General features: G+C 42.6%; 5 protein-coding genes across 5 annotated transcripts; 3 read left to right on the forward strand and 2 right to left on the reverse strand.

Annotated features, from left to right (window-relative positions):
• The first annotated feature begins 2,126 nt into the window (after nucleotides 1-2,126).
• LOC117350645 (homeobox protein NANOG-like) lies at nucleotides 2,127-7,469 on the forward strand. Its single transcript, XM_033925072.1, has 4 exons — nucleotides 2,127-2,358; nucleotides 3,765-4,006; nucleotides 5,139-5,228; nucleotides 6,441-7,469. The coding sequence occupies exons 1-4, from the start codon at nucleotides 2,187-2,189 to the stop codon at nucleotides 6,780-6,782; spliced, it is 846 nt and encodes a 281-aa protein (XP_033780963.1). The 5' UTR covers nucleotides 2,127-2,186; the 3' UTR covers nucleotides 6,783-7,469.
• A 12,568-nt stretch (nucleotides 7,470-20,037) lies between these two features.
• Nucleotides 20,038-20,990, forward strand: LOC117350643 (olfactory receptor 10A4-like). Its single transcript, XM_033925070.1, has one exon. It carries the CDS (start codon nucleotides 20,055-20,057, stop codon nucleotides 20,988-20,990), a length of 936 nt encoding a protein of 311 aa, XP_033780961.1. The 5' UTR covers nucleotides 20,038-20,054.
• A 7,289-nt stretch (nucleotides 20,991-28,279) lies between these two features.
• On the reverse strand, nucleotides 28,280-29,239 carry LOC117349634 (olfactory receptor 6M1-like). The gene has a single exon (XM_033923225.1). It carries the CDS (start codon nucleotides 29,237-29,239, stop codon nucleotides 28,280-28,282), a length of 960 nt encoding a protein of 319 aa, XP_033779116.1.
• Nucleotides 29,240-40,949: 11,710 nt separating this feature from the next.
• LOC117349635 (olfactory receptor 6M1-like) lies at nucleotides 40,950-41,930 on the reverse strand. The gene has a single exon (XM_033923226.1). The coding sequence runs from the start codon at nucleotides 41,928-41,930 to the stop codon at nucleotides 40,950-40,952; it is 981 nt and encodes a 326-aa protein (XP_033779117.1).
• Nucleotides 41,931-61,857: 19,927 nt separating this feature from the next.
• LOC117349636 (olfactory receptor 6N1-like) lies at nucleotides 61,858-62,811 on the forward strand. The gene has a single exon (XM_033923228.1). It carries the CDS (start codon nucleotides 61,858-61,860, stop codon nucleotides 62,809-62,811), a length of 954 nt encoding a protein of 317 aa, XP_033779119.1.
• The last annotated feature ends 9,278 nt before the right edge of the window (nucleotides 62,812-72,089 follow it).

Here is a 72,089-nt window from a genome sequence, read left to right on the forward strand (position 1 = left end):
GGCCGATCAATCTCCCAACCGATCTGATCCAGCCATGCAAATGAGGAGAAATGGCATGAGGTGCTGATTGTTATCCGAGAGAGATAAAGATAATGGTTACTGTGGACGGGCAGACTAGATGGGCCATTTGGCCTTTATCTACCTTCATGTTTCTATTTACTAGTAAGAGAGCAGAAATGGTTGTAACTCTTCCTGTTTTTTATTTTCTATCCTACGGGAGACTGCAGCCAAGCTCGAGAGATAGGGAGGAGGAGTTAACAGAAGTGAGCCAAGAGCCACAGGTAGCACCTAACATGATTGGTTGCACAACGCTCTGTGGGCGGAGGAACTCCTTCCCCCTTTAGCGCTGATTGGGGGGACATTACAAAACAGAGAGTGGGTTGGGGTTCCCCAGGTCCCTGCCTAAACGCAGAGCGGGAGCGGGACATGTGAAGTTTAGTGTGGATGGTTGGAAGTCCCGTTGGGGGCTGGCAGTGGGTACTGCAGTGTCTCTTGCAGGTAGCCTGTTTCCGATATTGTGTAGGCACACGTTAGCTCTTCAACTAGACATGTGAAAACTATTTGAAACGTCACTATAACTTGACACTGCATAAAGAATCAAAGATATGTATTCTGGCTGCACAAATTGAAATGATTCCTGCACATGCGTCTCGATCGCTCTACAGAGATCCGTGGGATCGCTTGCAGGCATGCGTCTGATCAGATCATTTGAATGCAGGAACTGTTATGAATCGGTCACTCGGCAAGACTCGGCCACAAATCGCCCAGCAACGATCCGGGACACAGAGTTTAGTGAATCTAGGCCTATGTCTCTGAGCTAAGATTTCAATGGATCTCATCTTGACCAAGGCTGCCCACCCGGATGTAGCTGTCTCATGCCTCTGGGTGTACCCTCAAACTTAACAGAGGGGTGAAACTACTTCTGATGGGAAGGAACAGAAAGCCCTTCCAAGCTCTGAATCTGTATTTCTCTTTTCCTCTAAATAGGATTTACCTGTTCTTTTTGTTTCCCCAACTCAACTTATGAGATGTTTTGATCAGGAATTTTCTGCTGACCTGTGCTGCAGATTTAGGGGCTCATATTCAAAGCACTTAGACACACAAAATACCACACATTACTATGGTATTTTTTGTGTCTAAAAAAGTGCTTTAAAAATGGGCCCCTTATCCTTATTAACTATTGTATATGTTTGCCTTGACCAGATGATAAGCTCTATGGAACAGGGACTGACTCTTTTTTATGTATTAACTAGGTCTCCCAGCTTTATGTTTTGCTTCACTTGCTGGAGCAGTATCAGTTGGAGGTAATCCCTGCTGACAGGATAAAATATTCTAACGGGATGGTCCAAAAAAGTTACCAGCCCTCACACCTTTAAGCAGGGCATTGAAATTCAAATTTTAGTTTCTGGTGAACAAAAGGGTTGGAAATAGTGTTCAGGGGGTGCAAGGCCTCTCAGATGCTCTGGACGGCCCCAGGAATGACTTTTTTTTTTTTTTTTTACAAGTGATCTGAGGCACCTGGAGGTGTTAATTAAGGTATCAACAGACATTTCTGCCCAGAATGTCTTCAGCTTTGAACTGGCAGATACCAAACATCAGAGAATGAAAAACAGGCAGACTCCTGCACATTCCCTGTTGTCTCATGGCAGGATGTGTTACCAAAACTCGGTCCTCCTGCACAGTCTTTGGTACAGACAGACACACTCAGCCCTCCTGCACAGCCTTGCTGTCTCAAGGCAGAATGTGTTATAGACACACTCAGTCTTCTTGCACAGTCCTCACTCTCCCATATTCAGGTAGTAAGACCATTTTTGTATCTCACATCAGAAGGACTAGTTTCCCCTTTCCTATTACTAAAATGGAGTAGCTTCAGAGAGGTTTCTTTCCCCCCTTTCTATTTGCCCTTCCAAACCCCCTTCAGCAAGTTGTTTCTAAGGTTTGCAAAACAAAACATTTGATCTTGAATGGGATTGTGTCTTTCCCCAAGTCCCACCCGCCCACATGCTTTTTTTTGTTTTGTTTTGTGAGGCAGAGTTGTTAATGGGATGGGGCTGGTCCAGTCTCTATAAAGCTGGACCTGGACAGGGGGCTGAGTCCTAGTTAATCTTTCCTGGCTGCTCTGCTACTCCTGTTTGGGGGTTTTTTTTTTTTCTTTTTCTGTTTCACCTTCTTGCACTTTTAGCAATATGCTTGTTCCTACATCAGTACCTGAACCTCAGCTCTACCAGGATGCCACTGACCTGAACTTCCATGAGTATTTCTGGGGCTCAGCTGAACCTGTGTCAGTGCTCCCTAACCCCCAGCAGGCAGCAGCTGGACTTAGCCCAAACCCAGAGGCTCTAGGAAGGTGGAACCCAGGTAAGGTCATGTTGTCTCTTCCTTGTGAGATGACATCTGTGTACCCAGCCCTGCATCTGGATGCAAGAGGGGGGCAGAGGGCCCTGTTTTGGGCTCTGACGTACCTGTAGGGGTGGGCAGGGCTGAGTGTGGTTCTCTTTGTGCTCAACTGTTTGGGTAACAGGATTACTTGGCTTTAACACTGAGGGCTTTTTTTTTACTAAGGTGCGCTAGCGTTTTTAGCATGCGCTGCATTGGCCCCCCGCTACACGCCAAGAACTAATGCCAGCTCAATGCTGGCGTTGGCGTCTAGCACACGGGGCAATGCAGCACATGCTAAAAACACTAGTGCACCTTAGTAAAAGGAACACTTACTTTACTCTCTTTGGGGTCTGGGTTAAGGTTATTTATATGGCTCCAGAAAAGAGAGGACAGCTTGAGACATCCAGACTTTACTGCCATTGAAAGCACTTGCAAGTAAAAACCCAGATGTCTCAATGTGTTCTCCTTTTTCTGGAGTCATATGGCAATCCTAGTCTGATCTTATCTTTTCTTTTACTTATGGTGTTCTTTTCTGATTCTTTTATTAGCTTATATACTGCTTTGATATTTCTATGAAAGGTGGTATATTAAGACTTTTAAATAAAATGCCTAACAGGAAATAGTTTATGATTTATCTGGATGGAAGTTAATCTGGTAACTTAAATATAGCAAAAATTACTAAACAGTGACACCCTAAGACCAGTGGACTTGCCAAATCACTTTTAGAACCTGATCCCCCTGGGAAAGGAAGCCTGAGACTGGCTACTGTGGAGAATATATATATATATATTTTTTTTTTTCCCTTAATATGCTTTTATAATAATAATTGTCCTTATTCTTTCTCCTGTTTCTTGTCACAGCTATGCATCTATGCAAAAATTTATTTAGTACTTTGCTTTGAAAGTACTGTCGGTTTTTAGGAGAAATTAATCCTAAATCTTATTTTGCTTGGTCAGTTATTTCTGCTTGTGAATTGCAAGAAAGGGGCTGGGTTAGGAAAATGGGCAGAACTGAGATCGGATCTCAGGACCAAAGAGCTTACTATTCCAGTTAAGGGATGGCAAGTTATCCAGTTTCAGGCTGGAGACTTGTGGCCAGTCCTGGGTCTGAACTTATAGCCCAAAGCAATGTAGGATTTGAAATAGTAATTTCAATGGGTAGCATTAGGAACTACAAGTCCCATAATGCATCAGAATGGGGATGGTCAGCAAACCAACCTGAAACTGTAAATATAAGCCTTTCAATGTGTTCTTGTTATGCAACTTTTCTCAATGTCCTTAGCTTTGTGTGGCCTAAAACTATAAACTATTTTGCTTTCTTTTTTTTTTTTTTTACATAACTTCTGTTTTAACTCAGACTTTTATACAATGTTCCTTTCTGAGCAGGATGGCAGGACTCTGGCTCGCCCGTAGCTGAGATCCCTCCTGCCTCAACCAAAGTGAAAGTAGAGCTTTCCTCCCTGAACCCGGGGGAGGGAGAAAAGAAGGCAGGTAGAAGGCCCAAGGCCCGCACCGTGTTCACTCAGGAGCAGCTCTGGGCCCTACGGCAGCACTTCCATAGGCAGCATTACCTGACGCCCCTTCAGATCCAACAAGTGGCTGCGACCCTGGGGCTCACAGCCAAACAGGTACTATTGAGACAGACATGGGGGAAACTACTGCTCGCCTTGGGATCAGTGGCATGGAACCTTGTTACTCTCTCAGGGATTAAGGAATCTTGCTTGTTCTTTGGGATTCTGCCTGAATGTTGCCACTATTTGTGTTTCTGCCCAAGTTCTTGTGCCCTGGATTGGCCACTGTTGGAAATAAGAGACTGGGTTAGATTAGGGCAGGGGTGTCCAATGTCGGTCCTCAAGGGCCGCAGTCCAGTCGGGTTTTCAGGATTTCCCCAATGAATATGCATGAGATCTATTTGCATGCACTGCTTTCAATGCATATTCATTGGGGAAATCCTGAAAACCCGATTGGACTGCGGCCCTCGAGGACCGACATTGGACACCCCTGGATTAGGGTTACCATATTTTTGGCAGTAAAGCCCCAGATACGTGGCCCCGCCTAATTCTGCTCCCAGCCCCACCCCCCACAAAGCCTCCTCTCGTCTTCCCCGACGAACTCCAGCCATGTCTGGAAGGCCTGGAGTATGCGCGGATGTGTGTGACATCCGCATATGCTCAGAGGCCCTCCAGGTGCGGCCGGAGCTCGTTGGGGCTTTCCGAAACCTGGGCAAACTGCTGGGTTTTGGAAAATCCATCCAGGAGCCTAGACAGCTGGGTTTTCCCGGATGTCGGGTAACCCTAGGCTACATGGGACCATTGGTCTGACCCATTAAGGCTATTATGTTCTTATAGGACTATGGATTATGTTCTTATAGGACTCCACCCAAATCAGATCTTCTCCCTCTCTGCATCTCCCCCCCCAAACCCCACCCCCCACACACTTTACAGGCAGAAACCAATTTTAGCTGTTACTGGTGCTTAATGATGACTATTGGGCACTTGACTCAATAGGCCAAGACCCAATATAAGAGGGACAGAGCTGTGGGGGTGGTAGATAAGGGACTCTAAAGACTACCAATGTAGAGCACGACAGAGCTGAGAATTTGAACTCTTAATAGATCTGTGTTGGCGTCTTTCCCTCTTCCTCAACTGTAGTTTATTCAGTTTGATTCTCAATACGCTGCTTTTCTGTAACACCTCATAGTAGTTGTTGGTATTTTCTTGTCCCTGGTGGGCTCACAATCTCTCTTGTATCGCTTTCTAGGTAAAGACCTGGTTCCAGAATAGAAGAATGAAGTTAAAGCGGCTTCACAAGGATGATGTGTGGCTGGACCAGGCTTCCTGGATAACACAGGTAACCCTGGATGTCTTGGATCAGTGGTGAGCCTGTCTTGGCAGCTACCCAGGGTGAAGTACCTCCCTCCTCCAGTGGGTGTGGGCATGTGTACAACTGTTGGCGCTGCAGATCGCCTGTCCTGGAACAGGAAATTGTTGTCGGAAGGGGCAGGGACCATGATGGAACGGACAGTTGTATGCTTGCAGATCGCAGCCCAGTGGGAGTGTAGACTGACCCAGCAACCTGCCCTTGGTTAGGGTTACCAGACATCCGGAAAAACCCTGACATGTCAGCTTTTTGGAGGACCGTCCAGGTTCCCAGATGGACTTTACAAAATCTTGCCTTTGTCTGGGTTTTGGAAAGCCACCAATGAGCTCTGGCCACATCGGGAGGGCCTCTGAGCATATGCCAATGATGTCGTACACATCAGCGCATGCTTCAGGCCCTTCAGATACGGCTGGAGCTTCGTCTTGGGGTGGGGCTTGAAGCTGACCTGGGCGGGGCTTGGACAGAGTGGGGTGGGGCTACAGGTGGAACAGGGCGGGGTTGAAAAATATGGTAACCATACCCTTGCCAAACTAGGCCTTGGATGTTGTATGAGGCGTCCTACATTTATTCTTTACTGATCCTCAAGTGTTTGATGTGGAAATTGTCAACCTGCATGCTTTTGGGTGGCTTTTTGGAAACTGAGAGCTCTGGCTTTAGAATGTACATTTGAGTACTAAAATTAAGAGAGATAGTGGTGATGTCCCCAAGCCCAGAGTTTCTCAAATCTGTCCTGGTGTACTCCCTTACCAGTCAGGTTTTCAGGATATCCACAATGACTATGCAGAAATTTGCATACAATGGAGGCGGTGCATGCATATCAAGTTTATGCATATTCCGTGTGGGCAACCTGAAAACCTGACAGGCAAGGGGCTACTCCAGGACCGAGTTGAGAAACACTGCCCTTTGTAATAAAGGAAAGGTGCAGTTTACACAGACAGAAAAAAATACCTTACAAGCAAAGAGTGAAGCAAGAGCTGGTCTGTCTTGAAGTTAGGTCTGGAGGGTGACATCACTGCACACAGGTTGAGACGGTGGGAGCAGACCAGTGGACTCGAGAGTTCAAGTGTGTAATAACAAGCTGCAGGTTACATTAATGGTGATAGAGGTGTGAACAGTCAGATGACAGCATGGAGGTATAGCTTATTCATTCTTGTTGTTTATTTTTTTTTTGTCCTTCATCAGGTCCCAAACTATGGAGACCCTTTACCTTCCTCACAAGAACACCTTGCCACTTCGAGCTGTGCCCAGAGTGGGACAACATTCACTCAGTCTACTAACTACAACTGCCTTCAAGTGAACTATTCTGCGTTCCCCTCCAGCCCTGCTTCTGCCTCCCAGCACTCTCCATACTATCCCATGTACAATCCAGTACAAGTCTACAACCCCCAGGCAAGACAAGAGCAGACGTCAACCTTTTCCTCTTCTCCACCTCTGCACTTCTCTGGCCCTGATCATGTCACCTTGTGCACTCGCCAGCGTCAACTCCTGGAGCAAGGTGACTTGGGAGTTTCCCAGTTCCTATGAATTTATACCAGTCCTGAGACTTGAAATTACCATTATGAATGCTGTGTGTGTGTGTGTGTGTTGGGGAGGGGGTTCTTTGTATACTTAAGATATAGGTACAAGATGCTGAAATCATCCTGGTTCATATCGTAACTGTACCACAGGTGGTAAGTCTAGGCTTTGTGGTGCAGCTGGGCAGGTGAGGTCACTAGTCTCCACTCCCCTTTGCTTTAGGATATGGAGTTAGGCAGTGGAAGGTCACGGCCTTCGTGTAATGGAGCAAGTTAAGTGGCAGGGGGCAGACAAACCCTCTAGCTACTTCATGTATGTTACTGAGCTCGTCTGTGCACGTGCAAGTGTTCAGCTGTGAGCCTCTTCTGCTCTTCCATGTTAATAAATGTCTAGCTACATTGTCCAGATGAGTATGAGGTCAAGGTGGAGGGAGACTCCAAGGATTAAGACTCTCCCTGCCTTGTGCATGGAATTCATAATCCTGCAGCCTACCTGTTTGAGCTAAGTTTTTAAACTCTCCTGTATTCTGGTGCGGGAAGGTTTAAAAGGTAATTTTAGTATTTAATGTCCCTGTTTCAACCATTGCCACCATGTTTTTATGCATTTACTTTTATTGCAGGTCTTAGCTATACAAAATATTGATGATTTCTTTTTTGTAGATATATACATAAATACGCATAAAGATTTTCTAATTTACTCTGTTTTCTCGTGTCTATTAAACATTGCTTTTCCCAGGCTCCAAAAAGTAACTTAGGCTAGAACTGGGTCACTAATGCATGAGATGCTACAGGCCCAGAGCATTACCATGCTGTAATAACCTCCCACCCCTCCAGCAGTGAACAACTCTGAAAATACATTCTTATTTAGTACAGCCATTTTGAGTTTGGAAGGAATACTGGGGTTTAAGCAAATGGGCCCAGATTCTATAAACAGTGTCCCACTTGTAGGCAGCAGTAGGCGTCCTACTGCTGTCTAACCAACCAATCGGAATGCATGTTTTCTTGGGGGTTTTTTGTTTTGCTTTTTTTTTTAAAAAAAAAAAAAAGCTCCCCAGGAAAGCCGCCTATATTGGAGGCGCCTCCGGGAACATAAGGAGGAGCGTAAGCTCACCTAAGGCGTAGGCGTGGCTTACCTTGGAAGTAGCCTTAAGCAAACCTAGGGGCCATATGCATCTCCATAGGCCAGCTGGAGATCTGCACATTGTAAGTAGATGCGGCCGCTAAGCTTATCACAGCAAGGAACCTCCCTGCTGCGATAAGTTTTTAGTGGCTGAAGCTTCGGCCGCCAGTACCCCCTCCCCGCTGAACAAACAAAGCAGAAGGGTACCCAATAACCCCTCTTCCCCCCTCCCCCTCCCACTAACCTTTAATGATGGGCATTCCCAATGTCTGGCTGGCAGGCCCACCTCCGTTGAAATGAGGCAGACCTGCCCCTTCCTGGTGCATTGTGGGATGCACTGGAGAGGGGCCTAAGGCCCCCTATGGGCAGGGCCATAGGCGCCTGGGCCAATCAGGCCTTGGTCCTCTCCCCGGTGCATCCCACAATGCACCTGGAAGGGGCAGGCCCGCCTCATTTTGACAGAGGCGGACTTGCTGTCAGGACAATGGGGAAGACCTGTCCAGCCAGCCATCTTTAAAGGTTAGTGGGGGAGGGGGGGTTCCATGCATTGGGGGAGTGGTGGTATCCTTGGTGGAGGGTATTCCGGAAGGAGGGATTGGGCACCCTCCTGCCAGCAATATTCCATGGGGGTTGGTCCGGAAGAAAGGATTGGGCATCCCTCTTGCCGTGTTCGTTCGTGGGTGGGGAGATCCCTTGCTGCAATAAGCTTAGCGGCCGCGTCTACAATAACCCAGTTCTCTAACGGCATCTGTAACATGGACATCTGTTAGAGAATTGGGTTTACCTTAGGCCAGATTCTATATAGGACGCCCGTCAGCTTCTGAGACTGGGCGTCCTATACAGAATCTGGGCCTTAATGTCTAGTGGTATGGATCCTGTGATTAATAATATTTTCCTAAAAAAAAATCACAGTTTAATGTCATTAAAGTTATGTGCAGTGCTCAGACCCACAACCAACAATGCTCAACAGCTAGGGGTCCTTTTATTAAGGTGTGCTAACTGATTTAGCTAAGCTGCCCATAGGATATAATGGCGGTTAGCACACCTTAATAAAAAGACCCCATAGTGAACAAATGCAGTTGCCTAATAGGACCATCATAGCTCTTGCTTGTCCAACCACCACTTAGCATATCAACACATTAGATTACATTCTTAACAGAAAAACTGATAAACATATCTGAATGATCATTGCATGTAGAGGTTGGTCCTATAAGCTGGGCAGCTACTCGTAAAACCTCACATAAGTGAAAGTAAAATTGCTGAAGCCGTAATCATCAAGCCACCCCTCGACTCGCGTTTCGCTGTTTCTTGCTTCCTCAGGAGCGGAAACTAAAAAAAAACAACAACAAATAAGCTGAATAAATATGCTAAATCCCTAGCAATTGCTCACTAAATGATACGATACAATATATACATCAATCAGCATAACCATTTAAATACATCCTTACAGCTTCATCTTCATGGCAGACGAAGAGACCAGAGCCAAATGACCTGCAAATAGCTAACACTGTTGGAGGCTAAGACTATACATTTAAATCAGCCATGCCGGGATGCGTCTTGAAAACAGCGAGAAGAGTAATGGACGCTGCCAATGTGCGCCATAGTGACCCAATTTAAACATGTCACTACAGCGACCTATGTCACTATAGCGACCTATCGGGCTCAATGTACGCCAGTTAAAAATAAACCGCTGTTCTCTTTCAAGCAAATACCGGAATATTGCTCGGCATGCAGTAGGACCATGTATCTAAATTTTCCCACTGCAGGACCAGCTTCCTGCCAATGCGATACCAGCGGAGCTGCCATATTCAGGTCTGGAACTGAAATGTTTTGAATTGCAAGTGGGTTTTATTTTTGTGCAACACTGAGCATCTCTTGCTTGGCCTTTAACTTATTCTCAAGTTAATTTTTAGCCATTTAGTTTCAGCACATTCTGGCTACTGCAGCATAACAGTGGCTGCTGAAGTGTAGAATGTGTTCTCAAATTTATAGATTTGCAGGAACCAGCTGCCTGCTTTCAGCAGCTGTTGGGGCAGAACACAGATGGTGTTCTTGGTATAGTATTCAATCTTGTTTTCATGTAGCATATTTTGTGAGAACCTATAACTGTCATTGATTCACTGTTCTGATCAAGAGCAGGTTCCTTCATCTCTCCATACTGCCCCTTTCAGAGCTTGAATTGAAGCCTCTTTCACTTCACGTAAGGTTGTGAGGGAGATAGATATGACTTCTTTGCATTTGTGCTTTATATGTCTCTGGCATTCAAGAAGAAAGGGGTATTAAAAGGTGGATTTCCTTTTCTTTCCCTTAGGAGCTGCTACAGAACCTGCATGAGTTCAACTTTCCTAAATTTCTCATATAAGCTCTGTTTACTCTGCTAGCCTTTCACAGCACTTACACGCCCTTTCATATCTCTGCCACATAAGATCTCTAACTCAAAATCCTCCATCCCTCTGTCATCTGCTTACTCTGACATAATCTGGCACAACTCCCTTCCCAAACCAAGGAGTACCAGGCAGAGATTTCCCTCCGCTGGAACTGTTCCCCCTTCTTCACAGTCCTCAGCAAACTCCTCCCCTTTCACAACCCTAGTTCCACCCAATGAGACTGTCCTTCCTCAGAAAACTCCTCCCCCTTCTCCATAGCCTCAGTTGCTGTGCAAAAGGCAGATCAATATAGTTGCTGGCAAAATGACATTAAATACTGACAGGAAAATCAGACGGATCAAAGTGCCAGCTTCACTAAACTACACTCTCGCCCCAATTTACTGATGGGTTACACTCTCCCCTTCTTAAATCTCTTGTTTCTCTACAACAAGATTTATATATTTATTTTTCATTGCTTTCTTTACCTAAGATTTCATTACAAACTTGCATTAAAAGCCCTTTCCTTGCATTCTAATTCCAAATCTTTGTCTTTCTCATATGTACAAGAGGCAGGTGGACTGTGTATTATCTGCAAAAGCACTTGTATTTTTGAGTTTGTTTTACAGCCCTGCCCGCGGGTCTTTTCCAGATAAGCCCCGCCACTAATGCAAAAAGTACACGGGCGAAAACTTAAGCCACGCCACCTTATAAATTATTAAACTATTGAAGCCCTACGAGGAAATTATTCACATGATTTGAATAATGACTCTGGAGGGGGTTCAAGGGGGGGCTCCACCCCCCCCCTTGTATATCACTTTCCCCAAGTATTCACTTAGCATGGTGTTAGCTAAAACTGTGGCGGGGGTTAACTTTTTGGCGGGGCTTATCTGGAAAAGATCCCTGCCCGCTTTTGAGTTTTCAGGGTGGTAGTGATTCAAAAGTCTTAGGGCGTCTTCTATCAAACTGCGCTAGAATAGCCCGCACTGCTTCATGCTCGTTGAGTTCCTATAAGTGTCGGGAGCAGCGCGGGCCATTCAGCATGGCTCCCTGCACTACAAACTGCTAGTGCAGTTTGATAGAAGAGGCCTTTCGTTTTATTCTTTTTTTTCCTGTTTCCTTCTACGTAATCACCCTTCCCCTTATGTGTCTCTCTCTGCGTCAAATATCTTGTATAATCTCCGTCGTGTGTAGAGGTTACTGACGGTGGCATAGTAAGGGGGAGGGGGGACCGCCCCCAGGCGCTGTCTTGGTGTGAATGCCGGCACATGCCCTCGCCGTACCTCTTTATATCTTTGCCAGCATGAGCTGCTTCTCTGGCCTGTTTCTTATGGTACGTTGAGGCCAAAGAATTATAACTAAAGATAAGTTGTTTCTGAACTTTATTTCATTACAGTACACTGAAAAATGCCATCTGTTGTTAATGGGAAAGTACTGCAATGATTGGATGGTGAGGTTTTTTGAGGAATTTGTTCCCCTTTTTCCTCAGTGTCTCTGAGCACTACCTTCCATTATAAATATTAAGTATATTAGTTAAAAATATGTTCATTTTTTTAATGTTAGCGTGCTGTTTATTATTTTGATTTGATTATTTCACGCTTCCTCACCAGAAGGAGTATATATATTTTTCCTCCATTTGTGTTTTTGACTGTTCCTTGTACTGCCCTGCCTCTCCTCTGAAATCACTTCCTGGTCATGGGGCCAGGAAGTGACATCTGAGGGACAGCCAACGCCAACGTGAGTAGCAGGCTGCAGAAACAGGTTGCACTAGCGAATATTTATTTGAGCTACAGAGGAAGAAGGGAGGGCCTCGGCACCTCCTTCCCGCGCTAGACTTCTCTTGCTTGGCTATGGGTCAAAAGCTTCAGGCCTTACTTGATCCTCCTTAATAGGGAATATCAGCCGACGCACGAATTACTTTGGTCTGATTCTGTATGCAGATAATTAGTTTTCTTCCACAACATAAGGGATGGTACACCACCAGCACCTGCTAACAATCTTGTTTTTCACTATCAACCTCCATTTTTTAAAAAAATAATGAAAACTGGTGGTCTTCCATCAAATCATTCTGTTCACTCACTGGTGATGCTTGTAATCTTGCTACAGGGTGAGGTAAAAAACACCTGACAAATCACAACATATAAATCTGTCATTAAAAGATAACATTAATACTTCCATTGAGCTATTAAAGATGTAGCATATTTTATCTGAAAGAAAAGATGGTTTCTTCAGTATTTTCTTAGTGATATAAATCTGACCGGCGCTGAAGAGGTACAGACAACTTATTCAATTCTGATGGTACAACATATTGATCCATAGTGCAAACATTTCTGGGTAGGAACGACCAAACCAGATTGATTTGAGGAACACAAAGGGTTCCTTATACTAAGCTGCGTTAGGGCAGTAACGCGTGGAATAACACGCGCTACAATGCTGTGCGTGCTAGATGCTAATGCCAGCATTAAGCAGCCGTTAATTCTAGCCGCGTAGCGTGGGGTTAGCATGCGCTAAAAACGCTGCCGCACCTTAGTAAAAGGAGCACAAAGTCCTTGAAGGTATATAGGTAGGGTTACCAGATGTCCAGACATCTTCTGTATCGTGCAATGGCGCGCCCGCACCTGGAGTACTGTGTCCAGTACTGGTCGCCGTACCTCAAGAAGGACATGGCGGTCCAGAGAGTCCAGAGAAGAGCAACTAAGCTAATAAAGGGTATGGAGGACCTCTCATATACTGACAGACTGAAGAAGCTGGGGCTTTTCTCCCTGGAAAAGCGGAGACTTGGAGGAGACATGATAGAAACCTTCAAGATCATGAAGGGCATAGAAAGAGTAGACAGGGACAGATTTTTCAAATTATGGGGAACCACAAGTACAAGGTGGCACTCGGAGAAATTGAAAGGGGAAAGGTTTAGAACAAACGCCAGGAAGTTCTTTTTCACCCAGAGGGTGGTGGAAACATGGAACGCGCTACCAGAGGATGTGATAAGCAGAAGCACGCTACAGGGCTTCAAAGAAGGTTTGGATAGGTACCTGGAAGACAAAGGGATTGAGGGGTACAGATAGGAGTCGAGGTAGGTAATAGGGATAGGATTAGAAGATTAGAGGCAGTTACAAAATTAGTCAAGGACACTGTTCAGGCAATTAGGCCTGATGGGCCGCCGCGGGAGCGGACCGCTGGGCAGGATAGACCTCTGGTCTGCCTCAGCGGAGGCAACTTCTTATGTTCTTAGAGGACTACAGACAGCTGGATGGCTTTTCAAAACCCGGCACTTTGGATTTTAAAAAGCTTTGAGCTTGAGGCTGCATTTGGAGGGTATCTGTGCCCAAAGAGACGAGGTTTGTGTGGGGGTGGAGTTGGGGGATGAACAAGGTGATGCTGTGGGCTAGGAGTGGAACAGGGCTGGGGTAGAACAGGGTGGGGCCATGCATCCTCTTTTGCCCAGCAAAAATCTGGTAACTCTCTCTCTCTCTCTCTCTCTATACATATATATATATAAGGCACCAAACAGTTTTGTAAATAGGGGTGCTAGATTTCCTCTCCCAAAAAAATAATAATAAAAAGGATACCTGAACCCGCCCCATTCCCCCTCAGCCAAACCTCCTGTCTCCTTCCTCAAGGTCTGGAGGGCCTCTGTGCATGCACGGATGTCGACATGATGTCATATAGCATTAAAAACAAATCTTTATTGATTTTTTATTCAAAAATAGTGCATAAAAATATACATCTACATAGCATTGACATCTTGCATGCACTGAGGCCTCCAGACTTGGCCCTGAGCTGGGAACTTGCAAAACCTAGACAAACTGCCAGATTTTGGAAATCCCTTGGGGCACCCAGATAATCCTCTAGAAAGAGGACATGTCCAGATTTTCCTGGATCTCTGGTAACCCTACTTGTAAATACTTGGGTGACATTTCATTGAGGCTTTAAAAAACCCAGTAGGAATAGTTTGTACTAACCCAGAACTCCATAGATGTGTTTGCTGTGAGATGTTTAGTAACATGGTTAATGTGACCATATGTCCCGTTTTTAGATTACCTGCTTCGGGACACTCTCTCAGAAAACGGAACATTTCAGCGTCCCGAAGCTGTGCATGGGGACAACAGGACAGGTAATCGCAGAGCCCGGGATTTCTCCGACGCAGCTCAGATCAGCACAGCACAGCACAGCTCGGATCAGCACAGATCAGGTGCATGCAGCCACGACTGTACAAGCCTCCCCCAATATAAATTCTGACATTGAAGAGGATGTTCCGAGCCAGCCAATCGCTGACTGGCCCAGAACTTCTTCTCTGACGTCAGAATTGATGTTGGGAGAGTCTTGTGCAGTCGCGGCTGCATGCACCTATTGCTGCATCAGCTCGGAGAAATCGGCAGTGGCTAGGGAGGGAAGCAGGGAGGGAGGAAGAAAAAAAGAAAGATAAAGGGGGCAGGGAGAGAGAGAGAAAGAAAAACAGAAAAAAATGAAAGTAAGAAAGGATGCACAGTCAGAAGGAAGTGCAACCAGAGACTCATGAAATCACCAGACAACAAAGGTAGGAAAAATTATTTTCAATTTAGTGATCAAAATGTATCAGTTTTGAGAATTTATAGCTGTTGTCTATATTTTGTAGGGTCGGGGGAGGATTTGAGGGGGGGGAATCCTGTCCTGTCCCATTTTGAGAAAAAAAATGGTCATGTTAAACATGGTGGAGACGAGACTGTGTGAATTCAAGAATGCCTTGGGATAGGCACGTGGGATCTCTTAGAGAGATGAAGAGATAATGGTTAGTGCGGATGGGCAGACTGGATGGGCCATTTGGCCTTTATCTGCTATCATGTTTCTATGATTAGGATGCTAGGGCATAATATTGGCCCGTAGCCTCTGTTGTATGGAATTTTCATTGCCAGCATCTGGATTTGGCCCAAGCTCAATCTACAGCAGGGTTACCAGATGTCCAGATTTACCTGGACATGTTTTCCTTTTTAGAGGATATGTCCGGGCGTCCAGATGGCTTTTCTAAAACCTGGCACTTTGGGTTTTGAAAAGCTTCTAGTTCAGAACCACGTCAGGAGGGCATCTGCACATGCGTGGATGCCACCTGATGACATCATAAGCACGTGCGCATTGCTTGTGACATCATCGCATCAAACTTGCGATGCCCTCCTGATATGGCTCTGAGCATGAAAATAGGTTGAGAGGGATGTGGCTGGGGGGGGGCAAGACAGAAGTGGAACAGAACTTTACTTGTTCAGAACAAGGTGGGGCTGGGTAGAACTGGGCGGGCTTGGGGGCAGGGTCCGGATTTTACTGTCTCAAATCTCTCTACGGCAGTCAGTGTTTCAAAAAACACTTGTCTGCCTAGCTGGAATATTGATCCCAGTATTTTTATTGATCATTGAGTAGAACCTTTGAGCTGCCTTCCAGCCCCTGGGATTAACATCTTGTTTTGCTGAGAGCAATGAAGCCTGACTATTACATAATGTATAATTACTGAATAATTATGATGAATTCCCAGAGAGCAAAGTAAGAGGATCCTATTGGACTGCCTTGGTGAATCACACCTTTATGGTCTCCATGAAGACTTTAAGTCAGAATTTTTGATAAATTCACCCAAACCGTACCAAGACAACAAAGAAGCCAGGATTATGTTGTGTTTGAATGTACAGTGCTCCAGTACATAAGAATTGTCACTGCTGGGTCAGTCCATCGTGCCCAGCAATCCGCTCATGCGGCGGCCCTATGGTCAAAGACCAGCGCCCTAACTGAGACTAGCCTTACCTGCGTACGTTCTGGTTCAGCAGGAACTTGTCTAACTTTGTCTTGAATCCCTGGAGGGTGTTTTCCCCTATAAGAGCCTCCGGAAGAGCATTCCAGCTTTCTACCACTCTCTGGGTGAAGAAGAACTTCCTTACGTTTGTACGGAATCGATCCCCTTTCAACTTTAGAGAGTGCCCTCTCGTTCTCTCTACTTTGGAGAGGGTGAACAACCTGTCTGTCTACTTTGTCTTGAGTCCCTGGAGGGTGTTTTCCCCTATAACAGCCTCTGGAAGAGCGTTCCAGTTTTCTACCACTCTCTGATATTGTATATTTTGTCTTTCTTCAAGGCATAGGAGAGCTTAAACCTTCAGAGGAATCAGGCTTGATTCCCTTTGTCTTTCCTGCTTCTAAGTTGGGTTGCTTAGGATCATTCCTGCCTTTGAAATTTAGTCTGTAATTTATGTCTTATATCAAAACCTCCTACTGCATCTAGCAAGGAAATCATCTAACATTTTAGTGACAACCAAGTTTTGATTCAAGCTACCTCTGACTGTCCCAACTCATAGTGTTTAGGGTGAACAGAAAGGTTTTTTGTGGCTTCCGTTCAGCACTAACCCTTCCAACCTGTTAATTTTGGCATTGATCTTGAAGGGGTTCTGCAACAAGTGAGTATTTAAGGCAAAGGTCATGATCCTCCAGGTTCAAACTGAGTAATGAGAGCCCTCTGGAGTTTGGATAGAGCCACCAACATCAAAGCTCTTTTCCCTTTTATGTCAGTAGTGTCTAGAAGAAAGTAAATAATATCTTTCATCCATAAAGCATAACTGACAGTTACACATCATGTTGAGGGACGCAAGGTTTGTCTTGGGACAGATTTACTGTTTGGGTTTCTGTAGCCATAAGTTCTATTTGTGTTTATGTTGGGTGCCTAACTTAGGAGTCTTTGCTTAGACAACCCCATAGCTAGCCTAACTTTAAGTTCAGGTTCCTTAAGTTGAGGCATCTAATAACTTGCTTTTATGACGGCCTTTCTTTTGGTTTAATAATTCTCTAATCCTTTCCTTTAAAAAAAAATTCTGCACCTCCTCTGATGGCCTCCTTCCTTCATCTTTATTTTCTTTGATTCTCTTTTCTTCTCTTCCTCACTGTCATTTCTTCATGTTCTTCTTTTTACCTAGTTTTCTTTCAAGTGGATTTACAAAGGTGATCATCTCTCCCTCAATTTTCAGTCTCTCTTCCCTTTCTCTTGTTCTCTTCCATCTCTAGCTCTTGCTCTCATTCTCAATTCCTTCCCTGTTCTTGGATTTGATCTTTTCTCCTCCTTTTCTTTCCTCCATGATCCCTTTATGCTGTATCCTACCATTTTTTTCATATGTCTTGCTTTATTCAAAATATCTGTCTACCCCCCTACAGCAGGAATAGTGATGCCTACATTGGCCTTCACTTCACCCTTCTCCTGAACAATAAGACCCCTCCTCACCTTGCACAGAATTTACCATCTTGTACTCTTTTCTTCCAAACATGTACTCCCCTGTCACCAACAGCATTCACCCCATTTTCTCCTCATTTTTATTCAGTATTCATGCCTTTTCACCTTTGAATCTAGGGGTGTCAGCTTGCCCCCTCTTCTATGAAACTGCAGTAGAAATTTCTAGAGGGGGGAGCCGCGCTGCTCACAACGCTCATAGAGTTCCTATGAGCTAGCGCAGTTTCATAGAAGAGGCGATTAGTGTCAAGTCCTGCAACACAGAATTTTAGGATCTGGGGAAATGCCTGTTTCAGGTAAATATTGTGCAGCAGAGAACATCCCTGTGATTCAGGAAGCTATAAGTGGCTCCTGTATTTGCTTCTCCCTTCTATATGCAGTGCTCCAGTTCACAGAAGCAAGAGATCTAGAGTATTCAAGCAGAGTCTATGAATAGCGCAGGCATAGAAAACCCTGCTTTAAAAGAAATCTCAACCTTCAAATGCTTCAACCACAGGACTTACATTGGTACCAGATATCTTGGTGAATAAATCACTGATCTTCAGCAAGTCAATTGGATTACTCAAAATCTAACATTGCAGTATACCTGACAATTTTTGTATTTTCTTAGCTGTTTTCAGATTGAAATTTCAGAACAGACTGAGAAGGGAGGAAATTATTTGCTATTTCTATACAGCGATTTTACAGTTCTTCTCAAACCTGGCCCTCAAGGACCATAGTATTGTCTGGGAGTTGAAGGAAACAGAAAACATAGATAAATCTGCTTCTTCAGTCAATTATTTGCTATTGCTATTATGGGGCTGACAGAAGGAGCATACAGGACCAAATCAGAGGTGTAATGATATGCAAATCATAAATTTAATTTGTGGCCCAAGTATTACTGTTATTGAGAAAGACATGGAGGGAAGCCACTGCTCGCCCTGGATCGGTAACATGGAATGTTGCTATTCCTTGGATTTTGGCCAGGTACTAGTGATCTGGATTGGCCACCGTGAGAACAGGCTACAGAGCTTGATAACCTATTGGTCTGACCAGTAAGACTATTCTTATGTTCTTACTCTCACCCAGATTCCCAGGTGGAGCTGGGCACTAGATTTCCTGCATCGTTGCAAAATTAATCACATTTGTTATGACTTTTTTTTAAGAGTAACATTTCAAACCTCGAAATACACAAAATGATGGTCAGTAACAAGCAATATTTTTCTCTGGTAGAGATTTTCTATGCTTTTTTTTTTCTTGTTTTCTTGAATGCAGATACAGTCCTTGTCTCTTTCACCTCCATTGGGAGGCCAATTCATGCAATCACCACTCTTTCCATAAAGAAATATTTTTTTAGATAACTTCTAAATCTATCTCCTTTCACCTTCATCCTATGCCCCCTTATTCCAGAGTTTCCTTTCAATTGCACTTCTAATCTAATCTAATCCTTAGGTTTGTATACCGCATCATCTCCACGTTCGTAGAGCTCGACGCGGTTTACAGTAGAAGAAATAGGAAGGAACTACAACAGAGGGTTAGAGGTAGAAGTGTGAAGAAAATTTAGAGGACTTGGGATGCCAAGATATAAAAGTTTCCTTGATTCCTAAATTGGAGGGAGACTTACATTTTTTGAGAAAAGCCAGGTTTTCAGATGTTTGCGGAAAACTTGGAGAGAGCTCAAGTTCCGAAGAGGGGAGATAAGGTTGTTCCAGAGCTCAGTGATTTTGAAGTGGAGGGAGGTCCCTAGCTTTCCTGTGTGGGAAATGCCTTTTAGCGAGGGGAAGGATAGATTTAAGACATTTAAAATGTTCCTGTTTATATATAACAGATCTTGATGATTAGATAATCAAGATTTTGATCATTTACAAAAATATTAGGACTAGGGGACATGTGATGAAGCTACTAAGTAGTAAATTTAAAACAAGCTGGAGAAATATTTCTTCACACAATGTGTAATTAAACTCTGGAATTTGTTGCCAGAGAATGTGGTGAAATCAGTTAGCTTAGCGGGGTTTTAAAAAGGTTTGAATAATTTCCTAAAAGAGAAGTCCATAGGCCATTATTGAGATGGCTTGGGAAAATCCACTGCTTATTCCTAGGATAAGTAGCATAGAATCTGTTTGCTACTTGGGATCTAGCTAGGTGCTTGGGACCTGGGTTGGTCCCTGTTGGAAACAGGATATTGGGCTTATGTTCTTATTGTTTGGTCTTGAGCCTTAAGATTTATTGAATTAATATTACGTATTGTAAGTACTGTATTTGATAATATTCTTCCATGACCCATGGTGATTTGTTGAGTTATAATATTTATAAATAAATACATACATACATAAAATAAGTCACAGCTGAGCAGGAATGGAGATGCATATTAGTGAACGTGGTCTACCAGCTCTAGATCCCAAAATTTGTGTTTGAAGGACAGTGTTGATTGTGCCTTCAATTATCCAAAATACATCATTCCATTACCATTCCCCATCACATTCTTATCTAACCTAGCACAAAGACACATAACGATTATGATTAATTTAATAATTTTCGACTCACTTTCACTGCAGTCTTGGCTGTGCTCGTGGTGGGACACTTTGACGGAAACTGATGATTCATGAAAACAAGACCTCTGTGACCGAATTCCTGCTGGTGGGCTTCTCAGACCTGTCTCTGCCACTGCAGCATCTCCTCTTCACCCTGTTCCTAGTTATCTACATTATTACCTTGCTAGGGAATGTCATCATCCTTGTGACAGTGACACTGGACTCCCGTCTCCACACTCCCATGTACTTTTTCTTGTGGAACCTCTCCATTTTGGAAATGTGTTACATTTCTGTGACCATGCCCAAGGTTCTAGGAGACCTCCTATCTCATGAAAGAAGTATTTCTTTCATAGGCTGTGGTGGACAAATGTACTTTTTTATTTCATTTGCAACCTCTGAGTGCTTCCTTTTGGCGGTGATGGCCTATGATCGCCATGCAGCCATTTGCAATCCCCTACGCTATTCCCTCATCATGAACAGCAGAGTTTGTATCCAGATGGTAGCTGGGGCCTGGATTGCTGCATTTCTGCTTGCCATGGGTCAAACTGGATTCATATTTAGCCGACCCTATTGTGGGCCCAATGTAATCAACCACTTCTTCTGTGATGTTCCCCCGGTGATAAGCTTGGTTTGTGAAGACACCTCTATTAATGAAATTGCAATCTTTGTGTATGATGTGGCAGTCATTCTCATCCCTTTCCTACTCATCCTGGTTTCCTATGCACGCGTTCTCAAGGCCATCCTGAGGATCCGCTCAGTTGAGGGGAGACGCAAAGCTTTCTCCACCTGTGCCTCCCACCTTATTTCTGTCTCCTTGTTTTACAGCACTGGAACCATCACCTATCTGAGACCTAAGACCAGCTACTCTCTTAACAATGATCGATTGCTTGCCCTCTTCTATACTATTATGACTCCCATGTTAAACCCACTGATCTATAGTCTCAGGAATAAAGAAGTTAAAAGAGCGCTCAGAAAGATTTTATTTTCTCAGAGAGCATAATTGCATGTCCTACCTTAAAGAAGCACTCGGTTGAGGAGAGGTGGAAGGCCTTTTCCACGTGAAGCTCTCACCTCACCTCTGCTTCTTTATTCTATGGCCAGTTTTGTAACCTCAGCATAACTTTCAGAGTGAAAATCCCCCCCACCCCCTTTATACTAAGCCACAGTAGAGGTTTCTATCATGACCTGAAGTGCTAAATGCTCCAGTGTTGCTCTAATGCTCATAGGAATTCTATGAGCATTGGAGCAGGATTGGAACATTTAGCACTCCAAGTGGTGGTAGAAACTAGAGAATTGCACGGGGACAGAAATCCCACCAATCCCCGCCCGTCCCCGCCAGGATCCTCTCCATCCCCACCCCACCAGGATCTTCTCCGTCCGCACCCATCCCCGCAAGGAATTACCTCCATCCCCGCCCATCCCCATAAAAAGCAGCAATTACTTCTGACAGGATCATCAATTCCACAGTTTCTTGTTTTGTTTGCACTGCTGTTTTCCTTGTGGAATCTCTTTGGTGGAACCCTTTTTTTGTTTTCTGTTCAGGTAATTAACTTATAAAACCCCTCTTTTACAAAGACTGACGTGTCCATTATATTATATGGACGAAACCTGCTTCCAAAGCCTTCCATCCCCATGGGAGTCCCGTGGGCCAGAAGGGGGACCCCGTGGGAGTCCCGTGGGTTAGGGGGGAATCCCGCAGGACCCGCAGGATTCCCGCAATCCCCGTTCCCGTGCAGACCTCTAGTAGAAACCTCTACTGCAGCTTAGTAAAGGGGGGGAATGATTTGTATAATGCTAGAACCCTTTTCTTATTTGTTGCTCTGAGGAAATTACAACTGTTAATAAAGACTGAATGCTTTCATGTGCTAATGAGCTGTACAGTTTCATTACTGATACTGCTGGGAGCCTAACATGTAAACTAAAATTAAAGGGGTGAAGGTTACAGACTCACAATATAAAACCAGACTCTTTGCAGCAGTGATGTAGTAAGGGGGGATGGGCAGTCTGTCCCAGGCACCATCTTGGTGAGGGTACAGGCACCCATCCTCTCTGTCTTCCACGCCTTCCCTGCCCCCCACGCACACTGCTTCCCTTCCCCGTAATGTAATGTTCCTGGCACAAGCAGCAACCTCCGACCTGCTGCCGTGCCAGCGTCGGCTCTTCTTCTGAGGTCCCCTTTTGTACCCGCGCCTAGGAAGTGACATCGGAGGAAGAACCAACGCTGGCATGACAGCAAGTTGGGGTTGCTGCTTGGGAAAGGAACTTTACAGGGGAAGGGAAGCAGTGCGTGCGTGACAAGAGGGGGTGGGGAAGGAGTGTGTGGAGGTAGGGGGGCAGAGAAGAGGGCAGGGGTGTGAAGCCATCACCCTGGGCACGTCTCACCCTTGCTTTGCCACTGCTTTGCACTAATAGTTTCTTATTGGGTTGCAAAGAACCTTTTCTTTATACCGTCACTGAAGTTTATCTATACAATGAGGTCTACTATCTTCTCTGTCACTGTATTCCAAATTATTTACGTGAAGAATCAAATCTTAATAACTTTAAGACGAAGCTAAGGTCATTTCTCTTCCTTGATGCCTTTGAGGCCTAACCGTCCTTTTGAGGGCAATCGAGCGAAAATACTATTGAGTTTAACAGCAGCCCTCCCTCTTGTTTTTTCCTTAATTGTTCTCTTTTACTTTGCCTAATGTAGTTCTTGCCTTTTACCTTTTGTTCTTGTTTGTCTTTGTTTTTAATAGTTTTTATAGTTATAGTTTGGTGATGTATTGTCACCTCTAACTTGTAAATTTAGTTAAAGTTTGTTCTCTGTTTTTACAAATTTGTACACCGTCTAGAAGGCTGCTTGAAACTTGAAGGGTACAAACACTGCTATTTGAGTATGTCCTGTTTATATCCAGATTGGACTATGAAAATATGGTCTACTTAGGTTTGCCACAGGCCCTTGTTAAAAGACTGCAGGCATTACAGAATGCAGGGATTAGGTCTCTCAGGGATGCTTGACTTTATGATCGTGCAACACCATAGTTTATAAAATTTCATTAGTTGACCATTGCTTTTAGAAGCAAATTTAAATTGCTTCTTTTTTTAGCACACAAGGCTCTATGGGAACAGGAACCTCTATAACTAAGTAGATGGACATCATTGTACATGCCCTTTAGTTACCTTAGGACTTCAGAATGATGTCTCCTCGATGTACGATGACACACTGTTCAGTTACTAGGGAAAGAGTATTCTTCTGGTCGACTCCAAACCTATGGAACAGCCTGCCAAAAGAAATTCGGGCCACAGTCAGCTATAAAACGTTCAAATGCATGCTGAAAACCCATTTCATTGAATAGCGCTTGGATTGTCATCGTCAAAGCAGGGCGATTGGGTCGCGCTCCAGGGAAATTCTGTTTGTTTAATTTATTTAGTTATAGATAACAGCTGATTTTAATATTAGGGCTGTAGTATGATAGAGTGAATTGGATTGTAGAACACATGTGTTAGGTTTTTTCAATTTTTATTTTTTTTTATGGAGTTCCTTTCTTTTTTTTAAGTTTATAGTTTGTCAGTTTGTAAACTGCCCAGATCAAATAAGGGTGGTAGGTAAATGAAGTCTTTTAACATAGAAATATGCTGGCAGATAAAGGCAAAATGGCCCATCCCGTCTGCCCATCCACTCTCTCCTCTCCTTATAGGCTATGGCTCATTATACCTGCATTGTGAGGTCATAGAGCTTTATGGTTATTGGCTAAGGCTCTTAACATCCGCAGTAACTATTATCTCTTTGTCTCTCTAAGTAATCCCACATGAGTATCACAGGCTTTCTTGAAATCAGACACAGTCTCTGTCTCCTCCATCACCACTTCTACCAGGAGACTGTTTCACGCATCGACCACCCTTTCTGTAAAAAAGTATTTCCTTAGACTACTCCTGAGCCTATCACCTCTTAACTTCACCCTATGCCCTCTCATTCCAGAGCTTCCTTTCAAATGAAAGAAACTCGACTCATGCGTATTTACATCATGCAGATATTTAAACGTCTCTATCATATTTCCCATCTTGTGGAGGTTCTCCCTTTTCCTTTTTGATAATACTTTAACGTCGTGTCTTCTGTTTGGATTTGGTCCTCAGGTAGGTGATGGTGACTGGGCCAAAGAATAAAGAAGCAGAGGTGAAGTGAGATCTACATGTGGAAAAGTGCCTTCCAGCTCCCCTCAAATGAGTGCCTCTTTAAGATAGGATAAGAGGATCAGTTTGACAGGGACTGGCATCGCCAGAAAACTATCTGGTTGATATACAAAACGATTTGACTTGTGCAGCTATCAGTATACTCCAGCACAGTGGTTCTCAAACATGTTCTGAGGGACCACCAGCTAGTCAGGTTGGCAGGATATACCTATAGAACATGAATGAGACAGATTTGCATATAATGGAGGTGACAGATATGTAAATCTGTTTACCTCACTTGCCTAGAATCACAAGGAACTGCGGTGGGAACTGATCCCAGTTCTCTTGGTTCTCAGGCCACTGCACTAATGTTGCAGACTGTGGCTGCAGATCTTAGGATTTCCAGCTCCAGTAGGCGACTACAGAAATATTCTCCAGCTTTTGTGGTGTCAGCAGTGTTGTAGTAAGCGGGGGGGGGGGGGGAGGGAGGGGCAGGAGGAACAGTCCACCTTGGGCGCCCCCCCCATTCCTCCCCCGCTCACCACTGCCACGCATGTCCACCACTTCCCTTTCCCCGCACCTCTGTAACCTTCCTGGAATGAGCAGCAATCCCCAACCTGCTGTCACACCAGCATCAGCTGTTCCTCTGATGTCATTTCCTGGACCTGCGCTTAGGAAGTGATATCAGAGGAAGAGCCAATGCTGGTGCTGCTTGTGCCAGGAATGTTACAGAAGTATGGGAGAAGGGAAGCAGGGAAGGAGAGAAAAGGGCACGGGACGGGCACCACCAGCTCGGGCGCCTTTCACCCTCGCTATTCGACTGGGTGTCAGACAATCTTGAAGTCCTCGCCATAAATTACCCTTTAATTACAAGCAATAACTTTAAACATTGCATAGAGCAGAGCAGACCTCCTCCTGGCTTCTCTAGCAAGATTTGGGTTACCATATGGCTCCAGAAAAAGGACGGATTGAGACATCCGGGTTTTAGTTCCTTTGCTTTTAGTAATAATAATAATAATAATAATAACTTTATTTTTCTATACCGCCATAGTCAGGTGGAATTAAAACCCGGATGTCTCAATGCATCCTTCTTTTTGGGGAGCCAAATGGTAACCCTAACAAGATCTGCTGAATGCCTATGTTCAGTACTCATTTGCAGGAGCTATGCTAACTTCATACTCTTTACAATTCTTTCTCTCAAATATATAATTCAAAATTACTTGTATTAACCCAGTTTATACCTGCAGTTGAATCATAATAAGAAACAAGCTCCCTATTTTAACATGCATTTACACACAACTCAAAATATTGGAAACTCCAGTGCATTTTCCTTTAAAACAGTTACAACTTCCAGTTCAATTCCCTTTTTTACAATTTAATTAAAAGGAAATATGAAGCATTTTTTAAAAAAAAATCTTTATTGCAAACAGATAATAACTTTAAGCATTACATAGAGAGAGCAGACCTCTTCCCGGCTTCTTTAGCAGGACCAACAAACTGCCTGGACATGCTCAATTTGCTATGTAATGTAATCTTTCTTGCACCGTTTTTCCTCTTCCTTCTATGAGTCCTATATTGTCCACATTGTTTATGAGCAATTTCTTCCCCCATTTTCTATTGTCTAAACCGCATAGATTTTATTTGCGGTATATCAAATGAACTGAACAATGTTACAAGTCTTAACGAGATCACAATCAGTTTGTAGACCTCGATAATCTTAGGTCCCCTCATTAAATTAGGTTACACTTGTACTGTTTTGAAACGGCATGTGGTTTGGCAAAGAATTTATGGTCAGATATACTAAGGAGTTTTTATTTTCCCATTTGACAAATGTTTTCAAAAACGTAATGGGATCTAAGATTGTTGAGTGTAAAGGAGTTTGGACAAGCTTCTAGAGGAAAACTGCATAAACATTTACTAGCCAAGGGGCCTTGGGTAGGCTACTATGCATGGTTGGGAGTGATTTGCAAAAAATAGATTTGCTGTCTGAGATCTGTGGGCATGGCAGAGACAGGATTATGGGGATTTCTCCAGCTTTAAATGACACAGTATGACATACCTTGGCTTTGTATGACCTACAGTATGTTCATGATATAACCAGTTATATGGGTGAATTGGATGAATCTCTGCCAGTGTCTTTCAAGTAGCCCCACAATTTTCATGCACTCAGTGGTATGAAACACTTTGTACATGTATTAAGGTAAAAGGGTGACGGGTCAAAAGCGTGCGAGGACAAAGGCGCGCTGACAACCGAGCACGGACAACTGAGCACAGGGCTTAATCGCGCCGAAGAAAACCTTCGGCGCGATGAAGTCCTGCGCTCAGTTGTCTGCGCTCGGTTCTCGGCGCGCCTTTGTCCTCGTGCGCTTTAGACTATGAACCAGGTAGAAGGAGGACACTCTGGGGCTGATTCTATAAAAGATGACTAACTTAGTTGGCAAAATACCCTTAACAGGCTCCATGATTGCTAAAAAATAATTGGGCAACAGGCACCTATCCAATTCTATAAAAGACCTCTAATGTAGACACCATTTATAGCACCTGGCTTAATTGAATTTATAGCACCTGCCCTAATTGCAGCTGTCTAGCAACACCTAAGTTTAGGATCTGCGCCTTTTATTTTCTATTTAGCTTAATCGGTGTGGTAATTGACCACATTGTTTTTCAGCCAATCAATAAAACAAGATTAATTAAACAATTTAAGAGTTCTGCAAGTGATGCCTAAGTGGAAGCGCCCTTCCATGCCTAATGATGCCTATCTCAAACAGTAGGCATGGTTATTGGCGGAGAATAGGCATGGTTGACTTAGGCATCATTAAGCATCTTACATAGGCGCCGACAAATTAGGCAAATGAAAATCTGGCCTAATGGAGCAGTGCCAAGTCTAGGACACCTAATGCAGGCTAACTTTGCTAATCGGTGCCAGTTAGAGATTAATTAACGCCAATGAAAGCCAATAAGGGTTGGATTCTATAAATGACGCTTAATGATGCCTACATTATAGACATGGTTGTCAATCACCTGCTTGGCACCATTTATAGAATCACGCCTTGTGGAGCCTAAGCAGTTATATATGTGCAACTTTTCTATAAGCTAAGTGTATGCAAATTCTATGTGAGGGCGAGTTAGGGACAAGCCTAGGAACTGGCGCAAGGTTATGGAATACTAGGAATTGTGTGTCTAGCAACAGTTAGATACAAGTACTTACAGCAGCTTTTGAAAGAGCCGTGAAACTGCAGCCTTACACTAGTGTTCAATAATGGCAGTTTCATGCAGAACTGATTGTTCTAATACTATTTATCAGGCCTATTGTGGCAATTCTTGGATGTGAAGGAGAAGTAAAGCTTTCCTACAGAGAATGGCTAACATCACAGCCCTGGTGGTTTGGTGACACAGTAATTGGAGGCTAATTAGAATTTTTAATTAGGTTCTACATCATGGTTATGAAATAATCAACTCTGGTGCTGATTTCCTAAAAATAGCAGTACTGGTTAGTGACAATAGAGTCTAGGTTGACATGTTGGCGTGCCTAGTGGAAAATCATGTAACCCTGCTCCTGAAAAATGCACATTGGTTACCTATCACCCACTAGATTACATTTAAATTACTTTTTCTTAACTTTAAGATGAAAACAGTACATTTGCCTGCTTTCATTCATAGATTGTCAGTTCTGCCCACAACTTCTAGAGTACTCTGATCATCACAGCAAAATCTTCTTGCAATTCCCTCTGTTCACCAGTTAGTCTATGATACAACTCGCAAAACAATTTTCTCAGTCGTAGTTCCCACACTATGGAACTCCCTCCCTTCAAATATGAGACAACAAACTAATATTGCCAAATTCAAAGCATACCTTATAACCATTATTTTTAAAGATGCCTTTGGGGTATAGGCCTGGATCCTCATTTCAGTTTAATTGCGCTCCCTTTGGTTTCTCCCTCCCCCTTGATTTTGTTATTTTATGATATGATGTAACCATGCTGTCTTCCTTTTGTATCCTAGGCAGTTTCCTTCATTGTTTGTATTGAAAACAGTCTCCTACATTATTTTAATTGTTTATGTCAAGCCTCCCTGTTTTAAATTACTTTTAGTTATGCTTTATGTAAAGCGCTATATCAAACCAAAATAAACTTGAATCTATGAATCCCAATCTTTTTCCAGACCTTGTGAAAGTCTACTCTTTCTCACAGCATCTACGAAGGCCTCTTTCACCTGCTTGTTCCTTAAAGTATAAATAAATGGGTTCAACAGGGGCGTCACCACTGAGGTGAGTAATGCCATGGTTTTGTTTAAGTTAAAGGAGTCAGTCTTGGCCGGTTTGGCATACAGAAAAAGTGCCGTCCCATATGCAATGGTGACAACAGTGATATGGGAGGTACAGGTAGAGAAAGCCTTCTGCCTGCCTTCGGCAGAAGATATTGCAAGAATACTAGATATGATATATACATAAGATACCACTATCAGTAGAAAAGAGCTGATTAATACAACAGATGCAGTAACAAATACCATCAGATCAAGAAGTGTAGTATCTGTGCAGGAGAGATGAATTAGGGAAGCAGCATCACAGAAAAAATGATTGATGGTGTTGGACCTGCAGAAGGACAGCCTAAGTATCATAAAATATGGTGAGAATACAGAAACAAAACCCCCTACCCAAGCAACCAGAGCTAGTCCGAGACAGACACGACTACTCATGATGACTGCATAGCGCAGCGGGTTGCAAATGGCCACATAACGATCAAAGGACATGACTGGCAGAAGAATATACTCTGTGGTCCCTAAAAAAAAGTAGAAAAAGCACTGCAACCTGCATCCAGTGATGGAGATGCTGTTGTCCAGAAGAAAGCTGGAGAGTAGCTTGGGTACGATAGTGGAGGTGAACCAGATCCCAAGGAATGAAAGGTTGCAGAGGAAGAAGTACATGGGAGAATGGAGGCGGTGATCTATCCAGACCAAGACGATGATGATGAGGTTGGATGCGACTGTGGAGACATACATCAGCACCAGGAGAAGGGAGATCATGATTCCAGATCCCCTTGTGATATGGAAACCTGTGAAGATAAATTCTGTGACGAAAATCTGGGTCCAATTCTCCATCTGTCTAGTAGGAGTTACTGCTGAAGGAAGACACTAATTAATGCTGATTTTGCCATGCAGAACTGGAGCATTACCACAATATTCTATATATGGTCCTTAAAACTGGCTAAACGCTAGCACATGCATGTTATCCTATGGATGCATTAGCGGTTAGCACATGCGTTGATTTAGTGCATGCTAAATCTGTACTAAAATGCTTAGCGGGCCTTTGTAAAAGATGGCCTTAGTTATTTCTGCTTGCATAAATGTTTAACATACATATATCCAGATAGACTAGAATTCTATAAAACAAAGTAGGAACCTATACATTTAAATCCTCCAAGGTACCCCGATATAGAATTTCCCTGCTGGACAATTTTATACGTTGGGTGCCAAGAACACATGTAAATGACATAGATGCACACGTGTAGATAAATGCCAATATTCCAGATATCTGATATTCTGTAATGCGATGGCATATACTTTGAAGGTAGGCATACACAAGAGTGGAGTCTGGTTGATCCTGGTCAGGGCATTGAGTTATATGTATAAATTATGAACTGCTGTAATAGATGACTGGTTTTATGGTGGCAATCTGGGTATGAGAATTTTCATTAGCTCTATGAGGGGCCACTGAAAAGTTTTCTGCCTAACCAACAAAGCTGAGAATGTCTCCATCATTGCCTATACATTTTTGGCCTGATTCTCTAAATGTGTATCCAAATTGCAGGTGGCGGTAGCAGCCAATCAGGATAAATGTTTAAAAAAAATTGTGTGAGGACGGACATTGTATGCACCTGTAACGCATTTACAGAGACAAGTAAGCATGCTTAAGCACACTCAAGGCAGAGTGTAGGCATGGTTTCGCCTAGAAGTGGCCTTGGATTTGTTTAAGCATTCCTACACATCTCTGTAGGTATGAAACAGATGCATTAGATGTAGGCCTGTAAAATGGCCTACATTCATTAGGTGTCTGCTCAACAATTCTGTAAAGGACGCTGATGAGTGATTGACATGCGATCGGCGGCTGCTTCTTAGGTGGCCACCGATATCGGTGTCCTTTACAGAATCAGGCCCTTAGTCCAGCCTAATGTAGGCGCCGTTTATAGTACTTGTCCCTAATTGGCTAAGTCTAATAACAGTATACAACTGACTTTATTCTCTAAATTGTGCATGCAAATTAGCACACTAAGCCTAAATTTGAGCACACAAGTTTATAAAATACAGAAGATAGGGCAGGTTTATGCCTGCAAATGCCAGTATTTACACCTGTAAATTGCAAATAGGGCTTAAAAATTAAGGGTTCAAACATTATAGCTAGGTCCATACTTTTCTGAACACTAATGACTTTTGGGGGTCTCCCTTCCTTCCCCTGTCTGTGTCATGCATTAATTATAGTATATGAGAAACCTATTCTCTTGACTCTATTATTATTTCACTATTGCATGTAGGAACCCTTGTTGCCTCCAACATATCCCGTCCTTTCTAACTTTGATCACGTTGGTCAACTCTCTCTGAGATGTAGATTGTAAACACAGTGAGAAAATGTGGATTCATTTATACTCAATGCACAAAGAGTACAAATTCAAGTCAATATAGCAGTAACACGATTAAGTAAATGTCTTATTTGCCTATGATAAATATGACATTGAGGGATATGTTAATCTAATCAATAATCAAAAGTATAATAGGACAATTAGAATTTCTGTATAATATTAACATTTTTTTTAATAGATCTTCAGATAGTTGTCAGAGTATATAACTTTGTGATCTTCCTGCTTACATCCTCATTAATCCATTTTATATACAGTATGTATAAATGCATATGTATTCTTCCATCTTCTTATTAATATATTTAACAAATAAACTTATCTTTTTATGATTCATTGATCAGTAATCACCTCTTCTGACATGAATTCACATTTCCCTCTCTTCTTCAGGGTTGAGGTATCACATTGCAACAGTACAGCACTGCTTTCCAAGATACATATTCATCAACATGCCATGAGGCCTTGTTGCAAAGAGTTGAACAGCTTCGCAGGCTTTATCCTTTCTTTTAAATATCGTGACTATCTCAAGAAGACATTGAGGTTCTGATTCAATCCAAAATAGCATGAAGCCTAATCAAACAGTACAAGATCAAACTCAAGGAAAAAAGAAAAGCTTACTATTCCAAACTAGTGGGCTTGGAGTCTCTAGACTCTAAAAAACTATTCAATCTAGTAAAAAACCTCACTGACACCAAACCTTACCTAGCAGCTCAAGGAAAACATCCACCAACAGCCACCCAACTCACAGACTACTTCAAAAACAAGATTACAACGATCAGGACTACCTTCAACAACACACGCACCCACCTCGACGAGATAATAACAAACCCCCCAATAGGAGAAGCTACTGCAGCAGACAGGATCTGGATAGACTTCCCAGCAGTCCACTGGACTGACATGAATCGACGCTACAAAAAAATATAGCCAGGCCTCATATGACCTGAAAAACTGACCCACCTATCTGATAACAAATGCCACCCCCAAATTTAGAGCTAGCCTCATGCAATGGATCCAAATTACACTCACAGAAGGTCAATTTCCACAGCACTCAGGAGAAATCATAATCACCTCAATAGTGAAAGATCACAAAGGTCTAATAGATAACCCCGCCAACTATAGACCCATCGCTTCAATACCAATTTACGTCAAACTAATAGAAGGACTAGTTGCACAATACCTCACTAACTACCTGGAAAACCACAATATTCTTCAACCCTCTCAATCAGGGTTCAGATCCAATCACAGCACGGAGACTCTACTAGTAACCCTACTAGATACGGCCCGACAGCACCTCAGCAAAGGCAGAAGAATGCTGATAATTCAACTTGATCTCTCTGCAGCATTAGATATGGTTGACCACACCATTCTACTACAGATACTTGAAACCATAGGGATCTCAGGAAGGATATACAACTGGTTCCAATGATTCCTTAAATCTAGAACATTTAGAGTAAAGTCACATGATCTTAAATGAGAACCTGGTCCAATCCCTGTGGAGTTCCTCAAGGCTCATCTACCCTCTTCAACCTCTTTATATCCTCCCTTGGTTCTACCCTAGATAACATAAATGTAACTTCATTTAGCTATGCAGATGACATCACCATACTCCTACCCTTCGATCCTCCTGACCCCACTTCAACTAAAAAAATTGGAAAAAACTCTACAAGCAGTGGAAAAATGGATGGTAGACCACAAATTGAAGCTCAACACAGACAAAACAAAATTTCTACTACTCAAAAAGGACAAAACCCCTTCCATCACAGAACTAGAACTTAACACCACCAAATACCCTATACAGTCTGCCCTAAAACTCCTAGGAGTAACGATAGATAGATGCTGCACAATGCAGGTCCAAATCAACAAGTCCACCCAGAAAGCATTTCTAACCATGTGCAACTTACGAAAAATTAGAAAATTCTTCGACACAGAGCAATATAGACTCATAGTCCAATCCCTAGTCCTAGGTCTATTGGACTACTGCAACATCCTCTATCTACCATGCCCTACAACCATGATAAAACAACTACAGACAGTCCAAAACACCGCACTCAGATTTATCTACTCGCTTAAAAAAATTGACCACATCACCACAGCCTACCTAGACTCACACTGGTTACCAATACAAGCACAAATTCAATTCAAATTATACTGTCTATTATTCAAAGCAATAAACGGCACAGCCCCCATATACCTAAACAACCGCCTGAATCTAAACCTCACTACTAGACAAAGAAGAACCCAGACCCCTTTACCTACCTCCCACTCAAAGGCACCCAGCGCAAGAAGATGTTCGACAGCCTACTTGCAATGCAAGCAGCAAAGCTTGACCATACCATCTCTAACTTGCTGATATCTATGAGCGACCTCAAATCCTTTCAAAAAGAAATCAAAACCTTGCTATTCAAAAAATCCATCCAGACGTCTTAACTCTAACCCTGGTTTTTCCCTCCATGCTCCCCCCCCCCCACAACCTCTCCTCATCTCCAGTTATTCCTTCTCTTCAAAGCCCAAGCACGTCTACTGCTTCCCTAATTGTATACTTACTAGAATTGCACTATCTCCTATTTGTACAGCACCCCAAACTGTAAATCTACTGGAATAGCCCAGTCATCTTTTCTACATCCTAAACCCTAATTGTAATTCTCCAATCTTCTTGTAATCTCCAATCTTCTTGTAATACTCCTGGAAATGTCCAGCTGTTTCTTTTGTAATCCGCCCAGAACTGCAAGGTACAGGCGGAATAGAAGTCATTAATGTAATGTAATGTAATGATTCTAAAAACAGTGCCTGAAGTTAGCACCCTACTGCTGCCTAACTTAATTGGTTTTAATTGGTAACTTAATTGGTTTTAATTGGTACATTAATTGGCTACGCTGATTAAAAACTAAAAACATAAGAATAGCCTTACTGGGTCCATCAAGCCCAGTAGCCCGTTCTCACGGTGGCCAATCAAGATCACTAGTACCTGGCCAAAACCCAAGGTATAGCAATATTCCATTCTACCGATACAGGGCAAGCAGTGGCTTCCCCCGTGTCTTTCTCAATAACAGACTATGGACTTTTCCTCCAGGAACTTGTCCAAACCTTTTTTTAAATCAGATACATTAACTGCTCTTACCACATCCTCTGGCAACGTATTCTAGAGCTTAACTATTCTCTGAGTGAAAAAATATTTCCTCCTGTTGGGTTTAAAAGTATTTCCCTGTAACTTCATCGAGTGTCCCCTAGTCTTTGCAATTTTTGATGGAGTGAAAAATCGATTCACTTGTACCCGTTCTATTCCACTCAGGATTTTGTAGACTTCAGTCATATTTCCCCTCAGTCATCTGTCTCTTTTCCAAGCTGAAGAGCCCTAACTATTTTAGTCTTTTCTCATACGAGAGGAGTTTCATCCCCTTTACCAGCTGGGCGAAATAGAAAGCCGCCAAACTCTGCATATAAGGTGAGATGGAAGGAGGGAGCTGGCTGAACGCTACGATCGGGCGGGTGGGGGCTGCTGGACCGCGCGATCCTTGATTGCCTCACTGCGGAGACAAGACCATTCACCGCTCTACGAGGCAGTGAATGGCCTTGTCCCCGTCCCCGCAGCGACTACTATTTTTTTCCCCTGTTTCGGCGGCTTTCCCGCAGCTACTCGCAGCTAGCCACAGGTAACAACCACCGTGTCATTCTCTAGTAGAAATCTCTATCGTGGCTATGTAAAAGCCTGTATAAGTCTTTAAGAAATGAATGATTCTATGCAGGCAAACAACATAGAAGTTCATGCATATTTTTGGAGATTTTAATAAATATTACTTAAAAAAAAACCTTTAGAGATCTTTTGAGTGGAACTTACCCTCTCTTTTTCTAAGGTGCGCTAATCGCTAACGCATGCATGTTAGTCTTCGGATGCATTAGCATTTAGCGTACGCTAATTCGATTAGCACACCTTAGTAAAAGAGGGGGTTAAACTAGCAACAGAGAAATTAACACTAAATATTTCTAAAAGATAAAGGTCAACTCAGTCAGAAAATTCAGCATATACAGTAGAGCAAATCACTTAAACATATAATCCCAAAACAAATCCTCTAATTTTAACATATATTAACATTTGAATCCAAACCCACATCCTTTCACAGGAAAAAAAAAAGCCAATTACTTCCACAGCCTTTCTATAGAGGGAATCATTGATTTACCCATTTCTTAAAAATAAAATATAAAGCATATAGATCATTAGCATATCAAGTGATTCCGGTAAGTGAATTTAATCATCAGTCCAATATCTGACTAGTGGTACTCCACTGGACTAATGTATTGTAACTGAACACCTTGAAGTTTGTTATATTTTTCTGTTCTTGTATTTCAAAAATTACAATAAAAACTTTGAACAACAAAAAAATAAAAATAAAATAAAATATACTAGATTTGAGATTAGCAATACTGTATGAATTAGCATGGAAATCTATTTCAGTTCATGCTTTTCTAAGATCTGTTCTACGTGTTCACATCAGAATTACCAGAGGTCAATTTACCATGGAGAAGGAAGGATAGTCTCTCCGTTATGATTTCTGTATCTATGTTTGAATGCTTGACATGTATAAGGCACCAGAGTTCAAATCCAGAATAGCATAAGCAGCTGTTCCTTAACTCTATATGACAGAATTGATCTTAGGGGCCTTGTGTTTCAAAGCAACTAGGCTAGAGCTTAAAACAGCCCAAAATCTCAGAGGAAAGCCTCCACATCCCTCCAATTACTGCCTTAGAAATCAGAAGGTCTAACTAAGAGAAATCCTCCGGGGTGTGACTTGTGTAAATCCTGCAAGGACTTTGCATTAACTTCAGCAATGGAAATCTGTGGGGTTTTTTTCTTTTTTTACATAGATATTATTTTACAATCAATAATTTAGCAACGGCAAGGGCTAGAGAAGAAAAGCCAAGTGTGGATGATTCAGACTTTTTTTTTTCTTGCAGGAGTTTCCATTCCATATCAAAAATAGATCTTTAAATCCCAATCCCAAATGGAAATAATGATAATAATAATAATAAAGCATATAGATCCAAATGTTATTATTTGGCTGTAATGTTATCACTATTGATGTTCAGCCTGGTAGTCACCAATGAGAAGAAATTTGCAGATGTCATTGGAGATGGCCTCCTGTAGTCCAGTAACCACCAGAGAATGAGAGCACAAGCAGAGCTGCTCACATATAAAGCAAGGATTCTGGACTTCAGGAGGTTCCTCACAGTGCTTAAGGTTCTGGAGATGCTTTGAGTTGTGGAAGTGGTTATATCTGAATGGATCTCTTCATTACCATTTCCAAATAACATTTCCAAATAACTTGAATGCTGGAGTCAATGAGCCATTGGCCTTTTTCTGATCCAGAATTGTACTGTCTTCTGTTCTTTTAATAAATATGAAGTGGAAGAACTGTTATTAAGAATTTAAGAAATTCCATACATGCCCCTTCCCTTCTTCAAAAGTAGACTGAAAACTCACCTTTTTGAGACAGCCTTCAACTCATAACCCTACTCTCCTCTGCCCTCTGCATTCCACACTAGCCAGCAATTTAACCATCCCCTCTAACTGTAATCTCTATCCTGGCATACTGTTTGTCTGTCTTGATTGTTTAGATTGTAAGCTCACTTGTGCAGGGACTGTCTCATTTGTGACTCAGTAAAGCGCTGTGTAGGTCTGGTAGAGCTCTAGAAATAATTAATAGTAGTAGTAGTAGTGAGACCAAAGGACCATCAAGTTAAGCATCCTTTTTTTTTGTACATAAAAAATGTCTTTTAGTTCCCATCCCATCCACCCATTAATGCCAGTTTCTCTACTCCCTAGCCCCATGGCAAAACCTCTCCATACCATGCCAGGCCCCTCCATATCTAAGTAAGCACCCCCAGGCCTACCTGAATATCTGGTGGTCCAGTGGGGAATCATTGAATGCAAGAACATGGCTCCCTTACTCCTGCCTGTAAGATGGCTGCCATGACCTTTTATGGCAACTCACAGTACTATATGAAATACCACAAGATTCTGCAAAAGGTTGCCCTTAGGTATCCTTGTTGCCATATAGTCTCCTTCTGTTCTTCCTTAATCCAGAGGTTTTGTGAAGGGGGTTCCAAGTGTTTTAGGGTGAAATTACTTTGGTGGACCCTCTCCTGGCTGGGGTACTTTCAAGGACCCTTCTTTCCTTCACCGCTCGGAGCCCCTTTTAAAAAAAGTCCACAAGAAGAGGGGATTTCAAACTTCTGAGTTTGTAGCATTAGTTTTGGGCAAAGCAAAATTAAAAAAAGAAAAAAAAAAAATCAGAAGACTACAATGATTCCAGAGAAAGTCCCAAAAGCACAAGATGGCAGGAGGCAGAGCAGATCGGCAGCCAACTGCAGACGGGCAGAAGTCCTCGGCATCTCCAGCGAGATCCAAGTTTAAAAAAAGCAGCCAAGTGGTGAGCCACTGCCCTTGCAGCCCTCCCCCACCTCTGATCCCCGCTCCTAAACCGCATCCAATAATCGTGGTTTTGTGAAGTCCGCGGGTGCTCCTGGAACACAACCTCCGTGAACTTCGGGGGTATACTGTAATATAATTGAAATAAAGAGATGAAACTAGCCCCCTCTTTTACTAAGATGCACTAACTGATTAGCCTGCGCAAAACGCTAACATGTCTATTATATTCTACGGATGCATTAGCATGCGCTAAATCGATTAGCGTGTACTAAATCAGTTTGCGTGCGCTAAATGGTTAGCACACCTTAGAAAAGGAGGGGGTAAGAGTCTCATTTACTAAGCTGCATAAAAATAATCTGTCCTACAGCCTATTATTGATGAGTGTTAAGGACCAATTTTGATTCAAGTTACATTGCAACAAATGTATTTTGTTTTCTAAAGTGCATCAATGTTGTTATCATGTTATCTGACCGCTAGATGGCATTATTACTCACTGCATTAAAATGCAAGATGTGTGCAGAAGTTCTACAAGCTGGCATCATCATATCCATAAAAAAAATATAACGATCATAGAAGCTACAAGATGGCCAGTTTGCTCTACATGTGCTAGAATCCACCAAGAGCTCAAGATGTGGTGAGAGTGGTTAATGTAACTGGTTTAAAAAAGAAAGTTTCAACAAGTTCCTGGAGGAAAAGTACATAGTCTGCTGTTGAGACAGACACGGGTACTGCCTAGCAATGGAAATTGTCTAAGTGGTTTTTATATTCAAGTAGTCCAGCATTTTTCACTATTTGGCCCAGTGGGCTCACAACCTATCTAATGTACCTGGGGTTACAGAGGATTAAATGACTTGCCCGGGATCACAGGGAACAGTGCTGGATTTGAACCCACAAGCCCTGGGTGCACAGATGGATCAGGAACTGGCTGGCGGACAGGAAACAGAGGGTAGGAGTTAAAGGACACTACTCTGACTGGAAAGGGGTCACAAGTGGTGACCCACAGGGGTCAGTGTCGGGACCGCTGCTGTTCAATATATTCATAAATGACCTGGAAACAGGGACGAAGTGCGAAGTTATAAAATTTGCGGATGACACAAAACTCTCCAGTAGGGTCAGAACCGTTGAGGAATGCAAAGAACTACAAAGAGACCTGAACAAACTGAGTGAGTGGGCAAAAAGATGGCAGATGAGCTTCAGCGTAGAGAAATGTAAAGTCTTGCATATAGGGAAAGGGAACCCGATGTATAGCTATACGATGGGAGGGAGGGTACTGGGGGAAAGCAACCTAGGAAGAGACTTGGGGGTATTGGTGGATAAAACAATGAAGCCGGCGGCGCAATGTGCAGCGGCCTCAAAGAAAGCAAACAAAATGTTGGGCATTATCAAAAAGGGTATCACCACCAGAACGAAGAAGGTTATTCTACCACTGTATCGGGCGATGGTGCGCCCGCATCTGGAGCACTGCATCCAATACTGGTCACCTTACCTTAAGAAGGATATGGCGATACTCAAGAGGGTCCAGAGAAGAGCGACAAGGATGATAAAGGGCATGGAAAACCTTTCGTATGCTGAAAGGCTGGAGAAGTTGGGGCTCTTCACCCTGGAAAATTGGAGACTTAGAGGCGACATGATAGAGATTTATAAAATCATGAAAGGCATAGAGAAGGTGGAGAGGGACAGATTCTTCAGACTAGCGGGGACAACAAAAACATTGAAAGGAGACAGATTCAAAACGAATGTTAGGAAGTTCTTCTTTACTCAGAGGGTGGTGGACACTTGGAATGCGCTCCCAGAGGAGGTGATAGGACAGAGTACAATATTGGGTTTCAAAAGGGGATTGGATGACTTTCTGAAGGATAAGGGGATTGAAGGGTAACTATACAGGATAGTAAATGAATAGGGAATTAACGATTTGGGTGAACGATCACATGCAGGTCATGGACCTGAGGGGCTGCTGCGGGAGCGGGCTGCTGGGCACGTTGGACCCCTGGTCTGACCGGCAGAGGCAGTACTTATGTTCTTATCAACAGAGCTAGGTTGAACTACGGTGCATTTCGGAAAGAAATTAAAACAGCACTATTCAATAGATTTATCTCCTAATCAGCTACCATACGATTAACACCATGCTGATAACTTGAGAAATATGTGTATTGAACTAATTGTATTGTATTGTATTTTATTTTACTAATTGTATTCTGTAATTCACTGACTGTACTGTGGCATCCTCGCTATTTGTATTCTGTAATTTGCTGATTGTCCAGCTCTCTTCACTGTAAACCACGTAGAAGTCGTAAGATTGTGGCGGTATAGAAAAATTAAAGTTATTATTATTTATTATTATGATACAGTACTAGGCTTGATGGACCTTTGGTCTGTCCCAGTATGACAATTCTTATGTTCTTATGTACCGTTACTAAGGTGCCCTTGCACTATGTCTAGCACCAAATCTCATGGTCTACTCAAAGAGAAGGTCTACAGTAATGCCACTGATCAATGGAACTTGAAGTAGTGACTTCCATAAAGCAGTCATTTATTTCATGTAGAAATTTTACTTTTCAATAATGGACTGATGCCATATTCACGGGTCAGTTTCAGAAGAGGGAGGGAATAACTGAAATCTTGCTTAGATTTTACAATGCGAGATATAACTGTAACCAAATATAAACCCATCATTTGTTTGTTGCCAAATTTGTTAGCTTCTCTCATTTCTGTTAGCATTTCATTGTCGGTCTGTTCTCCTCCTTCATATAGGGGATTTCTATCCATAAAGAGTCCACAGTGCGTTTTGTTTCCTTTTACATGCTTCATCCTATTATTCTTTTAGAAAATTGGTGAAGACTTATCTTTTTGATAAATTTGTCATTTTTGTGACCTTAGAATTACATGGTTCTAACTGTACTGAAAGTCATTCTCCCAGTTAGAACCTTATAATCCCATGCCTAGGCTAATTTCTGTACATAGAACCATGTAATTTCTTATGAAATGAAGGAACAGTTAAGTTGCAATAAATCCTCGTGAGTGTTGTAACATCTACATGTCAGATAGAACCCGGAAGTCATCGGAGTAAAAAAATACTGACAATTGTCACTTAGAACCCTGTAATTCTAAGGTCATGATTTTGATACTTTTTTTTCCCATCGTTTGTATTTCTTCAGTATCTTTACTATTCACTGATTGTTCAGTTCTCTTTTTTGTGAACTGCCTAGAACTGTGTGGTGTGGCGGTATACAAAAATAAAGTTATTATTATTATTACAGGAGGCCTCTGACTTAGCTTGGTAGAAATCCGTAAAAATGTTATCACTGCACTGAATTTTACCATGTCTCTAGCCAGAATACAGTGTTGTAAATTCTCTGGTGCAGCAGGTCCTTATTCCTCAAACAAACCTTGCAAATACTTTACTATAAAGAAAACCTCTAGGCCACAAAACAGGTCTTTCCTGCTCCTTTGGTGGGTTTTTTTTTAATTTCAGGTCCACAACAGCATTTTATTCTATATCACTCATTCTTTGATATGATAAACAAGTGAAACAGGGCCTACCAAAAGTTTTCCTGTAGAAAGCGGCCAATATCATAGCACTGGTGGAATGCTGACACAATAATTGAAGGCTATTTAGAATTTTTAATTAGTTCCTATGCCTCGATTATTAAATAATCAGCTGTAGTGCTAATTTCCTAAAACTAAAATTACTGCTTGGTAACAATAGGTCACAGGTTGATGTGTTGGCATGCCTAGTGGAAAATCACCATTGCTCAGCTCACTGAAGCCTCAAGTGGTGGAGATGAATCATATCTTTTCCCAGCCCTTGTGAAAGTCTACACTTTCTCACAGCATCTACCAAGGCCTCTTTCACCTGCTTGTTCCTTAAAGTATAAATAAATGGGTTCAACAGGGGCGTCACCACTGTGATAAGTAAAGCCATGACTTTGTTTAAGTTAAACGAGTCAGAGTTGGCTGGTTTGGCATACAGGAAAATTGCCGTCCCATATGCAATGGTGACCACAGTGATATGGGAGCCACACGTAGAGAAGGCCTTCCGCCTGCCATCTGCAGAAGATATTGCAAGAATAGTAGATATGATATATATATAAGATATCGTTGTCAGCAGTAAAGAGCTGATTAACACAGCAGATGCAGAAACAAACACCACCAGATCAAGTAGTGCAGTATCTGTGCAGGAGAGATGAATTAGGGAAGCAGCATCACAGAAAAAGTGATTTATGGTGTTGAACCTGCAGAAGGTCAGTCTAAGTATCATGATAAATGGTGAGAACATAGAGAGGAAACCCCCTATCCAAGAAGTTAGCGCTAGTCCGAGGCAGACACGATTGTTCATGATGACTGCATAGCGCAGTGGGTTGCAAATGGCCACATAACGATCAAAGGACATGACTGGCAAAAGAATATACTCTGTGGTCCCCAGAAAAAAGTAGAAAAAGCACTGCAAGATGCATCCAGTGACTGAAATGCCATTGTCCATAAGAAAGCTGGAGAGTAGCTTGGGTACAATAGTGGAGGTGAACCAGATCCCATGGAATGAAAGGTTGCAGAGGAAGAAGTACATGGGAGAATGGAGGCGGTGATCTGTCCAGACCAAGATGATGATGATGAGGTTGGATGTGACTGTGGAGACATACATCAGCACTAGGAGTAGGGAGATCATGATTCCAAATTCCCATGTGATGTGGAAACCTGTGAAGATAAATTCCGTGACGAGAATCTGGGTCCAATTCTCCATCTGTCTTGTAGGAGTTACTGCTGAAGGAAGACACTAATTAATGCTAATTTTGCCATGCAGAAATGGAGCATTACCACAGTGTTATCCCCGGGATTCTATATATGGTCCCTAAAACTGACTGGCATAGATATTTGTGCTTATCAGGAAATGTTATCTATTTCAGTAGGAAAGAAAAGTGTTTTCAAAAAAAAAATTGTTTTATTTTTCAATAATTCTCTAAACTGTGAAACAGGAACTGAGGAAATCTGAGTGGTTATGGAGAAAATATAAGAATAATGAGTTTCAAGTTTATTTAGGTCTTGATATACCGCTTTTATAAACAAAGTGGTTTCCATTTTATACAAAATATTTAAAAGGTTTATAAAAACATAGGGGGGGCATAATACAACAGGAATTAAGGGGATCTTTAATGTAAAGCATGATGTCTGAGGTTTTTGAATAAAGAAAGCTAAGGGGGTAATAATAAAAAAAAAAGTCTAAAAAGTGTCCTAAATGGCTACTTGGACGATCAAAAAGCCTGATCGTCCATGTACCCATAACCAAAGCTGGTTTTTAGACGTATCTAAAACCAACTTAGGCCTTTCCCTTGCCTCTAAAAGCACAGAGAGAAAAGAGGTGTGTTTAGAGGAGGGGAAAAGGCGGGCAGTGGGCAGGAGGTGGGCCGACCTACACCTAACCGTACAACAGGTATAACCAATACAGTTTAGTCGGCACTTAGACCTTTTTCACTTAGATGAAATAAAACCAGGTCTAAGTGCTGAAAAACGGGCTGCTGAGCTGATGGCCGTTGGCGCCATCAGTTCAGCGGCCCGGCAACCTAACCAATTCTGATTGGCCCAGGCGCCTTAGGCCCCACCAGTAGGCAGGGATTTGGTACCGCTGGGCCAATCAGAATAGGCCCAGGAGCCTTAGGCCCCTCCTGTGTGCGGGGCCTTAGGCACATGGGCCCACCCCTTCAAACTAGGATGCCACACCTTCCTTGATGTCTTCATCACTTGAAAACCACTGTCCATGGAAAGATTTTTTCAAAACTCAGAACAAGAAATAATCTGAGGGAGCCAGGTCAGGACTATAGGGTGGGTGGTTCAGCTGCTAAAAAATACATTCTTGGATGGCAGCCTGTGATTGTCATGACATATGCACCAGCACATTGTCATGAAAAAGCAGTACACCTGCTGTGAATTTTCCTCATCTTTTCTCCTTGATTGACTCCCACAAAGTGATCATTGTGTTGGTGTAACTCTCCCCAGTTATGGTTGTTTTGTATGGCATGAACTCCTGAAGCAAAAGTCCTTCATCATCCCAGAAGACTGTTGCCATGATTTTGCCTGCATATTTTTCTATCTTAAATGTTTTTTTGGATGGAGGATGACTTGTGCTTCCTCTGCATTGACTCCATTTTGGACTCAGGATCTCTGTGATAAACCCAAGTCTCATCTCCAGTCAAGCAATGGAAAAAAAAATCACTTGGTCTTCGTGAAGCATCTCTAAGTTCTCCTGAAAGTACTGGATCCTCATGGCCTTTGACATTGTGTCAGCATTCTCGGAATAATTGGCATGCCCAACATTTCATGAATTATTTTCCAAACTGTATTTGCCAAGATGCCCATTTCTTCGGCTATTCAGGAAACCTTAATTCATCTGACTAACAAAATTAAATCCTCAACTTTTTCGCTTTCACCGACCGTCCAGTGTGAAGGTCATCTTCAATGAATTCTCTACCTCACTTAAACTGCCTGATACACAATTTTACTTTGCAGGATGATAGGGTAGACTCATCATAAACTGCAGTCATGCTAATGTGTGCATGTTATGCTAAGGATGCATTAGTGGTTAACGCATGCATTGATTTAGCGCATGCTAAACGCGCACTAAAACTAAAAGAGGGCCTAAGTATCTGGAGAACAAGTACATTTTCAGATGTCTCCTAAATAACTGGTAAGAGCAAGATGTCGCAATTAGAGAGACTTAATCCATATCCCAAGCTACTGCCTGGTATCTTTTAGATTTGCACTCTTTATCCAAAGGAAAGATAAATAATGTATGTGAGCGTCTGGAATTTTTATTATTAGTAAATGTGAATGAATCTAAAAGATAGGTGCCAAGCCAGTCAAGATCTTATAGCAGATACAATCGAACTTAAATAATAATAATAATAATAATAATAATAACAGCTTATATACCGCAATACCGTGAAGTTCTATGCGGTTTACAAAGATTAAGCAAAGGTACAAATTGATTGACTTTAAGAGGGGCGGAAGAAAGAGGGTTAATAGGACAGGAAATCCATTTTTGAGGAGAGAGTGATCAATAGAGGAGAGAGAGAAGAGAGGATCAGTTGTCTAGATACTTTAGGAACAGGCGTGTTTTCAGACGTTTCCTAAATTCCTCATAGCGGGTCCGCCCATCCCCCTTAATCTAAGGCCTGATTGGCCCAGCATTTTGTTGGCCTACATTGTAAGCATCTCTTCCTCTACTAGGGAGACGCATAGGGCCTTAGGCGAGCTTAGGCGTCTTGCGGGCCTCCCTAGGCTCCCGGAGGCGCCTTCAATATAGGCGGCCTGCCTGGGGAGCATTTTTTTAAAAAACGTGCATCCCGATTGGCTGATTAGACAGCTGTAGGACGCCTACAGCTGCCTAAAATCGGGACGCACTTTGGAGAATCAGGGCCTTAGTGCACCTTTGTAAAAGAGGGCCTATGTCTGTGTTTTTTTAAAGAATCAACAAAAAATTAAGGGCTCCTGTAACAAAGCTGCGCTAGAGGTCCGGCAAAGTAAATGTTTCAATGTTCACAGGAATTCTGTGAGCATCAGAGCATTGACCTCGCCGCCCTTCGATAGAAACCTCTACCGTGGCTTTGTAAAAGCCAGTGAAAGACCTTAAGAAAGAAATTATTCTATGAACTAAACTAAACTTTTTTTTTTTAATTTGAATTTAATACATTTACAATATCAAAAGATATCAAGGAAAAAAAGGTTTCCATAGAAAATTTTTCAATACTACAAAACAATACAAAATCAATCCTTTACAAGCCCACGAAAATGGGGAAACATATTGCTATTTACTAACTTAGTTTTAAAGGAAAACAAAGAAATGGGTTGTATTCCAATGAACCCAAATCATTCCCTACTAAATTAGGACATGGACATTCGTAACCTAATTTCTCTTTGAAGAATGAAAGAAAATAAATCTCACTTCTGTTCACGGGCTAATAAAAATTGTTGCAGTTGAATGGGATCCCAAAAGGCAAATTCAGTATCTTGAATCTTAACCAGACATTTACAAGGAAACTTTAAATAAAAAGATGCCTCAAGTGCCAATACTCTAGTTCTTAATTTCAGAAATTCTTTTCTTCTAAACTGGGTAGCTCTTGAGACATCAGGAAATATACTAACCAAATCCCCACAGAACTTGGTCAGTCTATTTTTAAAATAAAGTTTCATTAACAACATTTTATCTGTCTCACTCATACTTGTTAGAATCATTGTGGACCTAGTCTGGATAACATCTTGAGAATCTTCTAGAAACTCTGTCAAATTAACTTCATCTGTTACCAGATGATCCACATCCTGTACAGTTTCCTTTTTCTTCTGAGGAATATGATAACAATTATTTATTGAAAAGCTATCCGCATTGGGTAATCCCAGTATTTCTTTGAAATATTTTCTTAACAATATTTCTGGTAACAAATGGGTCACAGGGAAATTAACCAAGCGGAGATTCTTTCCCCGATGCATATTTTCTAACATTTCCATTTTTAAATGCAATGACATAGAATCTTTAATTGCAGATAGTGAAACAGCTTGCAATGTGTTACTTTGAGTTTCAATCAAACCTAATCTATTTTCCAAACAATTTAAATTGGCATCCACATTCTCAAACTTTTGAACCACAGACTGTGAGTAATCAGATGTTTGTTTCATTGATTCTCTGAGAAACCCCTCAACTCTAGAAATACCTAACCATAAATCTTTTAAAGTGATATCTTGTTTTTCCACTGCTTATGGTTGTTCATCCACTACATTAGTAAACCACTTGGTTTAGATATATCAGTAAAAATCAATTTACTTATTGAGGTGGATGATATCACAGGGCCAGTGGAAATAGTGGGAGTTATATTCCCACTTACACCAGATATTGGATGAAGGGGGGTGTCCTTTCTAGAGGACTCATCGATGCTCCAGATACGGGAGAGTTCAAATCAGGTAAATTTTGTGCTGGAGTCTCTAAGGAAAAAGTCAAGTGTCTATCCATACGGCCTAAAACAACAGGTGTCGAACTTTTAGGTTTGACTTTCCTTTTCCCCATAATCGGTAATCAGTTAACTTATACAACCTGTTTGCCTGGTCCACAGCTCCACGTTGCTCCAAGGGGCTCCCAAGGGGCGTGACCTGCCCCTTCGGCCACGCCCTGCGGCCGCGCAGCTGCGGCCGCCTCCGCGGCAGCAGGCAGAAATTTATAGGAAAGAGCAGAGGCACAAAAGACGGACCCAGTGACGTCAGGGGTCCGTCTTCAAGAAAGCCTGTCCAATTAAATACAAAACGCTGCTGCTACAGCGGGCTGGTCAGGGTAGCTGAACGATCCTCCGGCGTCCTCAGGCAGGCAAGTAGCTCCCCTAAACTAAACCTTAAGTTTATATACCTCATCATCTCCACGGATGTTGTGGAGCTCAGCACGGATTACAAGAACTTAAAATATAGGAAGAGAAGGAAAAAAAAGGTTTACATGAACTTATATATAGAAGAGAAGAGTAAGGGGGGATAGAATTACATTTTAGTGAAAAGCCAGGTTTTCAGTTGCTTGCGGAATAATTGGAGGGAGCCCAGGTTCCGCAGCGGGGTAGTAAGGTCATTCCAAAGACCTGTGATTCTGAAGAGAAGGGATTTTCCCAGTTTGCCTGCACAGCGAATACCGTGTAGAGAGGGGAAGGATAGTTTATACCTTTGGGCGGGTCTGGTAGAGTCAGGACTCGAGGAGTTATAAAATAGTGGGATTAAGTTAGGAAGGATGCCGTGAATGATCTTAAAAGCCAGGCAGGAGCATTTGAAATGGATTCTGGAAATCACTGGGAGCCAGTGAAGTTTGGCTAGGAGTGGGGAGACATGGTCAGACTTGCGTTTTGCAAAGATCAACTTGGCTGCAGTATTCTGGATTAGCTGGAGTCTTTGAAGGGAAACAACATGGAAGCTCATGCATGTTTTTGCAGATTTTAATAAAATAACTATTAAATAAAAACTTATAGAGATATTTGTAGTGGAGCTTAAACCAGCAACAGAGAAAATAACACCACATATCTCTAAAAGAGAAAGGTTGACTCAATCAGAACATTCAACAAATATATAATCCCAAAACAAATCCTCTAATTTTAACATAAATTAACATTTGAATCCAAACTTCTCCCACTCCTTCCACAGAGAAAAAAAAGCCAATTACTTCCACAGTCCTTTCTATAGAGGGATTCTTTGATTTGCCCATTTAAAAAAAATTAAATAAGTTTGGTTTGAGATTAACAATACTGTATGAACTAGTATGGAAATTATGCTTTTCTAAGATCAGTTCTACCTGTTCACATCAGAATTACCAGTGGTCAATTTAGCATGGATAAGGAACGCTATTCTCTCCGTTTCTGTTTTCTGAATCTATGCTTTGAATGCTTGACATGTATAAGGCATCAGAGTTCAATTCCAGAGTAGCATAAGCATCCGTTCCTTAACTTTGTATGACAGAATTGATCTTAGGTGCCTATGTTTAAAAGCAGCTACTCTAGAGCTTAAAACAGTCCCAAAATCTCAGAGGAAAGCTTCCACATCCCTAGTATGACTGCCTTGGAAATCAGAAGGTCTAACCAAGAGAAATCCTCAGGAGTGTGACTTGTGTAAATCCTGCTAGGACTTTGCATTAACTTTGGCACTGGCAACCTTCTGTGAGGTTTTTTTTTTACACAAATATTATATTATCATCAAGAAATTAGCAAGGGTGAGGGCTAGGGAAGAAAAGCCAAATGAATCATGTGGATGATTTGGACTATTTTTTTCTTGCAAGAGTTTCCATTCCATATCAAAAATAGATCTTTAAATCCCAATTCCAAATGGAAATAATGATAATAATAATAAAGCATACTGTATAGATCCAAAATGTTATGGGGCTTATAATCGAAAGATAAAAAGGTCCAAAAACCGTCCTAAGTCGGCACTTGGACGAACATTTCCCAAATACGTCCAAGTGCCGATACTAAAAATGAGTTTTGGACGTATTTCTAAATGACCTAGGCCTTCATAGTGCCGCTGAATGACCAAAACTAAACGGGGCGTTTCGGGAGGAGTGTCGAATGTGGGAGTTGGGCCAGCTTAGACTTAGTCGTACAGCATGTATAACCGAAAGTTATACAGGTTGGGATCGACAGAACTTGGACGTTGTGACTTAGACCATGTAAAACATGGTCTAAATCACAAAAACCCACCTAAAGTCACCAGATAAGCACTGCAAACACATAAAATAGACCCCCACACACTACCCCAGTGATCACTGACCCCCCCCATAAAAATATTAATCACACCTTTAAAATTCAGCCTCCAGACCATCATCACCTGGCCGCCTAACATAGGAAAGCCTAGTCATCCAGCAGAGACGCAGCTTAAGTCATCTTGGGGGTCAGTTAGGGACCCATAGAGAGGAGGACCCATGCCCATAAGCCCCTGTAATCACTGCATTGATACTTAAACATGTGCACGCCCCTATATACCCCCAAAACCCTTTTTTACTGGCATATAAGTGGCTCCTGCAGCCATAAGGGCTATTAGGGTGGTAGATAAGTGGGTCTAGGGGATTCTGTAAGTAGTTTGGGGGGCTCACCATGACCTATAAGGGAGCAGTAGTGAGGAAAAGACATGGCACCCTTTTTGTGAAGTTCACAGCAGTGCCCACTATTTAGGTGCCATGTCTGGGTGTTCAGTCCATCACTTTGCAGACCCCTCCCACATCCAACAGGCGTTTTGGACTTGGACGAAAAGTTGTACGGAAATGTGGTATAAAGATGGACACTTTAGCGACTTGGACAATCAGATTGGCAGGACGTATAATTAGACGATTTTCAAAAGAAAAATAATTTTGGACATATTTTTCAAAAATGTGTCTTAGGCTGTTTTTTACTTTGAACGACTTACGAGTTGGATGCAAACGGACTTAGAAACATAGAAAATGACGGCAGAAAAGGGCCATGGCCCATCTAGTCTGCCCACACTAATGGCCCACCCCCTAACTACCTCCATGAAGAGATCCCACATGCCAATCCCATCTTTTCTTAAAATCTGGCACACTGCTGGCCTCAATTACCTGTTGTGGAAGATTATTCCAGCGGTCAACCACTCTTTCAGTTAAGAAATATTTTCTGGTTTCGCCATGAAATTTCCCATCCCTGATTTTCAACGGATGCCCTCTTGTTGCCATGGGTCCTTTAAGGAAAAAGAGATCCTCTTCCACCTCGATACGGCCCGTGACATATTTGAATGTCTCGATCATGTCTCCCGTCTCTCTGCGTTCCTCGAGTGAGTAAAGCTGCAACTTACCCAGTCGTTCCTCATACGGGAGATAAGAACATAAGAACATAAGAAATGCCTCTGCTGGGTCAGACCCGAGGTCCATCATGCCCAGCAGTCCGCTCACGCGGCGGCCCAACAGGTCCCGGACCTGTGTAGTAATCCTCTATCTATACCCCTCTATCCCCATTTCCAGTAGGAATTTATCCAATCCTTTCTTGAACCCCAGTACCGTACTCTGCCCTATTACGTCCTCTGGAAGCGCATTCCAGGTGTCCACCACACGTTGGATAAAGAAGAACTTCCTAGCATTTGTTTTGAATCTGTCTCCTATCAGCTTTTCCGAATGCCCTCTTGTTCTTTTGTTATTAGAAAGTTTGAAAAATCTGTCCCTCTTTACTCTCTCTATGCCCTTCATGATCTTATAAGTCTCTATCATATCTCCTCTAAGTCTCCTCTTCTCCAGGGAAAAGAGACCCAGCTTCTCCAATCTCTCAGAATATGACAGGTTTTCCATACCTTTTATCAGACGTGTCGCTCTCCTCTGAACCCTCTCGACTAACGCCATATCATCTTTGAGTCCTGAGATCATCCTGGTGGCCATTCGCTGAACCGACTCAACTCTCCGCACATCTTTTTGATAATGTGGCCTCCAGAATTGTACACAGTATTCCAGATGGGGTCTCACCATGGATCTGTACAACGGCATTATGACCTCGGGCTTACGGCTAACGAAACTTCTACAGATACAGCCCATGATTTGTCTAGCCCTGGATGAAGCTTTCTCCACTTGATTGGCAGTCTTCATGTCTTCGCTAATGATCACCCCCAAGTCACATTCTGCTACAGTCCTTGCTAGGATATCACCATTTAGGGTGTAAGTCCTGCATGGATTTTTGCCGCCAAGGTGCATGACCTTAAATTTTTTGGCATTGAAACTTAGTTGCCAAGTCTTTCACCAATGCTCCAGCAGGAGTAGTCCTGTGTCATACTGTCGGGCACTGTGCTTTCATCTGTTGTGCGGTTGCCTACTATGTTGCATAGTTTGGCGTCATCGGCGAATAATGTAATTTTATCTCGAAGCCCCTCAGCCAAGTCTCTTACGAAGATGTTAAATAGGATTGGGCCTAAGACCGAGCACTGCGGCACTTCGCTGATCATCTCCATTGTATTAGAGAGAGTACCGTTTACCACTACCCTCTGAAGTCTACCTCTAAGCCAGTCCCTAACCCATGCGGTTAATGTTTCACCCAGTCCCATCGAACCCATCTTGCTCAATAACCTGCGGTGTGGGACGCTATCAAATGCTTTGCTGAAGTCCAAGTACACGACGTCCAGGGACTCCCCTATATCCAACTTTCTTGTTACTCAGTCAAAGAAGATGATCAGATTTGATTGGCAGGACCTTCCCTTCATAAAACCATGTTGATGGGGATCTCGTAGATTTTCCTCGTTCAGAATCGTATCCAATTGGCGTTTGATTAGTGTTTCCATAAGTTTACTCACTATCGATGTGAGACTCACCGGTCTATAATTCTCAGCCTCCGTCCTGCATCCCTTTTTGTGGAGTGGAATGACATTAGCCATTTTCCAATCCAACGGGACTCTTCCTGTACTTAGGGAAAGATTGAAGAGAGCAGATAACGGTTCAGCCAGGATGTCACTCAACTCCCTGAGCACCCTGGGGTGTAGTTTGTCCGGTCCCATAGCTTTGTTCACCTTGAGTCTTGATAGCTCCTTGTAGACACTGCTGGGCGTAAACTCGAAATTTCGAAATGGGTCTTCCGAGTTTTCCCTCGTCGGCAGCTGAGGGCCGGATCCCAGTGCCTCGCAAGTGAAGACCGAGCAGAAGTATTCATTTAAAAGTTTGGCTTTGTCGGAGTCCGATTCTACATAGTTCCCATCGGGTTTCCTAAGACGTACTATCTCATCTGTGTTTCTTTTTCTGTCACTAATATACCGGAAGAAGGATTTATCACCCCTCTTGATGTTCTTCGCAAGGTTCTCCTCCATTCGGAGTTTGGCCTCCCTGACTGCCGTGATAGTTTGTAGAGGATGAATGCTCTTTTCTTCTTTTTTATGAGGTCTGAGATCTCCTCAGAGAACCACTGCGGTCTATTGTTTCTACGCCGTTTACTTACTGATTTGATGTAGCGGTTGGTTGCTTCGTGTAAGGTTAAGAACATAAGAAGTTGCCTCCGCTGGGGCAGACCAGAGGTCCATCCTGCCCAGTGGTCCGCTCTCACGGCGGCCCATCAGGCCTAATTGCCTGAACAGTGATCCTGACTAATTTTGTAACTGCCTCTAATCCTATCCCTAATACCTACCTCTACTTCTATCTGTACTCCTCAATCCCTTTGTCCTCCAGGTATCTGTCCAGACCCTCTTTGAAGCCCTGTAGCATGCTCCTGCTTATCACATCCTCCGGTAGTGCGTTCCATGTATCTACCACCCTCTGAGTGATTTCAGAGTTGACCACATTACTTCTACATTATCTGTTTCGGCATGGTTTTGCAGTGCCCGATGGACGAAATCTCCCATGCTTTCGAAGTTTGTGCCCTTAAATTAGAGGACCTTGGTTGATGTGCTTGACTTAGTGAAACCTTTCCTGAGGTTGAACCATATCATGTTGTGGTCACTGGAGGCCAACGTATCACCTACCGAGACCTCTGTGACACTTTCTCCATTGGTGAGTATTCAAGGTCTAGTATCGCCCGATCCCTATTGGGCTCTAATACCATTTGTCTGAATCTCGCTCCCTTTATAGAGGTTAATAGCTTCCTGCTGCCGCTGGTCGTAGCGGAATGTGTGTTCCAATCCACATCACGCATATTAAAGTCTCCTAACAATACTGTGTCTCCACGCAAAGTGATATTCTCAATGTCTTTGACTAATTCTATATCCATGTCTCCTGTTGTCTTGGAGGTCTGTATACTACACCAAGATACAGGCATTTGTCCTTCCCCCTAGCCAAATTCACCCAGAGGGATTCCCCGGTGTACTTGACATCTGCTATTTTGGTAACTTTGGTGTCCTCTTTAGTGTATAGTGCTACCCCTCCTCCCATTTTGCCCTCTCTGACCCACCGAAATAAGTTGAATCCCGGTATAGCCATATCCCACCCATGGGAGTCCGTGAACCAAGTCTCGGATATCGCCACCACATCTAGGTCAGCGTTCCTCATTTCCGTCTCTAATTCCAGAATCTTATTGTCCAAACTGTGGGCATTAACCTTATGTTTGCTATGACTCTGTGTAGATATTCCTGCTTGAGCTAATTGGACTCCTATAATACTGTTTGCAATGTGTGTACTTATCTCTGACTCAGAAATGCAGTGTGTACTTACCTCGGACTCAGAAATGGATTGGCAACTTACCTCGCCAAGTTGATTACTTACCCAGTTTAAAGTCCTACGATGTAGGCGGGCTAGTCGGTGTCCAAAGACGTTCTTTCCCCTTCTGGTCAGGTGAATTCCGTCAGGTCCCTGTAGTCCTTGCAGCGCCTCTCCATGGTTCAGGAATCCGAAGTTCATCTCCCTGTACTATCCGTGCAACCAGTCGTTTGTCCTCTGGATACGATCCTCCCTGGCTCTCCCCTTCCCTCTCACTGGGAGGATCGAGGAGAAGACCATCTGCGCTTCCATCCTCCTCAGCTTCTCACCCAAGGCTCCAAAGTCTACAGATATGTTCTCCGTGGTGTTCCTGGCAGTGTCGTTCATTCCAACGTGGATGAGAAGCATGGGGAAGTGGTCATGGGGCTTGATAAGACTGTCCAGGCAGGCGGTTACATCTCGGATCCTGGTTCCTGGCAGACAGCAAACCTCTCTTGATTGCATATCCGGTCTGAAAATTGGTCCCTCGGTGCCCCTCAGTAGGGAATCCCCAATGACTACCACTCTGCGCTTCTTTGGGGGGAGCTGATCTGTTGTCTCCGGAACAGGAATCGTCTGGTGGACAACTTCCTGTAACTCATTGGCAAGTTCCTCCTGTAACAGATGGAATCTGTTCCTCAAGGTGATTAGTGGGGTCGATGTTAAATTGCCCTGTGAACGAGAGAAAGAGACAGAAGAAGAGAAAGAAGGTCTTCTACGTTTGCCAGTGGAGGAAGTTACCAGCTGCCAGGAGTTAGCATCTCCAGCCTCTTCTTGTACCCCAATCGTTGGTTTCAGGGTTGCAGGTTCGGACAGTTTGGGCGTCCTGAGGATGGTCTTGTCTGGCTCCTGCTCAGTGACCTGGGATAACTCCTGGATGACTCCGTCGATGAAGGCCTCGTCCTCTCGGATGCTTCTCAAGCACTTTACCTCCTCTCTCAGGCTCCTCAGCTCCTGCAAGATCTCTTCTGTCTGTGTGGAGACTGTAGTCATCTGCTTGGGGATGGCCTCGGTCTGTACAGAGACTTCTGTCCTCCGTCCTGGCTCTCCTTCCGTCTGTACGTGGACCGTGGCCATCTCCTGGATCCCTTCGGTGACTGGGCTGCCGGTCTTGATTGTAGCCCTGTTGCTTCTTGTTCTTCCTGCTATTTTCAATTTTTTTTTTTTTTTGTTAGTTTAGATATTTGTTAGTTAGTTATGTCTGCCTGATCGATGGTGAGCTAGAAAAGTCTGCCTGTTAGATAGTATGAAAGTCTGCCTGTCAGAGTTTGAAAGTTGGAAGGATAGAGGTAGTTAGTTAATTGTTAGTTTAGTCTGCCTGTTTGTTAGTTGGCTAGAAAGGGCTGCCTGTTAAATAGTTTGAAAGTTTGAAGGATAAAGTGACTGGTAAGGTCTGGCTGTTGCTTAGTTAGAGAGGTCTGCTTGCTTGTTGGCTAGATAGAAAGGTCTGCCTGGTTTGAAAGTTTTGATTATGCCCCTCTATTTGTCTGTAATATTAACATTATTGATATTCAGCCTGTTAATCAAGGAGAAAGAAGGTACCAAGCCTCGAAGCAAAGCAAATCCAAGAAGAAGAGGCACTGGAGATGTCAAATCCAACCGAATGGTCAGAAATCCTTTATTTGCAGTTTGTATCAAAGTTTAAAACTTTGCTTGTTTTCTGACCATTCGGTTGAATTTGACATCTCCAGTGTCTCTTCTTATTGGATTCAACCTGTTAATTACCAATGAGAAGAAAGTTGCTGATGTCATTGGAGGTGGCCTCCTATAGTCCAGTAACCACAAGAGAATGAGAGCACAAGCAGAGCTGCTCACATAGAAATCAAGGATTCTGGACTTCAGGAGGTCCATCACAGTGCTTGAGGTCCACTCACAATGGTTAGAAAAGTAGTTCTGCAGATGCTTTGAGTTGTGGAAGTGGTTATATCTGAATGGATCTCCCCATTAGGATCTACAGTATATTTTCAAATGCTGGAGTCAATGAATGCTGGAGTTAATGAACCATTGGTCCTTTTCTGATCCAGAAATGGACTGTCTTTTGTTCTTTTAATAAATATGAAGTGGAAGAACTGTTATCAAGAATTTAAGAAATTCCATACATGCCCCCTCCCTTCTTAAAAAGTAGGCTGAAAACTCACCTTTTTGAGACAGCCTTCAGCTCATAACCCTACTCCCCTCTGTATACTACACTAATCAGTAATTTAACCATCCCCTTTAACTGTAACCCCTACCCTAGCATCCTGTTTGTCTGTCTTGATTGTTTAGATTGTAAGCTCACTTGTGCAGGGACGTCTCATTTGTGACTCTGTAAAGTGCTGTGTAGGTCTGGTAGAACTCTAGATATGGAGTGGAAGAACTGTTATCAGGAATTTAAGAAATTCCATATTGGGCAAGACGAAAGGACCATCAAGCCCAGCATCCTTTTTTTGGACATCCTTTTTTTTGGACCTACTACATCCTACTACAAATACTAGAAACAATAGGAATCACAGAAAAGGTTCAAACATGGTTTCAAGGCTTCCTACAATCCAGAACCTGCAGAGTCAAGTTGAACAGAGAAAAATCAGAACCACGGTCCAACCCTTGCGGCGTACCCCAAGGATCTCCACTATCCCCAACTCTCTTCAATCTCTACATTGCATCCCTCGGCACCTACCTGGACAAATTAGGCTTAACCTCCTATAACTATGCAGATGACATCACCATTCTTCTTCCTTTTGATCAACCAACGTCCCCCATGACAAACACATTACACAGGACACTTGAAACAGTTGTAACATGGATGAATAATCACAAACTGAAACTGAACCCAGACAAGACAAAATTCATTCTCCTCGAAAATAACAAAACCCCAACTATAACAAATCTAGTAATAAACTCAATCACATACCCTATACAACCCACTCTAAAACTTCTAGGAATGACAATAGACAGATGCTGTACCATGCAACCACAAATCAACAAAACAATACAAAAATCATTTACAGTCATGAGAAACTTAAGGCAAGTTCGAAAATTCTTCGACAGAACACAATTCCAGCTCTTGGTCCAGTCCCTAGTCCTAGGTCTTCTAGACTACTGCAACATACTCTATCTCCCCTGCCCCACAAACATGATAAAACAACTACAAACTGTTCAAAACAAGGCGCTAAGACTTATCTACTCACTAAGAAAACACGACCACATCACGGCGGCGTACCTAGATTCACACTGTCTCCCAATACAAGCAAGAGTACAATTCAAATTCTGCTGCCTACTATTTAAAACCATAAACGGAGACAGCCCAGCCTACCTAAACAACCGCCTGATCCAAACTACCTCAATCAGACACAGGAGAATGCACAAACCGTTCACTCATCCCCCAATCAGAGACGTCAAACGAAAAAAACTGTACGACAGCCTTCTAGCCACTCAAGCAGCAAAACTAGACTACCAACTCTCCAATTTACTGATAACGACTACAGACTACAAATCGTTTAGAAAAGAAATAAAAACCATCCTATTCAAGACATCCTTAAAGACAAGCTAACACCGCAAGACTTATCCCAATTCTCTGTAGCAAATCGCTCTACTCTTCAATTCAAATGGCCAGATAACTTCTTTTGTAATCTGCCTTGAACCGCAAGGTATTGACGGAATAGAAATCACTAATGTAATGTAATGTACTCGTATTGCAAGACTTTGCTCATTTAGAACAGTCACTACACTCTTGCAGTGTCAGAGAGAGAAGAACCATTAGCTCATTTGTGATGTGTGTATACTGTATGTACTTGTATTGCAAGACATTGCTTGTATATCAAGTTAAAATTTAATAAAATGTTTTACTTGTCTTGCAAAACACTTGCAAACCAAGTTACTTGCAATCCAAGGGTTTACTGTATTTTGTTTTCTAAAGTGCATCAATGTTGTTATCATGTTATGTGGCCACTAGATGGCATTATTACTCACTGCATTAAAATGCAAGATGCATGCAGAAGTTCCATAAGCTGGCATCATTATATCCTTTAAAAAAATTATAACAATCATAGAATCTACAAGATGGCCAGTTTGCTCCACATGTGCTAGTATCCACCATCAAGAGCTCAGGATGATATTATTAAATCACAGTTGCATCCCTATTATAAGAGCATCTAATATAATAAAACCCTAAGCGCACTTACTACGTGTTCCATTTTCCATGAACCTGTAGGTCCCCACCGGCAAGAGTGCGCATGCGTGCTTCGACTCCCTCTCTTCCTCCCTGTAAGTTTGCCGCCGTCGTCACCCCCCTCCCTCCGTGCACCCTTTCCCAGCGCACACGAACCCCCATTGATCCTCAGGTCAAAGACCAGTGCTCTAAATGAGTCCAGCCTCACCTGCGTATATTCCAGTTTTGCAAGAACTTGTCCAACTTTGTTTTGAAACCCTGAAGTGTGTTTTCCCCTATAACAGATTCCGGAAGAGCGTTCCAGTTTTCCACTACTATCTGGGTGAAGAAGAATTTCCTTATGTTTGTACGGAATCTATCCCCTTTCAACTTTAGAGAGTGCCCTCTCATTTTCCCTACCTTGGAAAGGGTGAACAGTCTGTCTTTATCTACTAAGTCTATTCCCTTCAGTATTTTGAACGTTTTGATCAAGTCCCCACTCAGTCTCCTCTTTTCAAGGGAGAAGAGGCCCAGTTTCTTCAATCTCTCACTGTACGGCAACTCCTCCAGCCCCTTAACCATTTTAGTCACTCTTCTCTGGACCCTTTCGAGTAGTACTGTGTCCTTCTTCATATACGGCGACCAGTACTGGACGCAGTATTCCAGGTGAGGGCACACCATGGCCTGGTACAGCGGCATGATAACCCTCTCTGACCTGTTCGTGATCCCCTTTTTAATCATTCCTAGCATTCTGTTCGCCCTTTTTGCCGCCGCCGCACATTGCATAGACGGCTTCATCGACATGTTGATCAGAACTCCCAAGTCTCTTTCCTGGGAGGTCTCTCCAAGTACAGCCCCGGACATCCTGTATTCGTGCATGAGATTTTTGTTACTGACATGCATCACCTTACACTTATTCCCGTTGAACCTCATTTGCCATGTCGCAGCCCATTTCTCAAGCATGTTTATGTCACGTTGCAGATCATCGCAATCCTCCTATGCTGACATACTGTATAATGGAATAATCACTGTACCATTCACGCCAAGGTCTAGAGCTTTGTGGGTCTTGCAGATCTTAGAAAACACTGATATTATGAGTCAATAACTAGAAGCAGGACTGGTTCAGAAGGGAGTGTGGCCTAGTGGTTAGAGCTGCTGCCTCAGTACCATGTGACTCTGGGTAAGTCACCCAACCCCAGGTACCACAGTTATTTATTGATTCATTTATAGTCCACTCTATCAAGGCATTTCTAGGTGGATTCTAACTCAACATACACCAATTAAAAAAAATACAATCTTATCTAAAAACAATAAAAACATCACAATTAAACAAAAGCAAACCTTACAAAAATAATCATACATCTAAGAAAAAGAAAAGTTAGACTCTGAGTCTGCTAGGACAAATAGAAAAATACCCAAGAGTACCTGAGTACTAATCAATATATTGTAAACTGCTTTGTGTGGATCTTTTCATGAAAAGGCAGTACATGACCCCATTACTCCAGCGCTCTATGCAGCTCACTGGTTACCAGTCAAAAGCGATGCATCTTCAAAGACCACTGGTCTGACCCAGCAGCAGCAATTCTTATGTTCTTATTGAAGGAACCCTGGTAAATGCCACAGTCCCCCCTCCTGATTCTACAATGGTTGCCTGTATTAGAGCACTCAGGGCAGATGAGCACACAAGTTATCAAGCCATTAACAAGCAATTATTGTTGTTGATTGTCCTAATTTGGACTTACGCACTCATCTGCCCATGTGCTATTTTATAACTCTTTGCATCCTAAGGGCCTGATTCTCAAAATGGCATCCTGATCATAGGCAGTAGTAGACATCCTACTGCCATCTAATAGGCCAATTGGGACACACTTTAAAAAAAAAAAAAATTGATGCAGCGAATGACACCTACAATGTATCAATCTATTTTGCAAAAATCTTTTTCCACCATCATCTAACTATCAAGTTTCAAGTTTAATTAATTTTAATATACCGACCATCGAGTTGCACCTGGCCGGTTTACAATGCTAAAAATGAAAGGTTAAAATAAATTATTATAGGGGGAGGAGAAATGTGGCCATTAAGTGGACAAATTACAGATATGAACATGAGCTTGAGGGTGAAGGGGGAGGGGAAGTTAATAATTACATTAAATTAAAAAAGGGGAAGGGGAGGATATAACATCAGGAAAGGGGATCGATTCTTAAAAGCGGTTCATATTTATTTTGCTAACTGTTTGAAGGAAATATTTAGATGCTATGGTATGTGTCTTGGAATAAGAACATTTTTAATTTAATCAAGGATTTTGATTCAACCAAATGCTTTAACAAAAGGAAAAAAATGTGTTTGAAGCAATTTCCTGAATTGTAATACATATTTAGACAATCTTATTCTCGATATCTCATTCAACAAGATTGGGCCAGTGACAGAAAAAGAGGATTTTATAGTACCAACATGCTTCACCTCTTCTCTTTTTCATACATCTAATAACATACAATTTTCTGATCTTAACAACCTACTTGGTCTTTATAAGGTTAAGCATTTGCTAAAGTAGTCTGGTAAAGTACCATAAATTCCTTGTTGAACTATCTTCAAATTTTTAAATTGTACACGGAGATGTACCAGTAGCCCAATTTGCACTATCAATGCTAAGTCATGTTAGGCTTCTTTATTACGTCAACTCTTGGCTTGCTAGCCAGCTTCTAGAATTTTATCAATGGTCATTAAAAGGAGCAGAAGACAGTAGCTCCCTCAGGCATTGGCTTTCTGAATCCACACTGTCATCTGACAGAACTTCCAGTGGACTAGATTATTAAGCTGTTTTTAATGAGACTGGAGTGCCTGAAAGTCTTTGGAGAATGAAAAAACACCTCTCAGCTCTCAGAAACTGTCTGATGCCCTTGGTGTGGCATTTATCTTAATAAGAATGACATCAAGGAAGGCTTTGTATGCTCATATGTCCATTGCTGAAGACACAATCCACAAATCACTATATACAAGAGTAATTCATTAATCATCAGTACAATAGGTGTGCAACTGTCCCTCAAGCCATAATGAAAAACAGAGAAGATTCATTTAATTGAAGGACAATAGACTTCCTAATTATGGTGTCAGGATTTTCACCCTTTCTGAGCATTTTATGTTTCACTAAAACCAAGGTTGAATCTTTGGGATGGGAATAGCATATGTGTTTCAATCCTACCCACGTTAGTCATTCAAGGACAAGAGGTCCAGGATGCAAATTTGGAAGGAAGAAGTACGAAGGAGATGAGAGGAAATCCAGATGCAGAGAACTTTACTGGCATGACAATTTTATATGTATTCCAAGGTAAAAAAAAAAAAAAAAGTAAATCATTTATGAAAAAGTAATAATAGTAAAATAAAATTAGATTGGTCAGCATTCAAAATGATTTAACTGGCCAGAAATGGTCACTGACCGATGGTTAAATTGCTCATTCAAGACTATCCAAGGCTACTTTGGGGCATTCCAGGGCTGGAGTTGGCATTTGACCCATTAAGTGCTTGTCTGGGGCTAACTGGTCATATTCAGAAACACTTCACCAATGAGTGTAACTGAAATTTTGTTCTACATCTAAGATATGTTTTGGATGTATCATAGAATTTTCCTCCCTTTGAGAAAGATATTTATAGGTGTGTTATGGGGCAGGAAATGTTTGCTTGAGACACAGAAAAAAGGGATGGTGTTTGTTGAATTAATGGCCAATTGCTATTTGTCTTTTGCTGTTTTGAATCAGTATCAGGATGTGCTCACAGTCTGATCTTGCCCTTTTATCATCTCTTCTTGATTCGAGGACACTATGGCCCTCTTTTACATAGGTGCGCGTGCTAAACACAAACGCATGCATGTTAGTCTATGGACGCGTTAGCATTTAGCGCGTGCTAATTCGATTAGCCTGCGCTAATTGGTTGGCGCACTTTAGTAAAAGAGGGGGTATGTCTCTGATTTTGCTCATGCTTCCCTGCAGCAAAAGATCCTCTACTGCTCAGAATTATGTTTTAGAACATAAGAAGAGGTGGTGGGAAGAAGAATTGAAGAGGAGATGAGGATTAAAGTAGAATAAGAAGAAATGAGAGTGGAATAGAAGAGAGGATAAAGAGACAGAGACACTGGCATAAGAAGAGAACGAGTAGGGGAAGGGAGAAAATGATAAAGAGAAGGAAAAGAAATGGAACAGTGGAAGGATGAAATTGGGAGCAGGCAAAGAGATAGAAAGGGAAAAATAAGAAGGGAAGGGCCCAGGGTAAGAAAGACAAGGAGAGAAAGGGCAAAGAGGGAGCAAGGGAGAGAGGAAAGAGTAAGGAGCAAGAGGGTAGTGGGAAGGAAGATGACTAAAGGAAGATAAGAGAAAGACCAGTATTAAGGGGTGCAAACAGGATCTTTGCACTGGGCTCCCATGCCAGAAGGAGCCCAAAACTGAAGGCAGAACAGTCTGGTGGCAGACCTTAGGACCCCCTTGCAAATTTCTGCCCTGAGTCCCAGCCCTGGAAGTAAAGGGAAGGGCAAGAGGGGAGGGAGGACTGGGATAGAGCAAGGGTAGAGGGGTACCCTTTACCACCTATGGATGTGCTGCTGGATATTAAGTCTAAATACACGTCAAGCCAGTACATCTTGTTCTTAACAGTAGCCATCAGTGAGCAAAAATAACTTGTGCATGGACCAATCTATGCCCTCTCCTTATTCACATCTCCATTTAAAACTCAGCTCTTTCGGTGGATCTGCCATGTTTTGTGAAGGACCATTACAAGACCTCGGTGCCAGAAGCCTAGTTCAAAGACATTCTGCAACTAATTTCATTTCAGCAAAATGCAGTTAAAACAGGCACCACCTTTTTCATAATACTATTGCGATTTATTCTTTCTGCAGATAATAAAGCAAACATGGACAGAAGAAATCATAGTTCTGTGACCGAGTTCATTCTTCTTGGGCTCTGGGACTTTCCACAGCTGCAAGGTGTATTTTTTGGGTTGTTTGCCGTCTTCTATGGCATCACAGTCCTTGGGAATCTCATCATTATGATAATAATAATGGTAGATTCTTGCCTTCACACTCCTATGTACTATTTTCTCTTTAATTTGGCCGGCCTGGAAATTTGCTATATAACTGTCACCGTACCTAAGATGCTGGTCAACTTCCTAGTGGAGAAGAAAACAATTTACTTCAGTGCTTGTATAACACAATTATACTTCTTTGGTTCATTTGGGTCAATTGAATGTTTCCTCTTAGCAATAATGGCTTATGACCGATACTTGGCCATATGTTCCCCACTCCATTATGCTATGCTGATGAATGGTAAGGTCTGTACTAAATTCTTACTTTGCTCCTGGCTAGTTGGTCTTAGCACCACTTTGCTGTCAATAATATTAATTTCCAGACTGAACTTTTGTGGCCCCAATGAGATAAAACACTACTTCTGCGACATCGCTCCACTCTTAAGGCTGGCCTGCTCGGACACTTCTCTTACCGAAACTGTGATTTTCTTCTTGGCATCTGCTATCTTACTGATGTGCTGTCTTCTGACAGTGTTATCGTACATCAAAATCATAGCTACCATTATGAAGATACCATCTTCCTTGGGACGAGAAAAGGCCTTTTCAACCTGTGCCTCTCATATCACCGTGGTTTTGGTATATTATGGGACCATGATATTTGTGTATGTTCGACCAACGACAACCAGTGTTTTTGACTTCAGCAAAGTGGCCTCTGTACTGTACACCATAGTGACACCACTGCTCAATCCATTCATCTATACCCTAAGAAACAAAGATGTGAAGAGATCCCTCAGAAAACTTCTCAACAGAGCAATTTCTCTCCTGGAGTTCATTGGAAAATAAATCAAATGTATTGTATATTCAGCAGATATTAAAAATACATATGAGCAACATTTAACATGGAATTTAGGTGCTTTATGAAAAAAAAAAAATATATATATATATATATTTATTTTTTTTTTTTTTTAAGTAATAGTCCAACATTGTTTTTATGGGTATGCCTCTGTCTACCATGAAAACCTTACAGAAATTTAAACTTTGCTTTCCCACTGATAAGAAAATAAAAACTATGACCAATTTCTGTCAATCATTTTCTTTTTTATTCGTAAAAATTTGGAATGACCTTCCTTCTATAGTTAGAGTTATCATTTACAAAATTTATTAATGACTAATGTGTTTTCATGCAGTTTGTATGATTTACCATTTGTATTGCATTATCAAAGTTCAAAAATCAATAAAGATTTACAAAAAAAAAACCCCAACAATTTACTAATGACTCTTCTTCCTCAAATAATCAACCATAAAATATAACATTTTTTGGAATAAAAGATAAAGTCTCTGCTCTAATCTCTTGTATATTTCATTAATATTTTGTTAACCGAGTTGGGCTGTCTTGTTGGGATGAATCAGCATATAAAATCAATGATTAGATTAGAATAGATTAGATTACAGGCTCGATATTGAAAAGATATCTAGTACTGGTTTCTAACACAAGTAATGACACTCTATCTGCCTTCTAGATCTCTAAGATTGGAAGGGGCAATACGACTGTCACTAAATGAGTTTTCACGAGTACACTATGAAAGCACAAGGGTATCTGCAATCTCAATTGCTAGGATGTCATTATGGAACAAATTGACAGAACCATTGAGAGCACTACCGAATTTACAAAAGTTTAAGAAAGTATTGGAAACTACTTTGTTTGTAGAAGTGTTTAAATGAATGAATATTAATACTTTATGGAGACGTTGACATTATTGTATGTGGAGGTATTACAGAGAATGAAGACAATTCTTATATGTTATTGTATGTATGTCCTAATACTTTGATTGTACTGTGTAAGTTGCTTAGGTGTAAGCGGGTAAGAAATGTTTTAAATAAATAAATAAGTTAGGACAGTCTTTTTGTTCTCCTAACATTATGTGCCGGGCATTGATCTTAATATTGGCTGGTACCCATTAAACTCTAGTGGATAAACCCAGTTATTCAATGCTAGAAGTTGAATATCGAGGGTAGAGAATGACACGTAGATAAATTTTCCCCCGTCCCCGCAGGAACTTTTTTTTTCCTATCCCTGCCCTGTTCCTGCAAGCTCCATCCTCATCTGCCCAAGCCTCAAACACTTTAAAATCATAAGTGTCTGAGGCTCGTGCAGTTAAGGTAGAGCTTACGGGAATGGGGCAGGGGCAGGGACAGAGACAAAAATCGTGGGGACGGGGCGAGGAATTTGAATTCCTGCAGGGACAGGGACAAATTTGTTCCCATGCCATTCTCTAATCGAGGGTAAGGTCAGCCCACACCTGGAAGCAGCTTGCAATCCACTTACCACAGTGGACTGATTATTACCAAATAAAATTGAACAAAATGTTACTGCTCAGATTTTTGGGGGGGATTGCTAAATTTGAGTGCAAGACTGAATGTTTATTTCAGTTTCATTGGCTTCTGATAGGGCTTTTCATGCAAAATTTAAGATAACGATGCTAATATTTAAATTACTTTCCCCTACCTTTATTAACGCGTAGCGCGGGTTTTAGTGTCGGCAGCAAACTGCTCCGACGCTCATAGAATTCCGCTGCCAGTGCTAAAACCTTTGCTACGCTTTAGTAAAGGAGGAGGTTTGTATTTGATATACAGCTCTCCCTCCGTATTTGCGAGGGTTAGGTGCAGAGCCGGCCCACGAATAGCGAAAAATCACGAATAAGTTTTTGGGCCGGCTCTGACCCACCCCCGCCTCTTTCCTACATCCCTGGACCTTATCTGGTAGTCTAGTGGTGACACGGAGCAGGATCAATCTTTCCTATGTTCCTGCCTCGTGCAGAGCCGTCATCAAAATGGCTGCCGTGAGTTCCCATTGTAGTCTTGACATGGGAACTCATGAGAGCCATTTGATGACAGCTCTGCAAGGGCAGGATCAAAGGAAGATCGCTCCTGCCCCACGTCACTGTTAGACCACCAGGTAAAGTCTGGGGAGGTTCGGACAGCCACCTAGATTTTCCTAAATAAATTTGAAACTAGCTTTGCTTATTGGCCAACACTGTTGAATGCACTCGCCTCTTTCTCATCCCCTAACATGGTTTGACATCCCTCTCAACCCCCTACCCATCACCAATGCAGACCCAGGATTTGCACAAGTTCTCATGGATATTCAATACCAGTGCCCAGACATGAACACTGAATATCCAGGTAACATAGTAACATAGTTACCTGGATATTCAGTGTAACATAGTTACATAGTTACCTGGATATCCAGGTCTAACTTAGTTGACGACCATTGGCATTTAAAAATGTGCTGGCCATGGCTGTAAAAGCAAGAAATTTCTTGACCATATTTTAGTATTTCAGGTAGCTTCCCATGATAAAAAATTCTGATCGTTGTTGCTTACTGCATATTCCTACAAACATTTTAGAACTCAGCTGAAAACTTATCTTTTCTCAAAATACTTGGTTAAATATTTTTTCTGTTCTTAATGATATTGTTCTTTGTTTATAATCTTTTGTAAACCGCGTTGAACTTATGGTTACGCAGTTAATAAGCATGATGTTATGTTATGTTATGGATAAGTGATTGAGGATCTCTATTGTATTGCTTATAGAAGCTGTGCATTAGAGTAGATGCACTGGAAAGATATGACAGTGTGTGCTGCCAGGGGCATAACTACTATTTAGCAAAGCTGGCAAAATGCCCAGGGCCGCCCAATGGTAGGGGGTCGCCTGAGCTTGCTGAGGTTCGGCACCTCTTCCCCACACTCAGTTACTTACCTGCCCACTGGGTCCTCCATGAAAACAATGTCAGAGACAGTGCTAAGGGCTGCCTCTCTGGTCGGCCGGACTGTCCTCTGCTCTGTACCGCAGAGACAGAGTGGCTCAAAAAGGTGGGGGCATAGCCATATACGTCAAAGAGGGAATTGAATCTACTGGAGAGAACACGCCACAACTAAAGGATAAGTTAGAGTCTCTATGGGTCAAAATTCCAGGAACAAATGGACTGGAAACAAAGATCGGCATCTACTACCGACCCCCATGGCAGTCCGAAGAAACTGATGGAGAAATGACGGACGTGATTAAACGCAACTACAAGGGAGGCAACGCAGTTATCATGAAAGACTTCAACTATCCAGGGATAGACTGGAATCTGGGCACATCCGGCTGCGCTAGGGAGACCAAGTTCCTGGATGCTGTGGGCGATTGCTTCCTGGAACAACTTATCAAGGAAAATACAAGAGGAAATGCAATTCTGGACTTAATTCTAAATGGATTCTGTGGACTGGCACAAGATGTAGATGTAGAAGGGATGCTGGGAAACAGCAATCACAATATGATCCGCTTCGACCTGGACGCAGGAGTGAAACATCAGTCCAGAATGACATCCATGGCACTGAACTTACAAAAAGAGAATTATGAAGGGATGAGACTCATGGTGGGGAAGAAGATTGAGAAGAGGATAAGCACTGTAAAAATGCTAGAGCAAGCTTAGTCTCTTTTTAAGGACACAGTCACTGAGGTGCAAAATCTATATGTACCGCGTATCAACAAGGTATCCATGAGGAAAAAGAACAGAGAACTGACGTGGCTTACTGTAGAGGTGAAAGAAGCGATCATTGACAAGAAAACTTTGTTTAAGGATTGGAAAAGGTCAAAGATGGACGAAAACTGGAATAAACACAAACAACATCAATGCAGGTACCGTAAGGCGGTAAAAGGGGCCAAATAGCCAAGGAAAAAATAGCCAAGGAGGCAAAAAACTTCAAGCCGTTATTTCGCTATATTAAGGGGAACCGACCCGTGAAGGAAGTGGTGGGACTGTTGGATGACCATGGAATAAAGGGAGTGCTAAAGGAGGACAAAGCAATCACCGACAAACTGAACACATTTTTTGCGTCTGTATTTATCGAAGAGGATATACACAGCATACCAGAACCCATTAGGCTATATGCTTGAAACGAAGATGGGAAACTGGCAGGTTTGACGGTCAGTCTAGAGGAGGTATGTAGGCAGATTGATAGGCTTAAGAGCGATAAATCCCCGTGACCTGATGGCATCCATCCGAGGGTCATCAAGGAACTGAAAGGGACTATAGCTGGACTGCTTCAACTAATAGCCAATCAGTTGATCAAATCAGGAAAGATTCCGGAAGACTGGAATGTGGTGAATGTTACGCCGATCTTCAAGAAAGGTTTGAGGGGAGATCCGGGAAACTACAGACCAGTGAGTCTGACCTCGGTACCGGGAAAGATGGTAGAGGCGCTGATAAAGGACCACATCATTGATCACCTTGATGGACATGGGTTGATGAGGATCAGTCAACACGGTTTCAGCAAAGGACGATCTTGCTTGACGAACTTGCTGCACTTCTTTGAGGGAGTAAACAGGCAGATAGACAAGGGCGATCCAGTTAACATTGTATATCTGGATTTTCAGAAGGCATTTGACAAGGTTCCACATGAATGACTACTTTGAAAAATTGCAAGCCTTGGAATCGTGGGTGAAATACGTGGATTAAAAACTGGCTGGAGCATACGAAACAGAGAGTGGGGGTAAATGGACAATACTTTGACTGGAAGAACGCCACCAGTGGGGTGCCGCAGGGCTCAGTGCTTGGACACGTGCTCTTCAACATTTTTATAAACAATCTGGACATTGGTACGACAAGTGAGGTGATTAAATTTGCGCACGATACGAAGTTATTCAGAATAGTGAAGACACAGGGGGATTGCGAAGATCTGGAACGTGACATAATTAAGCTTGAGAAATGGGCATCGACATGGCAAATGAGGTTCAACGTGGATAAGTGTAAAGTGATGCATGTCGTTAACAAAAATCTCATGCACGAATACAGGAAAGAAACTTGGGAGTTCTGATTGACAAGTCGATGAAGCTGTCCGCGCAATGCGTGGTGGCGATGATAAGGGTGAATAGAATGCTAGGAATGATAAAGAAGGGGATCACGAACAGATCAGAGAAGGTTATCATGCCGCTGTATTAGGCCATGGTGTGCCCTCATCTGGAGTACTGCGTCCAGCACTGGTCACTGTACATGAAGGAGGACATAGTACTACTCGAAAGGGTCCAGAGAACAGCAACTATAATGGTTAAAGGGCTGGATGAGTTGCCGTAAAGTGAGAGATTGGAGAAACTGGGCGTCTTCTCCCTTGAGGAGACTGAAAGGGGACATGATCGAAACATTCAAGATACTGAAGGTAATAGACTTAGTAGAGAAAGGCAGATTGCTCACCCTCTCCAAGGTAGGGAAAATGAGAGGGCACTCCCTAATGCTGAAAGGGGATAGATTCCGTACAAACGTATGGAAGTTCTTCTTCACCCAGAGAGTGGTAGACAACTGGAACGCTCTTCCGGAGTCTGTTATAGGGGAAAACTCCGCCCTACAATCGGGCCTCTTCTCCCCAGAAATGGGCCATATCACCTTAACCCCTCTAGTGAAAAAACCCGACCTCGACCCTTCCACACCATCCAGCTATCGCTCAATAGCAAATATCCCTCTCCTAACTAAGTTGCTCGAGACCATCATATCGCCCCAACTCTCATCCTATTTAGAGAAATTCTCCATTCTCCTACCTTACCAATATGGCTTTCGCCCCAATTTCAGCACCAAATCCCTACTGACCTCCTTAATCTCCAAGGTTCAACAACTTCACTCCCACAACAAGTTCGCCGTCCTTCTGCAATTCGATCTTTCTGCCGCTTTCGACGTTGTTCACCACGATATTCTAATCTACCAACTCTCCGAGATCGGCATCACCTCTACAGTCCTTGATTGGTTCTCAAAATTCCTCCGCTCCCGATCCTACATTGTCAATAGGAATGGCACCTCATCCTCCCCCTGGATACCAATCTGTGGAGTCCCGCAAGGATCACCTTTATCTCCTATCCTTTTCAACATTTATATGACCTCTCTAAAACTCCTCCATCTATCCCCCCTTGAAACAATATGCACCTATGCTGATGATATCCTCGTCCTTCTCGAGACCGACTCGAACCTCACTAATCTCTCAGAGAACATATCCTCTTGTATCTTGAACCTCCAATCCTGGGCCCACACCGTCCAAATGAAATGGAATGAATCCAAGACAAAACTACTCTGGCTTGGCCCAAATTTAGCTCAGCTACCCACCTCAATCCCACTGCCCTCTGGCTCCACTCTGCAGCTCGAATTCTCCAGCAAGGTCCTGGGCGTCATCATTGACTCTACATTGTCCTTCAATGACCACCTCAACTCCCTGGTAAAAAAAATGCTACTTCAGCCTACACATGCTGAGGAAAGTAAGATCCTGCTTCCACCAAAAACATTTTGCCATTCTCGTCCAATCCATCATCCTCTCCAGACTGGACTACTGCAATTCTATCTTCATAAGCCTAACAAAGAAAAACCTTCACAGACTCCAACGGATCCAAAATGCCGCGGCCAAGCTTATCTTTGCAAAAAAGTAAATTTGATCACGTCTCACCTCTCCTTTCCAAGCTTCATTGGCTCCCGATAATTTCCAGAGTTCACTTCAAAAGCATCTGCCTAACTTTCAAGATCCTCCACGGCATCCTTCCTCCTTTAATTCCACTTTCTTGGAATTCCTCAAATCTTAATACCACCAGATCTACCCAAAAATCGAAATTATCCTTCCCCTCATTAAAAGGCATTTCCCACCCAGGAAAACTGGGGACTTCCCTCTCCTTCAGATTCATCGAGCTCTGAAACAACCTTACCTCCCCTCTTCTAAACCTGAGTGCTCTTCAACCTTCCGTAAACATCTGAAAACCTGGCTCTTCTCCAAAACCTAACACTCCCCCCTCTTCTGACATCCTAGCCCTCTAACATTCTTCTCCCCTCTGATCTTCATCTAGCCCTTCCATGGAGTTCCTTCTCATTATAATTTCTGTAAACCGTGCCGAGCTCCACAACTATGGAGATGGTGCGGTATACAAACCCAAGGTTTAGTTTAGTTTAGTTTAGTTTAGGGAAAACACCCTCCAGGGATTCAAGACAAAGTTGGACAAGTTCCTGCTATACTGGAACATACTCAGGTGAGGCTGGACTAATTTAGAGCGTGAGTGGACTGTGGGTAAAATGGACCACTGGTCTGACCCAGCAATTCTTATGTTCTTATGTACCCCTGGAGCAACTTCCTGTGGGTGGGATGCAGCAGAGGAAAGATTCTGCCAGACATAAAGTCAGTCTTTAGTGCTGTTTCTAATGGAGGACCCCACTGACAGGTAAGTAATTGAGCTTAGGGGAGAGGTGCCAAACCCGGAGGGCACTGAAATTGGAGTGTGTGTGCATGTGAGCACATGTAAAATACTACTACTAATAATAATAATAACTTTATTCTTTTATACCGCCATCACCAAAAGTTCTAGGCGGTTTACACTAAGAAGAGCTGGTCAATCAGCGAAGTACAATCATTCAGTAAAAATACAAACATTCAATAAAATACAATTACAAGCAATAAAAAAAACACTGAGCCCCAGCTATGCCACTGTGTGCCTCAGTGACATTACATGAAAGGATTAATGATGAAATCCATTTATTCTAAAGGGGGCAATGTGTGGATCTATAGGCTGGGATGGATTTAGTGGCAATCATAGAGACAGTTCACAGAGAACCATGACTGGGATATAGTTATCCAGGGGCATAATCTTTTCAGGAAAAGCAGGTAGGAAGAAAAGGAGGAGGGAATGGCATTATATGTTAAAGTGAACTCTGCAACTATACCAAAACTTCCAGTTTATTGGTGTGTGTCTTGCCAAACACTCACTATTATGTTATTCCAGAAACAAATACTGATTAAGGGAAAAAGGCCTCAGAAGCCATGAGGCTATGAGTGAGAGCTAGAAAGAATCTTGGCTCCCCCTCATACTTCGATCATCATCAGCAAGTTGTGCTGTTATTCTAACAGAGTAATTGTGATTCAACAACTGTCCAAGAATGTTCCAATAGTTGGTAATGGAACTCACGCCGGATGGGATCATACTGGACTTAGTGCTTAGAAATGGAGAAAATGCTTCTGATATTATAGTGGGTGATTATTTGGAAGAAAGAGAAAGACAGGCAAAAATATCTGGAAAAGTTATAAGAGGTTGGTCATGCAGTCAGGAATGCAACATTGCAAATGGAAGAAAAAATAGCCGACAAGGTAAAACGGGAAGACAAGACATTTTTTAGATATATTAGTGATAGGAAGAAGTGCAAAAGTGGCATTGTGAGACTCAAAGGTGTCGGAATATGACTTACCGTATTTTTTGCTCCATAAGACGCACTTTTTCCACCCCCAAAAAGGAGGTGGAAATAAGGGTGTGTCTTAAGGAGCGAATGCAAAAAATATTCCCAAACCCCCGTACCTTTTTTTACCATCCTGGCGGTCCAGCGTGCTTTCCACGCTCCTGCCTCTGTTCCCCTGCTCTCTTCCGGCAGCAGCAGCGGCACAGTGGTGCATAAGGCAGGTGCACACTTTTTGCGTGCCTGCTTGGTCCCTCACTGCACTCCAAATGGCTGCCTGTCAGTTCTCGCGGGACCGCAGGGATGGGGAAAAAAGACAGGCTGGCTGTCTTGGGACTGGCTGGGAGCTGGCTGGCTGCCACTACACGTGCCTACCATTAGATATGCCCACCACTAGACGTGCCATGTACCCTGTCCCAGCCTACCACTAGACCACCAGAGGGGAGACAGGGTACAGGGCATACTATTTGGTTCAGAATTTTTTTCTTGGTTTTTCCTCCTCTACAGGTGGGTGCATCATATGGTCGGGTGCGTCTTATGGAGCAAAAAATACGGTCAGTGCTGCTAAATACGATTCTCCAAAAATATAGGTGGCTGAAACGTAGGCCTTTAAAACCCTCACCTATATTTGCATAGGCACTGCTAGCCACAATTCTGTAAACGACGCCTTAGTGTGATTGGCACAAGGCCGGTACCTATTTTTTTTTAGGTGCCGGATGATTTAGGCGCTGTTTAGAGAATCTTGGCCCGAGTGCAAAGCGGCACCTACAAGGTAGGCTCTGTTTATTGAATCTGGGCCTAAGCACTATTTTAATAATGGCATGCAACTCAGTGCGCTGTTTATAGAATAGAAATCTGCGTGAATTTTTTTTTAGGCCCCATTTGTGAGCCCTAA

The sequence above is a fragment of the Geotrypetes seraphini genome, chromosome 16, assembly GCF_902459505.1.
Source record: "Geotrypetes seraphini chromosome 16, aGeoSer1.1, whole genome shotgun sequence".
Lineage (NCBI taxonomy): Eukaryota > Metazoa > Chordata > Amphibia > Gymnophiona > Dermophiidae > Geotrypetes > Geotrypetes seraphini.

Excerpts from the sequence above, each read along its gene's own strand:
- LOC117350643 (XM_033925070.1), top strand. The coding sequence starts at position 20,055 with ATGATTCATGAAAACAAGACCTCTGTGACCGAATTCCTGCTGGTGGGC.
- LOC117349636 (XM_033923228.1), top strand. The coding sequence starts at position 61,858 with ATGGACAGAAGAAATCATAGTTCTGTGACCGAGTTCATTCTTCTTGGG.
- LOC117350645 (XM_033925072.1), top strand. The coding sequence starts at position 2,187 with ATGCTTGTTCCTACATCAGTACCTGAACCTCAGCTCTACCAGGATGCC. Across the intron at positions 4,007-5,138 it reads TGGGGCTCACAGCCAAACAG|GTAAAGACCTGGTTCCAGAA; the intron begins GTACTATTGAGA and ends ATCGCTTTCTAG. Across the intron at positions 5,229-6,440 it reads AGGCTTCCTGGATAACACAG|GTCCCAAACTATGGAGACCC; the intron begins GTAACCCTGGAT and ends GTCCTTCATCAG.
- LOC117349635 (XM_033923226.1), bottom strand. The coding sequence starts at position 41,930 with ATGGAGAATTGGACCCAGATTCTCGTCACGGAATTTATCTTCACAGGT.
- LOC117349634 (XM_033923225.1), bottom strand. The coding sequence starts at position 29,239 with ATGGAGAATTGGACCCAGATTTTCGTCACAGAATTTATCTTCACAGGT.